Source organism: Carya illinoinensis, chromosome 5, assembly GCF_018687715.1.
Source record: "Carya illinoinensis cultivar Pawnee chromosome 5, C.illinoinensisPawnee_v1, whole genome shotgun sequence".
Classification (NCBI taxonomy): domain Eukaryota; kingdom Viridiplantae; phylum Streptophyta; class Magnoliopsida; order Fagales; family Juglandaceae; genus Carya; species Carya illinoinensis.
Window position 1 is genome coordinate 37,816,673 of NC_056756.1, and position 72,089 is coordinate 37,888,761.

At 35.6% G+C, this 72,089-nt stretch overlaps 6 protein-coding genes across 7 annotated transcripts; 3 read left to right on the forward strand and 3 right to left on the reverse strand.

Annotated features, from left to right (window-relative positions):
* Positions 1–2,448: 2,448 nt before the first annotated feature.
* LOC122308911 (protein yippee-like At4g27740) lies at positions 2,449–4,525 on the reverse strand. Of its 2 annotated transcripts, none has more exons than XM_043122190.1 (2): positions 4,196–4,525; positions 2,449–2,863 (listed from the first exon to the last, which is right to left on the reverse strand). In XM_043122190.1, the coding sequence occupies exons 1-2, from the start codon at positions 4,289–4,291 to the stop codon at positions 2,639–2,641; spliced, it is 321 nt and encodes a 106-aa protein (XP_042978124.1). In that variant the 5' UTR covers positions 4,292–4,525; the 3' UTR covers positions 2,449–2,638. The 2 variants fall into 2 exon arrangements, with proteins under 2 accessions (XP_042978124.1, XP_042978125.1); XM_043122191.1 differs by lacking the exon at positions 4,196–4,525 and adding an exon at positions 3,334–3,426.
* A 6,871-nt stretch (positions 4,526–11,396) lies between these two features.
* Positions 11,397–13,270, forward strand: LOC122309524 (putative disease resistance RPP13-like protein 1). Its single transcript, XM_043123034.1, has one exon. The coding sequence runs from the start codon at positions 11,597–11,599 to the stop codon at positions 12,782–12,784; it is 1,188 nt and encodes a 395-aa protein (XP_042978968.1). The 5' UTR covers positions 11,397–11,596; the 3' UTR covers positions 12,785–13,270.
* Positions 13,271–17,573: 4,303 nt separating this feature from the next.
* On the reverse strand, positions 17,574–19,661 carry LOC122310315. The gene is made up of 2 exons (XM_043124211.1): positions 18,513–19,661; positions 17,574–18,110 (listed from the first exon to the last, which is right to left on the reverse strand). Exons 1-2 carry the CDS (start codon positions 19,659–19,661, stop codon positions 17,574–17,576), a joined length of 1,686 nt encoding a protein of 561 aa, XP_042980145.1.
* Positions 19,662–35,681: 16,020 nt separating this feature from the next.
* Positions 35,682–40,217, forward strand: LOC122309008 (putative disease resistance RPP13-like protein 1). The gene is made up of 2 exons (XM_043122332.1): positions 35,682–37,362; positions 37,423–40,217. Exons 1-2 carry the CDS (start codon positions 35,903–35,905, stop codon positions 38,459–38,461), a joined length of 2,499 nt encoding a protein of 832 aa, XP_042978266.1. The 5' UTR covers positions 35,682–35,902; the 3' UTR covers positions 38,462–40,217.
* On the forward strand, positions 38,849–40,054 carry LOC122310317 (putative disease resistance protein At3g14460). The gene has a single exon (XM_043124212.1). The coding sequence runs from the start codon at positions 38,849–38,851 to the stop codon at positions 40,052–40,054; it is 1,206 nt and encodes a 401-aa protein (XP_042980146.1).
* Positions 40,218–41,629: 1,412 nt separating the features above from the next.
* LOC122310318 lies at positions 41,630–48,618 on the reverse strand. Its single transcript, XM_043124213.1, has 11 exons — positions 48,609–48,618; positions 48,034–48,518; positions 47,885–47,945; positions 46,828–47,736; positions 45,997–46,739; positions 44,147–45,899; positions 43,565–44,077; positions 43,065–43,219; positions 42,445–42,715; positions 41,894–41,972; positions 41,630–41,792 (listed from the first exon to the last, which is right to left on the reverse strand). Exons 1-11 carry the CDS (start codon positions 48,616–48,618, stop codon positions 41,630–41,632), a joined length of 5,142 nt encoding a protein of 1,713 aa, XP_042980147.1.
* Between the last annotated feature and the right edge of the window lie 23,471 nt (positions 48,619–72,089).

Below are 72,089 nucleotides of genomic sequence, written 5' to 3' on the forward strand. Positions count from 1 at the left end.
AGATATTGCACCATGGGAAAAGTTGCAGGCCGGGAGCCAAGATAGCCACTATCATCCAAAATGTCAAGTGCCTACTTTCGTTGATTAAGAAAGATGCTTGCAAGACAATGAGCAACTTGTAAACCCAATAAATACTTCAAAGTGCCGAGGTACTTCAGAAAAGATTGGTGAGCTAAGAAGCTCTTAAACTTGGTGATGGCAAGGGGATCACTGCCTGCAAGAAGAATATCATTTGCATAGACAAGTATGGCAGTAAAAGAACTACCTTGAGAGTAAGTGAACAATAGATGAAAATTTGGAGAACCAATTCCATGAGAAGATGGTGATGTTTACGTTCTACAACACCATTTTATTGAGGAGTCTCTACGCAAGTGCGTTCCTGAAGAATGCCGTGGTCAGTGAAGAATTATTGCATGATACGAGATAAAAATTCTTGTCTATTATCAGTTTGAATGTGATGTATGGTGCATTGAAACTTATTTTGAACAAGAGCATGGAAGTATTTGAGACAGGCATAAGTTTCTGATTTTAAACCCAAACTTGCGTATTGCGAGAGAAGTTATCAACAATGGTTAAAAAATAATTGGCTCCAGAATTAAATGGTGTGGGATAACCTCTCCAAAGTCATAATAAATTCGATTGAAGGGGCAGCACATGAGTATGGAAGGCAGTGGGTATGGTAAGGATGATGGGTTTGTAGTATCCATCGCGAACTTCACCCATTCCAATCAGCTTCCTCCTGTGTAGGTGCTGGAAAACGCAAAAGGCTGGAAATAATAAAGTGGCACAATCCAAAGATTTGGGTGAGTTTGCTAATAGAAAGAAGATTGAATTTGAAGGCAGGAACATAGAGAATATTATCTACGGACAAGTTCTCAGATAACTTAATGTGACCTCTGTGTGTAATGGGAACAACTTCACCTTTGTGTAATTGGACGGGATTAGCATGACTAACAGGTTGAGTTTTGTGAAACAAAGATGAGTCAATGTCATAATGTTCATTTATACCACTATCAATGACCCAAACGGTGCCATCGGAAGGAGAAATAGATTTACAAGAGAGGAAAGAAAGACTACCAGCAAAATTGGGTAGCATTCAGAGTTGGAATGGATGGCAACAATGTTGGCAAGATGAGGAGTGTCGAGTTTGCTACTGCCAGAGCATTGATTCCCACGTGAATGATCCCAGTTTGGAGGATAGCCGACTTACTTGTAGTACGTGTCTTTTCAATGCTCAAAATTAGCGCAATGCTCACATTTCTGTCGACATCATCCATGCCCCTTGGAATCAGAGGCACAAGCAGAAGAATTAGATAAATTTGAGGATTTGTTGCCATGGCAATGGATTCTGTAGGTGGATGTGGAAGATGCAGAAGTCTTTGTCACTCTTCTTGAGAATTGAATAGACTTTACTTACAGTTGGGAGAGAGTCCATGGCAACGATTTGACTCCGGATTGAGGCATAAGAGTCGTCCACTGAATTTGTTGCAACAACTTAAAAGCACCACAAGAGCAACGTGGAAGATATGTTATATAAAAGTACTCAACTCATCCCAATAAGATTTGATGGTATTATAGTATGCAGCAATGGACATGGTAACTTGCTGTAAAGTGCTGATACCACGCTTAAACTTGAATAGACGTGGATTTTGGCATTGAGAAAACCAATTTTCTAGATCAATACATACTTCTCGAAGTAAATCACATTGGAGGCCAAGGATTTGTTAATGGAGTTGAGGATCCAGGACAAAATCATGTCGCTGCAATGTTCCCATGCTGATAATTCTTTTGGATCTGTTGGTCGTTGAAGAGTCCCATCTAGAAAAGCCAAACTTGTGTTTTGCAGTGAGGGCCATTTTCATGGCTCATTGCCAAGTGAAATAATAGGATTCTGTGAGTAGCGTGGACACAAGGATGGCTTCTGGATGATCAGAGAAATGGAGGAAATAAAGGGATGAAGGATCATAGCTAGCTGCAGGTGTTGGAATGTGGGAAGACGTTGGGTTGCTAGTGTCGGCTATTGATGAAAGAAAAAAGAGTATGAATCGACTATGGCTCTGATGCCATGTTAAAATAAGAAAAAGGAATGATGGATAAACCTCAAAGATTCATTTCCAGAAAAGCGTGTAGGTTATATATATAGTACAATAAGGAGCAAATCAGGAGTCTATGCGTGGAAACAGGGACAATGTCTTTTACAAGTAAATGAGTATATTCGGTACAAAGTATCTACCCTACCCTTTCTTTTAGTCCACAGATAAAAAGAGAGAAGATTTGGATGAGGATTCATTTTCCATGATTTCAAAGACCAGCATCCAGCAAGGAAATCAAATTCCCTTTCATTAGGTGTATGCCATATCAGGTTTCCTGACATATTTTGATTAATGCAGCTATCTTGTTAGGAGAATAAGATTCTTATAATTGATTTCAGAACCAAAGAGCCACAAGTTTTTATCAGATCAGCAATATAGAACTTAATTATCCAAAAAACCTTCAAGTTTTGGGTACAAAGGACCCTATAGTGAGTATAGCTGAAAATGTGGAACCAACATGCTAATATTCTATCTGGGAAAAATGAAGTAGGGACCCTTTTTTCTAATGGAAACTGTTATGGATATTGTCTTCACATTTAGGATTATTAATATTCCCTGGCGATTTTTGCTGTCTCAATTATGAACTTCCCTTCCTTGAACTTTTGTTTCACCTCATAAACACGTAAGTATTTCCAGCCTAGGATCTCCCCACAGTTGCAACAATAGATGTCAGCAACACTGTATGCACCAGTTATGAGCTTCCTGTCCTCTTTTCGCCCAACAATGATGTTCATTGCATGACTAAACAAATATGCTGGCCCAGATTTTCCCTGAACAATGTAATGGATGAAGAGATTGGGGACATGTCAATTAGAACATATAGTTATAGACAAACATATATATGAAGAAATCAAAACACAAATTTAGCATGTATATGGGTACCCAAAAACCTCAGCTTAAACAGATTATATCAAATTGCAGAATAGCATGCCATCTCTTAGCCAATTTATGTAGAAAGTCATATCTACAGAAGAGCATCTTTCTGGCAAAAAGTAGTCCAAATGAATCTAGCTACAAAAATAGTTAATTGAATAGAAGCTGTGTAGTATCAAAGATTATATAGAGTTGCCATAAATGATCAATGAAAGCTTTTCTTGGAGAAAGCTGAACTTCTAGGCTATTAATTACTTGCTACTTTCGATGTATCCCTTATAAACTAAAGAACTATAAAAGTTAAACATTACATCATTTCAATTACACACACAAACATATGTATGCAGAGTTTTAAGTTTCTCTTCACCCAAAAATCTTTTGATAGCAGGTCCCTCTGCAGGGCAAGAGGATTGCGGCAATTTTTACAGATGTATAAAGGATGATCCCTGAATTCTGCCATTGAAATGAAAACTTAGGACCAGAGGAACAGAGCTTAAAATTAAAAAAAAAAAAAAAATGAAAAGAAGAGCACTCAAATTACAGTTTGATCAATCAGGGAAACTGAACTTTCTTTATAATTTTTTGGAACAATAAATGGGATAAGACTATTGACTTTCCACAAATGAATGATGGCCTTTCTGCTCTCAAAGTGCTAAGCTGGAGGCATATTAGACAGCGTATGCTATGATCAAAAGGTTAAGTTTTCAGAGTTGACTTGAGAGAATAATTAACAAAGAAATTGGAAAATAAATGGAAATTTGAAAGAATCCAAACCGCAACAGCCAACAGATATGTCAAGGGATAACGTTTTTTAAAAGCATGATTTTATTGACTAAGAAGAAGTATAAAGCCTGCCAAGAATTCCATATCTTATGAAAGGGGAAGGAAAAAAAGAATCTTCCTGGTGGGTTTTAGATTATTTAGGCACCAAGAACAAAAACTCAGTAATTAACAATCTATGATCTTTCAATTATGAACCTCTCTCCCTTGAACTTGCTCAATAAATTTGTTGTACTTCAAATCTAGCATCTCGCAACAATTGATACCATCTTTCCTTAAATGAGCAATTTGCACTAATCTGGAGAAGACCAAATAAACAGTTTGACAATCAACTGCTGACCATTTCCAACATAATTATCAAGGATCAATTCACATAAAAAAAAAATGTAGTCATTACAAAAGGTAATTACTATGTCACAAAGAAAAAGTTGAGGGATGTGAGTTTATACAATATAAGCCTTAGAAAGAAGGTCACTGCGAAGCGCAATAGGATTTTGGCAATTCCTGCAGCTGTACAAAGGAAGATCACCAGCAACCTTCGCCATTGAACTGAAAACTTAAGACCAAAGGAACAAGGAGAAACTTTTCTAAACCACGAAAGCTTAGAAAAATTATTTGAATCCACAACCTGGGGTGAAGTGGTGTGTGTGTATCTACGGGAAGGGAGTGGTTAGAACTTAGATGAACAATTTCAAATAGCTGACGGAGAGAGTATCAAGTAGAAGATAAGCCTTAAAGAAAAATGAGGTTGCTAAAGACAAGGTTAGTGGGGTCGCAAACAGCGTGGAAGAAAAGAAATGTATACAAAGAAAGAAGAGCACAGGAATTATATAAAAAGTAATCATGTAAACTCGGCTCATTCGTTGCAGCTTCTTTATAATGAAAATAATTTTTTAATATGATAAACTATATCAAACAATTAGTTCATGAGATTGTTAGAATATTTCCTAAGGCAGAATCTTTCTTCTTTGTTTATTTTTCTCACTGTTTGTATTACAAGTCAACAAGACCCACGTAGTTAAGTAACGGTAGATAGGCCCTGTTTAAATAATGAAAATATTCCATCTTATCTCATCATTATAATTTTTTTAAATTCTCGTTCAAAGTATAATAAATAATTCAATTGTTTTAGTTTTCAAAATAATAATAATATTAAAAAAAATATATTTTAACAATATTTTATTTAACTTTTAATTTTCATCTCATCTTATTTCAACTTACTATCCAAACATATCTAAAAAAAAATACTCTCTTCCTAAGTTCGCTTGCAGGTGAAGGCATTAAAAATCGCATAGGATCATCACTCTGATTTCGTGATTGGCTTCATCTCGGTTAATCCAGCATCATAGCTACATTGACCTTTTCACCTTCCTACCACTTTTCTTGTCAATATTCTTGGAATATATTTCTAATGTTATAAAACTTTCGTAAGGAGAGAGAAAGAGATAAATATCAGAGAGGTTATAAAACTTATGAATTTTTTAAAGGATTCAACGATATATATAGGAGTACAAAAGGGACTATGCTTTTGACGGCTAGCTCACTATGCTAGCACTATGTACTGTGCATTTGACGGCTAGCTCACTATGCTAGCACTATGCACTGTGCATTTGACGGCTAGCTCAAGGTGGTCATACAATTTATTTTACAACAATGTTATTTTACAACACTCCCCCTTTGGATGACCACATATAATGAATATGCCTCGTTAAAACCTTGCCAAGGAAAAACCCTGTGGAAAAAAAAAACAATGGCGAAGGAAAAAGAGTACAATATTCATGTGTACCGTAAAATGCTTTAAAATTGCCTCATTAAAACCTTGCAAAGGAAACCCAGTGGGATAAAACCTTAGCGAAGGAAAAAGAGTACAATCAGCATAAGTCTTCAAGACATTACTCCCCCTGAAAAGTGCATGATAAAAAGGTTTTCAAGTCTCCGCATTCCAATATTCTGCACAATCTTCTTAAATGTTGCAGTTGGTAATGCTTTTGTGAATAAATCTGCCAGATTATCACTTGATCGTATCTGCTTGACTTTAATTTCACCTTTCTCTTGAAGTTCATGAGTATAAAAGAATTTAGGTGAAATATGTTTGGTTCTATCACCTTTGATATATCCTCCTCTAATTTGAGTAATACAAGCAGCATTATCTTCGTATAAAGTTGTTGGACTATCATTAATCACTGGAAGACCACACTTTTCTTGAATATGTTGGATCATTGATCTTAGCCAAATGCATTCTCGACTTGCTTCATGAATTGCAATGATCTCTGAGTGATTTGAAGAGGTAGCAGATAGTGTTTGTTTGACAGATCTCCATGATATAACAGAATTTCCATAAGTAAATACATATCCAGTTTGAGATCTACCTCTGTGTGGATCTGAAAGATAACCTGCATCTGCATATCCAACTAATTGTGGACATGAGCCATGTTGATAAAATAATCCCATATCAACCGTACCTCGAAGGTATCGAAGGATATGTTTAATGCCATTCCAATGTCTTCGAGTTGGTGCGGAACTATATCTTGCAAGTAAATTAACTGAAAATGCAATATCAGGCCGAGTGCAATTTGTAAGATACATCAGGGCTCCAATTGCACTGAGATAAGGTATTTCAGGACCAATAATTTCTTCATTGTCTTCACAAGGACGAAATGGATCCTTCTGCACATCAAGTGATCGAACAACCATTGGAGTACTCAGGGGATGAGCTTTGTCCATGTAAAAGTGTTTCAAGACTTTCTCTGTATAATTTGACTGATGAATGAGAATTCCATTTGGCAAATGCTCAAGCTGCAGGCCGAGACAAAATTTCGTTTTGCCAAAATCCTTCATTTCAAATTCATTCTTTAAATATGTAGCGGTTCTTCTGATCTCTTCAGGAGTTCCAACAAGATTTAGATCATCAACATAAACCGCAATAATAACAAATCCGGAGTCTGATTTCTTAATAAAAACACATGGGCATATTGGATTATTCTCAAATCCTTCTTTCAATAGATATTCGCTAAGGCGTTTATACCACATACTTCCGGATTGCTTTAACCCATATAAAGATCTTTGAAGTTTAATAGAATACATACTTCTGGATGTACTCAGATTAGAAGCTTCAGGCATTTTATATCCTTCAGGGATTTTCATATATATGTCATGATCTAATGATCCATATAAATATGCAGTGACCACATCCATCAACTGCATATCCAATCTTTTTATAACTGCCAAACTGATCAAATATCTGAATGTGATTGCATCTATAACAGGAGAGTATGTTTCCTCATAATCAATCCCCGGTTTTTGCAGGAAACCTTGTGCAACAAGTCTTGCTTTATATCGCACAATTTCATTGCTTTCATTACACTTACGTATAAATACCCATTTATATCCAACGGGCATTACACCCTTTGGTGTTTGTATAATTGGTCCAAAGACCTCTCGCTTTGCTAGCGAGTTTAATTCAGTTTCAATAGCTGATTTCCATTTTGGCCAGTCATTTCTACGTCGACATTCTTCGACAGTTTTTGGCTCAATTTCTTCATTACTTCTGGTAATGTCAAGAGCCATTTTATATGAAAATATGTTGTCGACAACAGTTTTATTTCTATTCAAAATTTCTCCTGTACTCATGAAATGTATCGAGATCTCGTTATTTTCAGGTACCTGTCCCTCTTCAAGGGAAAACATTTCATGAAATACCTATTCAGGAGGTTCTTTCTCAGGAGATTTACTCTCTTCAGGAGCATCAATTACTCTTATGGCCTGTGTTGGTATGGACTTTTCAGGAGTACCAAATTCATTTTGTATTTTCCTCTTCCGAGGAATTTTGTTCTTAGCACCAATAGGCCGTCCACGCTTCAGGCGTATCTTAGACTCGCCTATTGCTGTTTTGGCAACTTGTCCTTCAGGGACTGTAATCCTTGCTGGAACATTAACAGCAGGAATATATGATTTTACCACACCTTTAGTGTCAGTAAATACATACGGTAATTGGTTTGCAACACTTTGCAAATGAATAATCTTTTAAACCTCTAGATTGCATTCTTTTGTACGAGGATCAAATTGGGAAAGAGCTTTATTTTCCCAAGTAATTTCCTGTCGTGCTTCAGGCACCGACTTCTCATCACCCAATGTCGGAAAAATGGATTCGTCAAAATGACAATTCTCAAAACGTGCCTTAAACATATCTCCTGTAAGAGGCTCAAGGTATCTGATAATAGATGGAGAATCAAACCCAACATATATCCCAAGTCTACGTTGAGGGCCCATCTTTGTACATTGTGGAGGTGCAATTGGAACATATACAGTACATCCAAAAATACGAAGATGAGAAATATTTGGTTGCTGACCAAATACAAGCTGTAATGGTGAATATTTGTGATATGCTGATGGCCTAACTTGAATTAATGATGCTGCATGAATTATAGCATGTCCCCAAGCAGAAATAGGAAGATTTGATTTCATGAGTAAAGGTCTAGCGATTAGCTGAAGCCTTTTAATCAATGATTTAGCTAAACCATTTTGAGTGTGTGTGTGGGCAACTTGATGTTCAACATCTATTCCTATTGACATGCAATAATTACCAAAAGCTTGAGATGTAAATTCTCCTGCATTGTCCAATCGAATAGTTTTAATTGGATAGTCAGGGAATTATGCTCGTAGCTTAATTATTTGTGCAAGAAGTTTAGCAAATGCAATATTTCTAGTGGAAAGTAGACAAACATGTGACCATCGACTTGATGCATCAATTAAAACCATAAAATATCTGAACGGTCCACTTGATGGTTGAATAGGCCCACATATATCCCCATGAATCCTTTGCAAAAAGGATGGAGATTCAAAAACAACCTTTGAGATAGATGGTTTGATAATCAATTTACCTTGAGAACATGCAGAGCATGGATATTCATTGGGTAGGATAATCTTTTGATTCTTTAGGAGATGCCCATACGAATTATCAATTATTCGTCTCATCATTATTGATCCCGGATGTCCAAGGCGATCATGCCAAGTCATAAATATTTTGGGATCAATGCACTTCTCGTGCATTATAACATGTGATTCAATTGTTCTCATTTCTGTATAATACAATCCAGATGAGAGGGCAGACAGTTTTTCTAATACGAGCTTCTGGCTCGAAATTATTTTAGTAATGAGAAGATGCTCTTTCTTATCTTCGTTAATGGTTTCAATATGACAACCATTACGACGTATATCTTTAAAACTCAATAAATTTCTTCTGGATTGTGAAGAAAATAGAGCATCATCAATACAAAATTTGGTGCCATTAGGCAACACAATATAAGCTCTTCCGGAGCCTTCAATTAGATTCGATGAACCAGAAATTGTATGAACATAGGTTTTACACAATGTTAGATTTTGAAAATATTTTTTATCCTTAAGAATTGTGTGAGTTGTAGCACTGTTAGCCAGACATACATCTCTATTATTCATCTCAAAGATAGAAAGTTCATCAATAAGACTCATGATTCTACAAAATATATAAAACTTTCATTACTACAAAACATTGCAGAATAAAAATATTTTACAATAATATAAAGGAAATATATTAATTAAAAAGGAACACTTCCATGATCAATTCTACCACTAGAATCCTCAAAGAAATCAGAAACATCAAGGCTTGTAATATCTTCTCCATCTATAGAATCTAAAGCATATGATGGTTCAGCAAAATTTGTTTCAAATTTCTTTATTTTTTCTTTTATAGAAGATTGGTATAAGTCAACCAAGTGCTTAGCTGTACGACAGGTACGAGACCAATGTCCAGTCATACCACATCTATGGCATCCATCTTCATATTTCTTTAAACATTTTGTTTTGAAGACCTTTGCCCTTCTCTGAGTTGAACCACTTCTGGTGGTACGATGTATATCTATTATTATCCCTTTTAGTGTGGTCACTTCTAGGACCTCCACTTCTATAATTTTTCTTACCACGTCCACGCCCTCTTTTTCTTTGAAAAGATGCACCATTCGCTTCTGGGAATGATGTAAATCTAGTACCATTCATTTCAGAGAATGATATAGAACCAGTAGGACGTGACTGGTGATTTCTTAACAAAAGCTCATTATTTTGCTCAGCTAATAGAAGACAAGATATAAGTTCAGAATATTTTTTGAACTTTCGCTCTCGATATTGCTGCTGCAGGAGCACATTCGAGGCATGAAAAGTAGTATGTCTTCTCTAATAAGTCATCATCAGTGACTTTTTCACCACATAATTTCAATAGCGAACTAATTTTAAAGAGTGCAGAGTTATACTCACTAACACTCTTGAAGTCTTGCAACCTCAGGTGCATCCAATCATGACGAGCTTTTGGGAGGATTACAGTTTTCTGGTGTTCATATCTCTCCCTTAAATCATTCCACAAAATAAGTGGATCTTTCACCGTTAGATACTCAGTTTTTAATTCTTCATGAAGATGGTGCCGAAGGAAAATCATTGCCTTAGCACGGTCCTGCAGGGACCGTTGATTTCTTTCTTTAATTGTATCTCCTAGGTTCATCGAATCCAGATGGATCTCAGCATCAAGGATCCAAGATAAATAATTTTTCCTAGAAATGTCAAGAGCAACGAATTCCAATTTTGTAAGATTTGACATTTTCTACATATATAAATCAGGAACATAAGTATGTTTAACATTTCATATTCATTTTGAAAACTACAAAAATATATTGAAAAACTTATTTGAAGTAGAGGACTACTAGCTTCAAAATCGTTAGAACTTTCGTGCTGATAACGTGTTATAAAACTTTCGTAAGGAGAGAGAAAGAGATAGAGCTCAGAGAGGTTATGAAACTTATGAATTTCTTAAAGGATTCAACGATATATATAGGAGTACAAAGGGAACTGTGCATTTGACGGCTAGCTCACTATGCTAGCACTATGCACTGTGCATTTGACGGCTAGCTTAAGGTGGTCATATAATTTATTTTACAACAATGTTATTTTACAACATCTAATAATTTATTTTTGAATATCCGAGTATGAGTTGGAATCCTAGTTCACTTCTACTATACTAGTTTCATTCTTTCCTGGGTAGTTTGATTTTCCGGTGTTCTATTAGACTTTTGAGTCGTGTTTCTTTCTCTCTTGTTATTACAAAAAGTCACAACCTTTCATTAACAAGAGAAAATGATATTTCAGATCATCTAGGATAGAGACAGTGACATAATAATCTTGAGTCGTAGAATTATAAAGGAGGCAAACCCTGCCGAAGTGGCTCGTGAATACCAACTGGAACTTTGTATATATGAGGTTATTATATTATAGATTGTTGGAGTGTGAAAATGAAAATGAATAGAATTATTGGAAGTTATCGAAGATTAAGAAAATAAAATAAAAAAGTAATTAAAGGAGGCAAACCCGCCGAAGCAGCTCGTGAAAACCAACTGGAAGTTTGGGATGCATGCTAAATGCAGTACCTGACTGTATAATTGATCCCTCCACCAATAAAGTTGCCGACAACGTCAATATATTAGTATTATCGTGGAAGAGATGCAAAATTCCGTCCGTTGATCCAACGCGACAAAATTACAACCCACCTTCTCCGAAACAATACCCAACAAAGTTTCCGACAACATCAATATATTACAATTATCCTTAGCTTTTTCTCTTTCGTTTCATATCATAGAACGTGCAAGGAATAGATCGAGGCAATGAATTCCGTCCGTTGATCGAACGCGACAAAATTACAACCCACCTTCTCCGACACAATACCCAACAGAGCGCTCGTATAGCTTTCTTCCAGACGCATCCAGTTACTTCTTTCGACTCTCTGGTTAATCTTTTGCATCGTTTCCTGATTCATTCCTTTCTCCGGAGAAACAATGGGGGTGGGAGAGCTCTTTCTTGCTGTGTTCCTTCAAGTGTTATTTGACCGATTGGCTTCACCCGAGTTGCTGGCCTTTGCACGCCGAGAGGGACTTGAAAAAAAGCTGGACAAGTGGAGCAAGACGTTGTCAACGATTCAAAAGGTGCTTGATGATGCAGAGGAGAGGGAATTACATTCTGAGAATACGGCAGTAAAAGAGTGGCTGGAGGATCTCAAAGACTTGGCCTACGATGTGGAGGACATACTCGATGAGTTTGCCACACAAGCTTTGCGACGCAAATTAAAGGGTAAAAATCAGGCAACGACTAGTAAGGTACGGAATCTCATCCCTGCTTTTTTTAGTGGTTTAAGAAGTAGGCTGGAGTCAAATATCAAGGAAATCACTACTCGATTTGAAGATCTAGCGGCACAAAAAGAGAAACTCAATTTGAGACAAAATGTTGACAGGAGGCCAAATGGAATAAGAGGGCCACTAGTCCCAACTTCTATAGTGAATGAAGTCGTTTACGGCAGGGAAGGAGATAAAAAGGCTTTACTTGATTCATTGCTGAGTCAAGGATCAAACGATCAAGTCTCTGTGATTCCTATAGTTGGTATGGGGGGTATTGGAAAGACAACCCTTGCCCAGTTTGTATACAATGATGAAGAAGTCAAAAGTTTGTTTAAGCTTAGAGCTTGGACTTGCGTTTCTGAAGATTTCGATGCTATTAGGGTCACGAAAGCAATTTTAAAATCTCTTAGCCGCGAAAGCAATGATGATAATGATTTGAATTTGTTGCAAATCAAATTAAGTGAGGCCCTAAAAGGGAAGAAATTTCTAGTCATTCTGGATGATCTTTGGAATGAGAATTATAATGATTGGACAATCTTACTTGCTCCTTTCAAAGCAGGCGCTCCAGGAAGTGTAGTTATTATCACAACTCCCATCGAGAAGTTTCGAGGAGGACAAGTACCACTGAAGCTTACCAGCTGGATTTGTTGTCAAATGACGCTTCTGTGTCCATATTTACCCAACATGCATGCCTTGGGGACAAAAGACTTTTCTTCACATGCACACCTCAAAGATATTGGTGAGGAAATCGTTCGAAAATGTAAAGGCTTGCCTTTGGCGGCAAAAATACTTGGAAGCCTCTTACGTTCAAAACAGGACCGTGATGCCTGGGAGGAAATATTGAATAGCTAGATATGGAAAACAGGTGGTGAGGAAATCGTTGCAGCTCTTATGTTGTGTTACTACCATCTCCCATCGCATTTGAAGAGATGCTTTGCTTACTGTTCTATACTCCCTAAAGATTATGAATTTGAGGAGAAGGAGGTGGTTCTATTATGGATGGCAGAAGGCTTGATTCAACCACAACAAAAAGAGAAGGAAATGGAAGATTTGGGTTCAAAGTATTTTCGGGATTTGTTGGCAAGGTCATTTTTCCAACAATCCAACAACAAAAAATCTCGCTTTGTGATGCATGACCTCATCAATGACTTGGCTAAATCTGTTGCAGGAAATACATGCTTTAGAATGGAAGATAAAGTTGAGGGTAGTAAACAAGGGAGTATTTTTAAAAAGGCTCGCCATTTGTCTTACCTAGGTAACCGTCATGATGGCTTTAAAAAGTTTGAGGCCTTTTCTGAACTCACATGTTTACGTACCTTCTTACCTTTAATGCTGCCATCTGTTGGGTTATGTTATTTGACCAGTTATGTTTCTCTTTAGTTGCTCTCAACGCTATCTTTATTCTATTAAATAATATTTTTTTTATTAAATCACTAAATCTATCACATTTACATTCATTGTTCACAGATCGGGAGGGAGACTTACCAAGAGGGAGAGAGAGAGGGTTTTTCTGCATCGGCACTAGAATGAAGACTCTCAGACTGCAGGATCCCAAGCTCAAGCTCGACGACAGAGAGATCGTGGTCACTGGTGGGGGAGTTGGGGAGTGAAGAACGAAGGAGATTACGGGGCGGCTAGGGTTTCGTGTGTTAGAGAGAGACAGAGAAGACTTGGGAAGTTGGGAGACGGGGTCACGGGACTCGGGAGACGAGGCTTAGAGAGAGACGGTTTTTTGAAGCTTTTATACAAACCCGGTTAACCGGGTTCTAAAACGGAACCCGGGTTTCATACCCGGGTCCAGACCGGATGTATCCAGTTTTGCAAATGCGGAGTCCGACCCGGATTTCATCCGGGCCAAAAACCGCAACCGGAAATCCGGTTTTCCGGATTCTGGGCCGGTCCGGATAAAAACCGGCCCGGATGAACAGCCCTACTTTGGATCCAGGGATGTCCTAATTTGAAAGAATGGTGCAAGAAAGAATGAGGACGGGAGGGGTCTACGATGGCCCGCATTCCTTACGTTGCATTAGATTTTTTGAATTTGTAGATTAAGACTTGATTGGTAAAAAATAGTGTGTATATTTCTGTACGTAGTTTTGAGATTTGTATATATATATGTACATTTGAAAATCCGGTTGCGGATGGTTGGATTAAACTGGGATTCATACATATTTATTTTTCTCACTGATCCAAAAACTGGAATTCCGGAGGACTAAATTAAAGAGATAAATAAATTATGAATTGAGTTTTATAACATTTATCAAACATATATTTATGCAATTTAATTAAAAATATACTTAACAACATCCACAACAAATATTTGCTTTTACAAATCTTGTTACTTGTTTTTAAGAGCGACAAGTACAAAAGTAAGATTTACAAAAGTAAGTTTTCTATATTTATTATTATTATTATTCATTGCCTTTTCAATCGATTCTTTAGTCCAAAAATAGTGAGGTCTATTGTTAAAAAATTAATTAATTTTTTTTTTCATGTGAGTCTCATATTTATTTATTTTTTTAAAGTGATTGCGCAGCACTTGCATACAAATGACTGCATGTATACTTTCTCTTAATTTTTTTAATAGTACACCACACTCATTTTCAAAAAGAATGCGCGGCATTTATAGGACCCATGACTGTATCTAACATAACTCAATTATAAATGACGTGGATGATTTTTTATTTTATAAAAATTGATATTATTTATCTTATATTTTACGTTAGATTAAGGCCTCGTTTGATTACACAGATGAGATAAAATAAGATAAGAAATATGTAAATAATAGTGAGATAATTTGTGAATGGTAATAAAATGATTTGAGTCAAAACGTTTGTTGGGATTTTGAAAAAAGAAAGAGAAAAAGCTGAATAAAAAAATTATAAAGTTAAAAGTGAGTTAGAATATAAATTCTTAATATTATTTTCGTTTGAATATTTGAAAAAGTTGAATTGTTTTTGTTTTTTATTTGAAAGTTTGGAAAAGTTATAATGATTAGGTAATGAATAAATGAAAAGGTTAAAAAATTGAAATTAAAAAAATATTTATATTTAAATGATGTTTTGATACTAAAATAAAATAAAAGAAAAAATAAAATAATTTAAAATGCTTGCGGAACCAAACCCGGCGCAAAGAGATGAAGAATAAAATATGTGAGTAGGGTTGTAATCGAGCCGAACCGGACTTTGGCCTGCCGAGCTTGGCTCGACTCAAAATACTCGAGCTCGAGCTTGAGCCCGAGCTTGATATTTTTTTTTTTTTTTTATTCTTTGTTTAAACTTGGCTCGATTAGCTAAACTCTAAACTGGAGCCCAAGCTCGAGCTCGTCCTACAAATGAGTTCGAGTCAAGTCAAGCTCAAATTGATTCGAACTCAAGCTCAAATTATTTATTTTTTAATTTTTTGAATAAGATTTAATAATTAATATTATAAATAAATAAAAGATCTAATATTGAATTTATACAACTAACAAGTAGAACCTCTATTGAATTATAGAATTTAAAAAAAATTATAACTAAATTATAAATAATTAATATCTAACTAGTTGATATTTATCCAAAACAACGATATATTATATGCCTACATGTATTATTAATACATACATTTAATATGATAATATATATTTATTTTATATATATATGGTTCCCACATACTAGTTTATGAAACTTTTAAAGTTGATTGACTAATTATTATACAAATTATAAAATATACCTATGAAGTATATTCACTATATAGACATAAGTAATTAGATCACTTATTATATATTTAATTATAAAAATGTTATGATTATATTATTAGTTAATAGATATATATATATATATATATTTTTTTTTGGAAAGAGACGGGGTCACATGTCCGATAGTGGCCCCTTCCCAATTTTATTGAAGAAAACCCTCACTTGTGGCGGAGGAATACCATAATCGAACAAATAAACATAAGGACTACAAAAACCAAAAGACAAGACACCCAACAAAGAAAACAAATACATATAAACATAATCCACAAACATCCTATCGCTAGAGTGCCTTAAAACCGAAAAGAAGGGAAACCATTTCTATCCAGACGAACCATACCTTGTGCAACCCGTGGCAACCTCTCATTCTCGTCATAGCTTTTAATAATTCCCTCTTCTCCATCCCTTGCCAAAAAATCCGCAACTTTGTTACCTTCCCGAAAAATATGAGAGATAGTAACTATATCTTCCAGGCCTTCCATTAACTGCTCTCAAAAATCCCATAAATACCACACATTACAAGCCTTTATAACTACCCAGTGCACTAGCAAGGCAGAATCGCATTCAACTTCCACCCGATAAAAGCCATGCTCTTTACACATTCTAAGACCTCGTGACAGAGCTCTCATTTTCGCAGCATTATTAGTACCAAACCCAAAAAATTTCGAGAAAACCGCTTTGACTATACCTTGATGGTCTCTAATCACTCCACCTCCACCACAAGTCCCCGGGTTGCCCCTACAACTCCCGTCCACATTAAGTTTTACCCATCCCGGCTTCGGTTTCAACCATTTGACCACTCTTATATTTCGGTTAATAACTTGCTTGATAGGCACATTAATTGATGCTAATAACTCTTTATCCATAGCTGATAACCTGCTACATTTGGTGATGTTATCCGAAATTTGGGACAACCAGAATTTTACCGAGATCCAAATGGTCTCAGGTGATTCATACGTAGACTCCATTCAGGCTTTGCACCTACGAAGCCACAGACACCAAGTAATAAGGCTCGGAAAGCCTACCAGGATCCCACGTTGTGAGGACCTCTTCGCACAGCTGAACCATGCAGAAATCCGAGCACGCCAGCTGCTGAAACCCATGCACCGAACGCCCAGCATCACCGCTGCTTTCTCCCAGACTGCCCTCGCAACATCCCCTAAACTTAAAACATGATCAAGTGTTTCCAAACTGCTGCTAGCACAACAGTCGCATCTGGATGCAAGAGCTACTCCCATATCCATTATTCGCATGTCAACCGGTAAGCTTCGAAACCAAGCCTTCCAAACATAGACCACCACTCGTCTAGGGAGCAGATTATGCCAAAACCACCCCTTCCAAGGGAGCTTGTCTCTTCTTACTCTTGTAATATTCCAAGCTGATGTTGTTGTAAAAATGCCATTTTTATTCGGTTCCCATATATATACATCAGACCCTTCCTTCCCAGCCATTACCGATCGCATGATCTCCCATGCTTTGTTTTCACCAACCAAGTCTCTAAGAGCATTTTCATCCCACACGTTGCCAATCCATAAGTCCTTCACTTTAACCAATGGATTAGCTATATCTTGGACTTGAACACTTAGGGGACCACTTGATAACCATTTAACATGCCAAAACGGCACATTCCCCTCCTTTATCCGCACTCTAGTATTTTCATGAACTTCTGGAAAAACCTGCATCATAGCCTTCCATAAACGTGAACCAGTTTCTTTTGAAGCTGCCAAAACTAGATTCCCGTCCCTCGCATACTTCGCACGAAAAAACCTTTCCCAAAGGTTATCCATCGTTATGAGGCGCCAAACTAACTTCATATACATCCCGTATACCTAAGGCCCCCTCATTTATTGGCTTGCAGATGGACGACTAGGAGACCCATCTCCTCTTCGGCTTTCCTTGATGTGTCCCCTAGAAGAAGGTTGACAAAATCGAGTTAAGCTTGGATAAAAGAATTTGAGGAACATTAAGAACTGCCAACAAGTGAGTTGCCATGCATGACAACATATGCTTGATCAACGTTAGCCGACCAGCTTGGGATAATGTTTTTACTTTCCAACTCGCCACCTTATTTCGTACTTTATTCACCAATGGCTCCAAATGTCTAGCAGTAAGACGTCCTGTTACCAGAGGAACTCCCAAATAGATTGTTGGAAAAGACCCCTCCGTGAAACCTGTCTTATTCAGTAGGCCACACCTTCGATCGTAAGGAATTCTTTTTGACATAAAGAGAGCTGATTTCTCTTTATTAATGGCTTGACTAGACCATTGAGCATATTGTTCCAGAGTTCGGATGATCCCTCTAACTGACTTCTTCCCACCATTTGCAAAAATAAGAAGGTCATCCGCATAAAGAAGATGCGAGACCAAAGGTGCACCTCTCGGGATATAATATGGCGATATTCTTCCATGATTAAAATTTTGCTTCAGCATTCTAGTAAGAACTTCCTGCATTATAATAAACAAATAAGGCGAGAGGGGGTCCCCTTGGCGCAACCCTCGTGTAGGCTTGAAAAAACCCTTATACGTGCCGTTCATCATAATCGAAAACCAAGGAGAATTTATGCAATTTTCTACCAAACCACAAGCTCTATCCAAAGCCAAAACTTTTTAAAACCATACTCAAAAAATTCCAATCCACTCTATCATATGCTTTCGCCATATCTATTTCCAACATAACATTTCCTCCCTTTGTCTTACGATGGAGAGCATGTACCATTTCTTGGGTTATATTCTCAAAAATACTTCGCCCCGGAACAAACACACCTTGCTCCCAAGAAATCATCCGAGGAAGCAAACTCGCCAACCGATTCACAAGAATTTTTGAAAACAGTTTGTATGCCACATTACACAAGCTAATCGGCCTAACTTATCAAAATTATGAGGGTCCTGCATTTTGGGAATAAGAACTATGTAAGAAGCTGAATAAAATCTAGGCAACGGCGTACCTTGAAAAAAATCACGTGCAGCTTCTAACACATCCCATTTAACAATAGGCCAGCAATGCATATAAAATTCAGAACCAAAACCATCTGGCCCGGGGCTGCGTAGAGTCATTCTTGAAACTGCAGAAGCCTTCCTACGTTGATTGACCACGACATGATAAAATTTGGAGTTACGGTCTCCATCCGTGATCCATCTCTTTTTAGCCTGTTGAGACAGCCGGATCTCTTCCCTGTTTTCCCACCTCTCTAATTCTGCTTTTGTCTGCATATACTCATGCTCTAATTTTGCTATGTGCCCCTCTTGCAACCGCATCTCCAGAAGTTCCACTTTTGCCTCTAACTCCTTTATTGACTGATCTACTCGGCCAAAAATCTCCTGATTCCACTTCCTAAGCACTGGCTTCAGCTTCTTCAATTTTGCCGCCAAGCATACTAAACCAGTCCCAGCTACCGGTTCTCTCCATACCCCCTCCACACACTGAAGAAAATTCTCATGAGTGCACCACATACTTTGGAACCAAAATGGAGCCGGGCCATATCTCTGGGACTCCACCGCAAGCTTTATTAACATTGGACAATGATCCGATGTCTTTCGCTTTAAGTACTCCATGCACCCATTCGGAAACCTCTGAGAGAGAGCCAAATTCAGAAACGCTCTATCCAGACGTGCACAACTCCTCGATGGACCCCGATACCCGTTGCACCACGACATTCTACCTCCATAACCTGTCATCTCCACAAGACCACAGTTGTGCATACAAGAATTACATTCCGACATAGCCGATAGAGATCTCGGATTACCTCCAATACGCTCTCGGTCTTCTCGGATTATGTTAAAATCGCCTACCACCACCAACGGAGTACGATCATCACGCATAGCCTCCATATCTTGCCAAAGCAACCTTCTTTCCACTGGATTACATTTTGCATATACGAAAACCACATTGATGCTATCCGCTCCCTTGCTAAGGCAGCCGGAGATCATCTGATCTGACATACCGTGCACTTCAAACGTCAATTCATCAATCCAGAATACCCAAATCTTCCCTCCCATAGCTTCATTGGCACAATATAATGGATATCTAAAAATATTCACCCAGTAAACCATCACCTCCTCATCAGCAAAAGGTTCAACAAGTACTAAAACCGATGGTTTGTATTTTCTTATCAAATTCCTCAGTCTTCTTTTTGACGTGCCCAATCCCCGCACGTTCCAAACCATCATTTTATCAATCATAGATTCAGTCTTTTAGGCCTGGAAATAGCCCGACGGTTTTGTCGCACGGTCTGCCTTGTAGTTCTCTTTAGAGGTGGACCTGTGTTCCTTAAATCAGATTCTGAACCATAGCCTTTTGATGCTGCCAATGCATCTATGGTTTCCTCAATCTCCTGGTCTGATCCATATTTATCCTCTCGCACTTCCCCTGTTTTCGTATTCTCCATTTCCAAGAGTTCATAAACCACATCCTTCTATCCCTCAATCGGCTGCCTATCCCATTTTAAAATCTCCTGCATGACCAGGACCTCCGTACAGGTCTCACTCTGTTCCACGTTATGTGTATTCTCTTCATATACCCCATATTGATCTTCCTAATTTTTGTCCGCCGTCTCCTCCCTTTCCATCTCAGAACTATCCTTGTCAACGCCAACATTCTACTGCTCCATATCCTTATTAATTGCCACTACTACATGGCCATCCTCTGTTTGTTTGACAGGATTCTCCCCACCAGGTGCCTCCAGATTCTGACATTTTTGCTGCTCCTCCTCCTCCATTATACTAACACCACCAGCGTCCTCCCCATTCACATTATAGTCATGCTCCTTCGGCAATTTAGTTTCCTTTTCTTTTGTTTACTCGTGCAAACCTTTTCCCTTAACACGCCATTCCTCAACCTTCTTTTGGTTTTTGGGTGCTCTATCAAGCTGAACCGGCTTTTCCATCCCTATCCTACATACATTCTCCAAGTGCCCCTGCCGACGGCATCGCTTACAATAAAAACTTTGCTTCTCATACCTCACATCTTGCTAAATAGTCTTATTTGCTGAAACAACAATAGGGAAACTTTGGACTTGTTCCTCCAGCAAATCAATTTCCACACATAACCTAGCACCTGAGGCCCTAGTCTTATTAAGAGTTGCATTGTCAGTGCCTAAAAAACGTCCAAACCTTGTTGTCAATATTTGCAAACAATCTATCCGATACATATGCAATGGTAGCCCTAGCAAGAACACCCATTGTGGGGCCAAAGAGGGTTCTTTCTTCAAATGAAAATCCTTGGTCCATCAAAACAAGCGAAATGCACATCCTTTTAAAACCCTTCCTTCTCTCGCCCTTGCATGAATAAAATCACGTTCCGACTGTAAATTTAAAAACACATGATGCGCATCCATGAAACTAATCATTGGGATTTCAAGCAGACCCCACGTTTTAATCACCGCTAGCCTTATTTTATCGATAGACGGACGAGAATGCAGAAATTTCAACACCAACGCATGCCGAAACTCCTCCGCAGCCCGTGTCATCTCAACCTCAGAAAATACAAAACCTTGTTGGCCATCAACCTCCACAGGGTATCACATCGGCAACTTGAAGCTAGGCGTTGACAAAGGTTTAAAAACGGCATGGGCATAAGATACTGGCTGATCTGAGATCCCCGCCGGTGTAGAGGACATCAGAGGGGCGGCTGCCGCAGCCATGCAGGAACCCTACTCGCGAAAAAAGAAAGCAACGTCGAAAACAGTATATCTGAAAAATACGGAGCTCTTTTTCAACACGTTCGGCCCACTCGTGAGGAAAGATATTTATATATACATAGGTGTATGTATATATTTATCAATATATGAATGAGTTTTAATGGCGTCGAGCTAACGAGTCGATTCAAGCATAAACGAGTGGCCTTAAAGAACTTTAACCGAATTGACTCGAGTTTATTCGGGTATGTGTCATTTACCAATAAAGCGGATATCTGTTTTCATGAACAAACTTTTTTTTTTTCACAAGTCAAGTTTAATTTGAGTTTAACCGAGCGAGTACTAAGCGGACTATCGAACAGATTAGTTCATTTACAGCCCTATATAAGAGTTGAAAAATCTCTTTTTAAAAAGAAAAGTATGATAGGCGTGTTTAATTCAAAATAGAAAAAATAACTAGCTTGACCTCAGCATACTCACGCTAAGCCCTTAGTGAAATAATCTCTTTTAAGTTTATCTAATTATTATAACTTTTCAAAATTTTAAATAAAATATAATAAATAATTTAATTTTTTTAATTTAAAAATATAAATAATATTAAAACAATATTTATTCAACTTTTATCTCATCTCAATTTAACCCAACTTACTTTCAAAACTAAGTATACATTAAATATATATTTGAAATAAGGTCTAAATTAAATAATTAATGGTTGTTTTTAAACATTTTCTATCTGAAACGAACACAAACATATATACATGAATAATTCTATTTATCATTTCCACATATTATACATTATATTTATTTTATTTTATTTTTCCTATAATAAATATATTGTGTATAAATGATAAATAGAACAAGTTAATTAATATAATAAGAATAAAAATAAGAAAAAATAATTTTAAAATATGAAAATGTGTTGTGGATGCCATCCTCGAAAAGCAACTCCTCACCTCGTCCTCAGCAAACCGATCGAAAACACAAACTCCTTAAGCAATCTTTTGCTGATTCCTTCTGATTATCGCAATCGTTTCTTCATATTCTGATCATTGTTTGAACATTGAAGTAAAGATGTAATCTTCTTCTTAGCCAAGTTTGGTCCCCAGAAGCCTCATTTCTTGGCGTTTCAGGACCTATCTTTCAGCTGGCTTCCTCCTTTCTCAATTATCAATCATCTCTCAAATCCCATGCACACTTCTGTATATATATTTGAATCTAAAGTAGAGATCTTGATTAAATCTATCTCTTCAGATCCACTTAAATTTTTGGTACAAGTGGTAATTTCACATAAACACATAGTCAGAAGTGTGTTTCCTACTCCTTAAATATGATCTCGTTTTCAAATTTATAGGCATCTTCAACACTTCAAGGATCAAAGCATTATCTTCCAAACCTGCCAATTTTGAAACATTCCAACCTACTTTAGAGCAAAACATCCTTAAGCTCGAAACGTATTAAGATTAGTGATTACAAAAGACTTGCACGCAAGAGATTCATTTCCTACCCAATTATTGTACCAAAATTTAACAGAACGATTTCTAAATTTTCACAGGCTTAATTTCATGCTATAGAATTAACTGTTAGGAGATACTGATAAATATTCCTATGAGTATTTTTGCTTTAAAAACTTTGTCCAAAAGAAGTTAGTAGTAATAACAGTACTCCAAGCTAATTTATATTGAAGATTGAAGAGTTTGTAGAGTGTCAAACAAGTAGGAGATCCCAAGCCCTCCTTATGTTGGCTTGCATATATTCTTCAAAGATATCCATTTCTTTTAGGATGATCTTCAAAATCTCCACAAAGAAATTTGTAAAAAAAAAATTGTAATATATAAAATCTTGTTTAAAAATTAGCTAAATTCGGGAAAAAAAAAAATTCAAATCTTATTTCGTTTTGATTTCGATCTATTAGATGGAAGCCTATTTAAGTTGGAGTTTGGATTCGAATTTTGACAAAGTCAAAGTCGGAGTTGGATTTTTTTAAATATCAATTCCGATTATGTCAAATGTCAATACTCAATCCTAGTTGAGAGATCCTTCCGTACTAATGACAAAAATTAAGAGAAGAGAGAGAATCTCCATATCACAATCCCAAACTAAAACTGAATATATAAAGTCAAGATAGTACCATCAAATCATCCCATCCTCACAAATCAAATCCACCCACTACCAATCAAATTTACACAATGTTATTAGCACGAGCGATTGATCGCGTAATTGGTGGTTCAATAGGAAAAGATGCAAGATCAACCCGGCGTGCTTTACCTATTGTGAATAAATCAAAGGAAGAAAAGTGGTTTGTTTTGAGAGGGACCTCACCTCGGCAACACGTTGCTAGAATATTTTCTGATAACATTCAAATAATTCTTCCCAAACTTATAAGGAGAAAACTTACAAGGAAGGGATTTACATTGACTTATTCGTACGTAAGTACATAAACGACGCACGCAAACAACACCAATTTAACAAAATTAAACTAATTGATTACATAACAAAATAAGGCAAGTCAATGCCTTAGTTTCCTTATTCGAAAAGCAGTAAATGGAAAGTAAATATCTTTGGCGCTAAACTCCCGTATCATTCCTCCCTTCTTCAAAGTGTTCCTTGTCCTCAAGGAATAACTTCAGAAATTGAGCCTGGATCAACGCCTGATTCTCCCAAGTGTCCTCCGTTGGATTGCTACCCTTCCGGCTTCTAGTAAACCAAATGCTTGCTTCCCATGCTGTCATTAAGATAAAATAGCTTCTGGAATAATGGGTGAAGCATTGAGCAAAATTTTAGGTAGTTCAGTAGTGGCTTTCGTGCTTTGCCCAAGTTTCAGCTTCAAGAGAGATACGTGAAATACATGACGAATTCTTGCACCGTGAGGTAGTTCCAACCGATATGCTACCTCCCCCACTCGTGCAATATTCTTGAATGGACCATAATACTTAGCCGATAATTTCATATTAGTTCTCCTTTCCACCGTTTGTTGCCTATACAGCTGTAGGCACACATAGACATATCCCCCTGGCTGAAAACTGTTTTCTCAGTGTCCCTTATTGTACTGGACCTTCTTCTGTTCTGAGCTCGCTGGAGTTTGAGGCGAACTTCCTTAATAAGCAAGTATCTTTCTTCAAGTGTTTGTGCTACTGATTCTACTCTTGTCGTGCCATGCACACAAGATAGAAGAGTGGGAGGCTTATAGCCATAGACAACTTCATATGGGGTTCCACCCGTACTCAAATGTGCACAAGTATTGTAGACGTACTCCACCCATGGCAACCATTTAACCCAGCCCATTGGTGCTTCACTGGTGAAACACCTCAAATACATCTCCACTGTTAGATTAACCATTTCAATTTGGCCGTCCGTTTGTGGATGATATGAGGAGCTAAAATTAATTTTAATTCTTTGCAACTGGAACAACTCAAGCTAGAACTTACCGGTAAAAGTTAGATTGCAGTCACACACGATGGATGCCGACAATCCATATAATTTAAATATGTTCTAAAAAACATTTTGGGCCACTGTTGTTGCTGAAAATGGTTGTTTGAGTGGTTTAAAATGGGCGAACTTCGACAAACGATCCACGACCACGAAAATAACATTTTTCCCATGGGAACTTGGAAGGCCCTTGGTGAAATCCATCGATATATCAGACCAGACAACTGCTAGTATGGGTAGCAGTTGAAGAAGTCCAGCTGGTTTGGTATGCTCACTCTTGTGTCGTTGGCAGACGTCGCATTCCCAAATAAAATTTTTAACTTGTGCTCTTTCCCCAGACCAATAGAATACCGCCTTTAATCGTTGCCACATCTTGTGGAAGCCCTCGTGTGTGCCTACATGAAATTCATTGAGAATAGTATGAATGAGGGGAGAATCAGCGAGCAAATAAATTTGGTCCTTGAAAAATATCATCCTTGCCTTATATCCCCAAGGACCTACAGCCTCCCCAACCTGGATGTTTTCTGCTAGTTTCTTCAATTAGGGCCTATTCTCAACCTCTTCTCTAATTGTGTTTGTCCAACTGGGTAGGGGGCAGTTGAGTGCTAATATTCGTGCTTCTTCTTCATTTGTTGGTTCATACTCATTGCACCTTGACAAATTGTCTGCTGCAGAGTTCTCCCTTCCCTTTTTATACTCAATGACAAAATCATACCCCATTAATTTCACCAGCCATTTTTGTTGAGCTTCGGTGGTGATAGTCTAACCCCACAAATGCCTCAAGCTCTTATGATCAGTCCGAACGATAAACTTAGCCCCGGGCAAATACGGTCACCATTTTTGAATGGCTGCTACCAGTGTCATGATTTCTTTCTCATACGTTGATTTGCTCAGATTACATCCTTGGAGAGACTTGCTAAAATAGGCCACTGGCTTCCTTTCTTGCATGAGTACCGCCCCCAAGCCTACCCCGGACGCGTCACACTCCACAACAAATGGCAATGAAAAATTTGGAAGTGCCAATACCGGTCTGGTGGTCATAGCTCGCTTGAGGTTTTGAAATGCCTTTTCAGCTTGCTCATTCCATCTGAAACTATCCTTTTTTAAGAGCCGAGTTAAGGGGCCTGCGATCATTCCATAGTGGCAGATAAATTTCCAGTAGTAGCCCATTAATCCAAGAAATCCGTGTAACTCCTTGACTGACTGGGGGCGTGGCCATCTATTCATTGCTGTAATTTTTTCAGGGTCCATGGAGATCCCTTTGTCGGAAATCAAATGTCCCAAATAGCTTACTTGTCCCTGCCCAGATTGGCACTTTTCCATTCTCACGAAGAGTTGATTAGCTTGCAACATTTTTAAAATATTCTTGAGATGTGTAAGATGTTCCTCCCAATTTCAACTATATATTAAAATATCATCGAAAAAGACCAAGACATACCTTCGCAATACAGGCTTAAAAATTTCATTCATCAACGACTGAAACGTTGCCGGGGCGTTTATGAGTCTAAATGGCATAACGAGGAACTCATAATGCCCATGGTGAGTGTGAAATGCTGTTTTTTCAATGTCCCAACCGTGCATCCTTATTTGATGGTAACCCGATCAGAGATCAAGTTTTGAAAATACCTTCGCTCCATTTAATTCATCTAGTAGCTCATCAATGACGTGTATAGGAAATTTGTCCTTTATAGTGATCAAGTTGAGAGCTCTATGATCCATGCATAGTCGCCATGATCCATCTTTCTTTTTCACCATTAATACAGGCGAAGAAAAGGGGCTGCTACTTGGCTGCACCACGCCGGACTGCAATAAGCTAGTGATGACTTTCTCGATTTCCCTTAATGTAATGTGGATAGCGGTATGGCCTCACGTTAACTGGTCCTGCTCCTTGCTTCAATGCTATCTTGTGATTATGTGTTTGGTCAGGAGGAAGGCTCGTTGGCTCCGCAAATAAGTTTTTGAACTCTTGCAAGACTACTTTCAAGCCGTCTGTAAATGTTGAAGGACCTGCATCACACCTTCCCTTACAATCTAACTTCTCACCGTTGGCTACCATTACCTTCATCCCGCGCATTTGTTGTTGTGGTAAGCCCATTGTATCAGCAAATGAGGTGTTCAAAAAATTGTGAGAGCTTCCTGTGTCGAGCAAAACGGTGATACTATGTCCCTTCACTACTCTGATTCTCATGGTCTGCAGCGAAGTTGATCCCACAATTGCTTGGAGTGAAATCACTGGGTCATGCTTGCTATCTATCAACCGTTCCCCCTCTCCAACGTCCACTCCTTCCTCTTCGTTTACAATGATTCCTTCAATGAAAAATAATTTTTTACAACGATGGCCTGGTGCAAAGCTCTCATCACAATTAAAGCATAGCCCCCGTCTTCTACGTTCTTGTATTTCGCTTAGGTTCAATCGCTTTGTTGGTGGTGTTTTGTTCCTTGCCAAGTTTGCCGAAGGCAGCGGTGGTGGCATTGATTCCATGTTTGCTGGTCGTCTTGCTTCCAGGATCATAGGTCTCTTCGCATGTATGGTTTCAAACAATCGGGCTAGGCCAATGGCGTTCATGGTGGACGTTGGTCGAGCCGCTTGTACGTTAGTTCACATTGGTTCCTTGAGTCCACTTATGAAACATCCCAGTTGATGAGTTGGGGCCAACTCCCCAACACGGTTCAGTAATTGCTCAAATTGCAGTTGGTACTCTCGAACCGTCCCCGTTTGCCGTAGCTTGCTCAACGAAACAAAATAATCCTCAAACATAGTCGGTCCATACCGAATACAAAGTCCTCTTTTTAATGCCTCCCATGATGTGATTTCTTTGGTATCTCTAAATAATTGATACCACATCTGGACCTCCCATTCCAAGTGATAAGCAGCTAGTGGTAATTTTTCAATCTCCTCCGTTTGTTGATAGTCAAAAAACTGCTCCACACTGTAGATCCAACTGGTAGGATTGTCCATGCCATTGTATCTTTGAAAGTCCAACTTGTTGAGTTTGGGAACTGCCATGTTGTTACTCCCACCATAGTTCCTTCCGTTCCTATTCCTTGACCACGATCCTTCTCCATCACCCGAACTCTTGTTGGCCAAAGAATCCACCTTCGCACTTGTTTCCTCGAATTTTTTCATTAGGCGTTCCATAAGACTCCCAAAATTAGCCATTTGTTGTTCCAACCGCTCAACTTGAGAGTCCGCCATTACCTGCTCTGATGTCAAAATGATACGAGCACGAGCGATTGATCTCATAATTGGTGGTTCAACAGGAAAAGACGCAAGATCAACCCGGCGTGCTTTACCTATTGTGAATAAATCAAAGGAAGAAAAGTGGTTTGTTTTGAGAGGGACCCCACCTCGGCAACATGTTGCTGGAATATTTTCTGATAACATTCAAATAATTCTTCCCAAACTTATAAGTAGTAAACTTACAATGAAGGGATTTACATTGACTTATTCGTACGTAAGCACGCAAACGACGCCAACTTAACAAAATTAAACTAATTGATTACATAACTAAATAAGGCAAGTCAATGGCTTAGTTTCCTTATTCGAAAAGCAGTAAATGGAAAGTAAATATCTTTGCCGCTAAATTCCCGTATCACACAACAACAACCACAGGAGGATTTCAACAATGTGCAAATGTTAGGAAGGCTCACGAAGAAGTCCCCAGTCGAGCACGAGCAGTGCTTTATTATTCTCCAGAATCTATATCATCTGCATTCACAGCTATGAATCAATCATTAATACTAATTAATTACATTGAAAACGTAAATTGTAATGCTCCACTAATCTCTAAGCAGAATATTAGATCGAATTCCTTTAAGCCTATACGGGTGAGGGGACAGAAATATCAAGAACCCACAGCAGCACCCGTGGGTCTTTGTGTTCATGTCAACCTTCATCTTTGTAATGAACCTAATGATAAATTGAAGTGTTGTGAATAGCAATGAAAAAGTAGGTAAAAAGTAATAATAGAATATTGAATAGTAGTAAAAAATAATGAATAGTAATAAAAAGTAAGTGAAAAGTAATAATAAATTAATAAATAGTTGTTTGTAGTGGAGTATGTTGAGAATACTCGAGGTACTTTTAGGACCCAAACACAACCAAATGATTGGGCCAAGTCTTTAATGTTTTTAAGTCTCCATCCTCTTCTAAGTAGTTAGGAATTTGTTAGGCCATTTGTTGTATAAAATTTAAAAAAGATTTGCAATGAGGGCATTGAAAAACTTAATGAAAAAGTCTATTTCTTCTCCCATCTTCTCAATTCAGTCAATTTTCTTGCATTTTCTATTCAATTTTCTATCATTTTCCTTTCAATTAAATGTATTATTCGATTTTCTTTTTAACTTTTTGGCAATGTTACAATAATTGTAGTTTTATAATTTAACGTGCCATGTCAAATTATTTCAATGTGTGAATTTATTTTTATGAATCTCTATATGATTATAACATTTATCAAAATATGAAATATGTGGAATGAATTGGTGAAATGGTTTAAAGGGATGGTAGAAAATTTAAAGCATGAAGAGGCGTAATTGGCAATCAATGGAATAAGCGAAGTTAGTTAACAAAAATTAGTAGTAAAAGGGGGGAGATAGTCAGACTGAGACGGTTGAGTGCAAAGTAGTAAAAGGAAATTATTATTTTTAATAAGCTTTTATTTTTTCAACAAACTGAATCAAACTAGATTGAGCGGCGGTATTAAGGATGGGTTCGAGATTATTTGCTGCAGGAGAAACGGAATCCAAGAGGTTGTTTAGATAGCATGACGTGTAAAAGATAAAAATTAACATTAAAAACAGAAATCGTTCAAGTTATATATATAAAGTAATTCTTAAAGAAGAAGATAGATAATTAAATATACATTACATTATTACAATTCACGTGCACTTGGAGAGAAAATTGGAGCCTATGCTAAAAGAAAGACGATAGATTCAAACTTTTTGGGTATTTTGAAAAATATGGCAACTTTTTCTCATCATATACAACTCAGCTGGTTTGGAGTTAGAAATAAGATGAGATGATTTTAGATTAAATGTGAAAGTTGAATAAAATATTATCAGAATATTATTTTTTAAAATTATTATTGTTTTATGATTTGAAAAAGTTAAATTGAGATTTGAAAAAGTTGAATTGTTTATTATATTTTTTGTGAAAATTTGAAAAAGTTGTAATGATAAGATTAGATGAAACGCTTTCCGAAACCAAACGGTACTTAATGTATTATTATTAGAATAATTCTACATACAACTGTGAAGTGCGTAAATGCCACGTAATTGATTTGAAAAAGAGTAGGATCTATTATTAAAAAATTAATTTTTTTCATGTAGTTTTCATATTCTATTCACTTTTTTCAAAACGATTACGTGGCGGCTGTATAATTCATAATTACAAATATCTATTCTCTTATTATTAGTATTATTATTATTATTGTGGTGAACAGTTATAAGACTTTATACTGCCAAGAAAGGATGGGATGGACAATGTAGTGTTCAAGGCAATGGGACCAAACACAGCACGATTGGGAGAAAAAGTTGGGAGCCATTCAATTTTCTCCTTCTTCTTCTTCTTCTTCTTCTTCTTCTTTTTCCCTGTTTTTTTGTTTTTAATGGTAGTGCCTTTTTGGTGGTGAGTGGAAGTACATTATGTGACCCATGAAATTAAAACAAAGATAAGATCTTTAATTCTTAGCATATATATATATATGTATGTATGTATGAATGGTTGGATTTGACCCACTTTTGGAATACCTCTGCTACATATAAACAAACAAGGACTACTAGGAAATTGATTGATCTGGGAAGGATTGATCAGGGAATTAATTAAAAACCCACATGCATCATTATTTTGGAATCCTTGTTCCCAGCATTGATGACCTTTTCACCTTCCTACCACTTTCCTTCTCAATATTCTTGGAATATATTTCTAATAATTTATTTTTGAATATCCTGAGTATGAGTTGGAATCCTAGTTCTCTTCTACTATACTAGTTTCGTTCTTTCCTGGGTAGTTTGCTTTTTCGGTGTTTGTCTGTTAGGATTCCATGTCCTAAACAAATTCCCCGTGAGAATCTCTCTCTCTCTCTTAACGTATATCCATATATTTGCATATGTACATCCTTCGTGTTAATTCTCCATTGATATCTTTCATTCTTCGTAACATTGTCTCGCAGTTGTTTGATTTTCTGTTTATTGTGTTTCAGAGTACTTGAGAGAAGGAACACCAGTTTTTGCAATACAATAATCATGGGTGAGGTATTGCCCGTTGAGGGGAAGGATACCTCGGAGTTCGACGAGGAATGTCCTATTAAACAGGTCGATCTAACGGTGCCCAAAACCGACGATTCGACCATACCGGCGGTCACATTCAGGATGTGGGTTCTGGGTGTTACTGCGTGTGTCATACTGTCCTTTGTGAACCAGTTCTTTTGGTACAGGAAATAGCCATTGTCGGTCAGTTCAATATGTAATAAAACTTTTATGTTTTATTGTTTATAAAATTATTATAAACCTAAATGAATCTTGCAATAAACCTTTCAGTTTCTTATTATAAAGTTTTCTGTTCTTTTATCTAAACCGAAAGTTAATAATCACAAGAATATAAGTTTGATATCAACCACAACCAAAGAAGCGACCATTTCGTAAATATTACCAAATTACAAATACCAACACTATTAACAAGATGGAACACAAATCAACAAGGATATATACAGATTATCAAAAATGATCAAGAAAATATAAAGCTGTAAAAGAAATAAGGAAAGAACACACCGATATACGTAGTTCGACTTTAATGATCTACATCCACGGCAAGAATAGGCCTGAGAGATCTTTATTGATGAACAATACTTCACAGAGAAGCCTCAGTACACTTAGAGTTACAAAACTCTCATAGAAACCACAAGAAATCGCACAGATTTTTTCTCTCTACAAGGAAACCCACGGAACCCTAATATCGCCCCCTCCCTGCTCTCTCCTCTCTGACCCTTTAGTTTCCAGCTGTATACAAGAATGAAGAAATTGATCTAGGGTTACAAGTATAAGCTGAGTATATATATATATATCATAACAGATGCCCATCACGTGTGTAGATCCAACGGCCAGGTATTGATGACAAGGGATCCTTTGAAATGAATACTAATGTAAAAGTCAAAAACTATATAATTTTGACGATCATTATATAAATGTTAATTTGAATCTTTGAATCCTGATTTGAACAATAGATAACTATGAGCTTCCCTTTAGTTTTTCTGAAGTGTATTCCTATTTTATCCTTGGCCCTGGCCTGATCGCTTGTGTTTTTGTTGTTTGTAGTGGGATGTTTCGTATATTGGATTGGGCTGATATAGTTAATGATCACATATTTTCTGGTCCTGGAATTGTTGATGGACTAAAGTTGAAGGTCTCAACTAATTTTTTCATGTTGACTTTAACCAAAAATGTGGCTTTATTATTACAAAATTTGGTAGGTAGAACACAACAAGGCCTCACAGGAATCCTATTCTAATTTGAGCACTCTTTGAAGTATCCATCGCGAACTTCATCCATTCCATCAGCTTCCTCATGCGTAGGTCCTGGAAATGCCAAAGGTTGGAAATAATAAAGTGGCACAATCCAAAGATTGGGTGAGTTTGCTAATAGAAGATTTGTTGCAACAACTTAAAAGCACCACAAGAGCAACGTGGAAGATATGTTAAAAGTACTCAATTCATACCAATAAGATTTGATGGTATTATAGTATGCAGCAATGGCCATGGTAACTTGCTGTAAAGTGCTGATACCACGCTTCAACTTGAATAGTCGTGGATTTTGGCATTGAGAAAACCAATTTTCTAGATCAATACATTCTTCTCGAAGTAAATCATATTGGAGGCCAGGGATTTGTCAATGGAGTTGAGGATCCAGGACAAAATCATGTCTCTACAATTTTCCCATGCTGATAATTCTTTTGGATCTGTTAGTCGTTGAAGAGTCCCATCTAGAAAGCCAAACTTATTTTTTGCAATGAAGGCCATTTTCATGGCTCATTGCCAAGTGAGATAATTGGATTATGTGAGTAGCGTGGACACAAGGATGGCTCCTGGATGATCAGAGGAATGGAGGAAATAAAGGGATGAAGGATCATAGCTGGCTGCAAGTGTTGGAATGTGGGAAGACGTTGGGCTGCTAGTGTCGGCTATTGATGAAAGGAAAAAGAGCAGGAATCGACTATGGCTATGAAGCCATGTTAAAGTAAGAAAAAGGAATGATGGATAAACCTCAATGATTCATTTACAGAAAATCTTATAATTGATTTCAGAATCAAAGAGCCACAAGTTTTTATCATATCAGCAATATAGAACTTAATTATCCAATAAACCTTCAAGTTTTGGGTACAAAGCACCTATATAGACTATAGTGAGTACAGTTGTAAATATGGAACCAACATGCTCATATTCTATCTGGGACAAATGAAGCAGGGACCCTTTTTTCTAATGGAATCTGTTATGAATATGTCTTCACATTTAGGATTATTAATATTCCTTGTTGATTTTCGCTGTCTCGATTATGAATTTCCATTCCTTGAACTTTTGTTTCACCTTATAAACACGTAAGTATTTCCAGCCTTGGATCTCCCCACTGTGGCATCAATAAACGTCAGCAACACTGTATGCACCAGTTATGAGCTTCCTGTCCTCATTTCGCCCAACAATGATGTTCATTGCATGAGTAAACAAATATGCTGGCCCAGATTTTCCATGAACAATGTAATGGATGAAGAGATTGGGGACATGTCAATTAGAGCATATAGATATAGACAACCATATATATGAAGAAACCAAAACACAAATTTAGTATGTATATGGGTACCCAAAAACCTCAGCTTGAACAGACTAAATCAAATTGCAGAATAGCATCCAATCTCTTAGCCAATTTATGTACAAAGTCATAGCTAGCTACAGAAGAGCATGTTTCTGGCAAAAAGCAGCAGTCCAAACAAATCGTTTGAAGGATTGGGGCACTTCTACGGTGGTTTTTGGTCGGATTAATTATGAAATTCAATCTCTTCTTGGCAATAATATTAGAATTCATTGACAGCAAGACAATAAATATAATTTCTGAAATTGAATTTAAAATTCCATGATTACCATTATCATTATTTCTCTTGTTTTAAGACCTTCAAACCATGATCTTCTCTTTTGGACTGCGTGACAAATCCCTCGGCAAGGAGCCCTCATTTTCTTCAATTTTTCTTACTTGCTCCTTTTATTTTTCAAAGAAGGGTACTGCTACATCCCCCGAAGATGTATCCTGAATACCCACCGAAAAAAGGAAATTTTTGTTTTCATTCATTTTTTTATATTCTTAAATATATTTTTTAAAAAAAAGAAATTTCACAACATCACTAAAAAATATTTCCTTAATCACTAAGTAAAAAATTAAAAAAAAAATTTCGGGACACACTTTGGATCCAAAGCATCTCCCTTCAAAGAACACCCACCATGACGTGTTCCAAATTTCCAATGCACAAGCCAACGACTATTTAACATTAGGGAAATGCTGTATACACAGGCGATGGTGACCACAGATTTTCTATTTTCTATTTTTTTTATTTTATTTAACTTAATAGTTAAAGTAAATATTTTTAAATAAATTAATGATTTTTATTTATTTTTTAAAATTTTTTATTAAATTAAAAAAACATTGGAAAGAAAAAAAATTCGCCCTTTCGTTGGAGGTTTGGGAGCACTACCTCTGTGGGAGTAGCACTGTCCTTCAACTTTAATAATCCAACAAATTAGTTGTTGGCAATGGGATCTGGAGGCATAGATCTATTAGACTTTTGAGTTGTGTTTCTTTCTCTCTTCTTATTACAAGTAGTCATAAACTTTTTATTAACAAGAGAAAATGATATTTCAGTTCATAGAGGTAATGACATAATAATCGAAAAAAAAAAGAAAAAAAAAACGAAATTGGATCATGTCAATGCTGACATTTTTTTCAAATCTCAATTATAATAAATATGGATATAAGAGAAAGTATAGATTATTAGATGATGAATTTTATTTTTGGATTAGATTAAAATATTTGGAAAAGATAATTATTTGTAACTGTAAGAGCTTTAACACCTATTCACATTGGGATGAATAAATTTTAGATGAAAATAATATTTTTATAAATTTTTTTCATCTTTTTATTCATCTTTATCTCACTCCCTATTATTTTCCTATTCCATTAAAATAAATGTTTTAATTATTTTTTATACTCATTTATTTGTACAGTTTTTACTACTCATTTTTTTTTTCTTTCGGGGAAATAGGAGAAAAAAACTTTTTAACTTATTTTTTTTCACATTTTTGTAATTATTTAATTATTTGTTGTATGCATATTTTCGATTTTTCATCTTTAATGAATTTTTTAAACTACATATCTCTATAAATGATAATATTAAATCAGTACTTTCGTAACAATAATATTTAAAAAAAAATCATATTTTCACAAATGGTCAAAAAAATTGGATCATGTCAATGGTGATGAACATGAGAAAAAATGTAGGTAGATAATTAGATGAAGAATTTAATTTTTAGGTTAGATTAAAATATTTGTAAAAAATAATTTAAAAATGAATAATTACTCTCAATATTTAGGGAGTCAATGTTTAAATTCTAAATTCTTTTCTTAAATTTAGAGAATTTGTTGATAAGGGCCACCGGATGCACATGCTTTCAAGTAGCACTCATTTTCTCCTATTTTTCCTACTTGCTCATTTTCTAGAGAGGGAAAGAGTAAAAAGCATAAAAGAGTAACAAAACAAAAGTAGAAAAGCAGCGGAAACCAGATAATGGATGAAAAGATTTGCACGTAATGGATGATGAGCTGGTCTCCACTCTCCACTCACACCAATAACGTTGCCGACAACGTCAATATATTACTATTATCCTTTGGCTTTTCTCTTTTGTTTCATATCATAGAACGTGCGTGGAAGAGGTCGAGTCAATGGATTCCGTCCGTTGATCGAACGCGACAAAATTACAACCCACCTTCTACGAAACAATACCCAACAACCGATGAAGACTTCTTGTTGTTGACTTGTGCGATCACTCTTATAGCTTCTTCCCAGACGGAACCGGTTACTTCTTTCGACTCTCTGGTTAGTCTTTTGCATCGTTTCCTGATTCATTCCTTTCTCCAGAGAAAACAATGCCGGTTGGAGAGCTCTTTCTTGCTGCGTTCCTTCAAGTGTTATTTGACCGATTGGCTTCACCCGAGTTGCTGGCCTTTGCACGCCGAGAGGGACTTAAAAAAAAGCTGGACAAGTGGCGCAAGATGTTGTCAATGATTCAAAAGGTGCTTGATGATGCAGAGGAGAAGGAATTACATGCTCAGAGTACTGCAGTGAAAGAGTGGCTGGAGGATCTCAAAGACTTGGCCTACGATGTGGAGGACATACTCGATGAGTTTGCCACAGAAGCTTTGCGATGCAAATTGAAGGTCAAAAATCAGGCTAGTACTAGTAAGGTACGGAATCTCATCCCTGCTTATTTTAGTGGTTTGAGTCCCTATGCTATTATGTTGAGAACTAGGCTGGAGTCAAATATCAAGGACATCACTACTCGATTTAAAGATCTAGTGGCACGAAAAGGTGAACTCAATTTGAAAGAACTTGTAGACAGGAGGTCAGAAAAAATTAGAGGGACAGAACTGGCCCCAACTTCTGTAGTGAATGAAGCTCGTGTTTATGGCAGGGAAGGAGATAAAAAGGCTTTACTTGATTTATTGAAATGGCAAGCTCAAGAATCAGTGGACACTCAAGTTTCTGTGATTCCAATACTTGGAATGGGGGGTATTGGAAAGACAACACTTGCGCAGTTAATATACAATGACCAAGAAGTCGAAAGTTTGTTTGATCTTAAAGCTTGGGCTTGCGTTTCTGAAGATTTTGATGCCGTTCGGGTTACAAAAACAATTTTAAGATCTATCAGTCCTGGAAGTCGTGATGATAATGATCTAAACTTGTTGCAAATCGGACTAAAGGAGGCGCTGAAAGGGAAGAAATTTCTAGTCATTCTGGATGATCTTTGGAATGATCGTTATCATGACTGGACAATCCTATTTACTCCTTTCGAAGCAGGGGCTCCAGGAAGTGTAGTTATTGTCACAACTCGCAATCGAGAAGTTGCAAATACTACACGTACCACTGAAGCTTACCAGCTGGGTTTGTTGTCAAATGACGATTCTGTGTCCATATTTACCCAACATGCCTTGGGGGCAAAAGACTTTTCTTCACACCCACACCTCAAAGATTTTGGTCAGGAAATCGTTCGAAAATGTGAAGGCTTGCCTTTGGCAGCAAAAGTACTTGGAGGCCTCTTACGTTCAAAACAGGACCGTGATGCCTGGGAGGAAATATTGAATAGCGAGATATGGAATATTTTAGAGCAGAGACGTGAAATCGTTCCAGCTCTTATGTTGAGTTACTACCATCTCCCATCACATTTGAAGAGATGCTTTGCTTACTGTTCTATACTCCCTAAAGATTATGAATTTGAGGAGAAGGAGGTGGTTCTATTATGGATGGCAGAAGGTTTGATTCAACCACAACAAAAAGAAAAGGAAATGGAAGATTTGGGTTCGAAGTATTTTCAGGATTTGTTGGCAAGGTCATTTTTCCAACAATCCAACAACAATAAATCTCGATTTGTTCAGGATTTGTTGGCAAGGTCATTTTTCCAACAATCCAACAACAAGAAATCTCGATTTGTGATGCATGACCTCATCAATGACTTGGCTAAATCTGTTGCAGGAAATACATGCTTTAGAATGGAAGATAGAGTTGAGGGTAGTAAACAAGGGAGTATTTTTAAAAAGGCTCGCCATGTGTCTTACCTGGGTTACTTTCATGATGGCTTTAAAAAGTTTGAGGCCTTTTCTGAACTCACATGGTTACGTACCTTCTTACCTCTAATGTTGCCACAGCTTGGGTGGTGTTATTTGACCAGTTATGTTTCTCTTGAATTGTTGCCAAAATTACAATGCTTAAGGGTGCTCTCATTGAAAGGTTACCACATAACCAAGATATCGAATTCAATTGGTGATCTCAAGCATCTACGGTATCTTGACCTGTCTTACACTTGCATCACCAGCTTGCCTGAATCAACAACCACTCTTTACAATTTACAAACATTGTTGTTAGAACATTGCGCATGTCTAGAGAAACTACCTTCAACATTTGGGAACCTGGTCAACTTACGTCACCTCAATATTTTACAAGCAAGATCACTAAAAGAAATGCCTCTGCATATAGGCAAATTAACTTGTCTTCGAACGTTGTCAGATTTCATTGTGGGAGAAGATTGTTGCTCGGGGTTGAAGGAGCTAGGGTCTTTGTCCTATCTTCGAGGGAGACTCTCCATTTCAAAATTGGAGAACGTGATTGTGCCAGAGGATGCAAGGGGCATGAATTTAAGTGATAAGCCAAAACTTGATGGGTTGTCATTGGGATGGAGTGAAGACATTGATGACTCAAAGGACAGAACAAGTGAAAAGGAGTTTCTTAACTTGCTGCAGCCTCACAAAGTTTTGAAAGAACTGACTATCAGATGCTACGGGGCTACAGAATTTCCGACATGGTTAAACCGCCCTTCCCTTCCTTATCTGGTATTCTTGACTATTGAAAATTGTAAAAAGTGCACATCATTGCCCCATTGGGCAAACTTCCATCACTCAGAGTCCTTTCGATCGCAGGTATGGCTAGCATGAAGAGTATGGGTCCTGAAGTTTGTGGGGATGGTTTGTCACAACCTTTTAGATCCTTGGAGACTCTAAATTTCAAGAATATGGTGGAGTGGGAGAACTGGAGTCCTTGTGAAGCATTCTTCTCAAACTTACGTGAACTCTCTATTAAAAATTGTCCCAAGCTGTCGGGAAATTTACCAAACCACCTTCCTTCACTTGAAAATGTTGAGATAGATGGATGTTGTCGGAAGTTAATGGTCTCAATTTCGAGCTTTCCAGATCGATGCAAAATAAAATTTGAGGGATCAGAAGGGGTGGTGTGCAGAAGAGAAGTTGATTTTAGCTCGCTGAATTTGAAGCACCTTTCAACAATTTCAGAGTTTTGAGTCTCAAATGAAAGTGTTGATTACAATGGGGGGGCTAGCAAATGTACAAAAGTTAGAGGTTGATGGATGCATGGAACTGACGCACTTGTGGTCAAATGCGGTGGGATCATTTCCGCATCTCCCCAGTCTTCGTCATCTGCAGGTTTCTGATTGTCCAAAACTAGTTTCGTTGGTAGCTAAAGGCCAGCTGCCTCCAACTCTAAAGGAACTAAGTATACGGGATTGCAATAATATTCAGATTTTGGTGGAGGAGGATGACACGGCCAACAGCTGCGGCAGCAACGGTGACAACACCATATCTCATGATCTTCAGGATTTGTACATTCTCAACTGTCCATCCCTCAAATCCCTAATATCAAGTGGTGAATTACCAACAACACCTCAAACATTACGGATTGGTTCATGTCCAAAGCTAGAGTCAATAGCGAAGGAATTACATCATAATTCATTGCTTAAATCCATTGACATTTATTATTGTGGAAACCTTAAATCTTTACCCACCGGTATACACAGTCTCGGCCATCTAAGCAATATTAGGATTGAAGGTAGTCCAAGTCTCGATTTCTTACCGGACGGTGAGTTGCTCCCTGCCAACCTGACAAGGCTTGATCTTGCCCGCTGCGAGAAAATCCAGGCCGTGGTCAATCGCACACACACTTGCACCTCTCTTCAAGCTTTGACGATGGGGGAATGTCCAAGAGCACTTGTATGCTTTCCAGAAGAAGGTTTTCCCACCAACCTAACATCTCTTCGGATCGATGATAGCAGTATCGCTCAGGGCTTGTTTGAGTGGGGGTTGCACAGGATTACCTCTCTCAAAGTTCTTAAAATTTGCGATGGAACTTCGCACCTGGTGTCCTTTGCAGAGATGAAGCTGCCTAGTTCTCTAATCGAGTTGAAGATGGTTAACTTTCCGAAGCTGGAATACTTGTCTCCCGAGGGCTTTCGAAACCTCACATCACTTCAAGGGTTGTGTATATCTAATTGCGAAAAACATATCGCGTCCTTACCAAAGAAGGGCCTACCTCCCTCACTCCGAAGACTTTGGATTACTGATGGTAAAAAGTTAACGTCATTTCCAACAAACTGCCTACCTCCCTCACTCCTGACGTTATGTATCTACAGGTGTCCTCTCTTGGTAGAATGGTGGAAAAAAGAACGAGGACGGGAGGGGTCTACGATAGCCCGCATTCCCCATGTAGATATAGATGAAGACTTGATTGGTAAATAGAGTTTTGAGATTTGTATATATATGTAAATTTGAAAATTCGGTTGCGGATGGTTGGATTAGAAAACAGGGATTCATACATATTTATTTTTCTCAGTGATCCAAAAACTGGAATTCCGGAGGACTAAATTAAAGAGATAAATAAATTATGAATTGAGTTTTATAACATTTATCAAACATATATTTATGCAATTTAATTAAAAATATACTTAACAACATCCACAACATATATTTGCTTTTACAATTCTTGTTACTTGTTTTTAACGTGAAAATTCATCACTCAAGTAAGATTTATCTTTGAATTCTCACAATACACATTCCTCCGTTTTCTATATATATATATATATATACTAGTAGAAGTAAAACGTCCAAGGGACGTTTGTCTAGTGGAGGCAGATTATAAATGTAAAACTTTTCCATGAAAGTAAATAATAGTATAAAAGAAAAATACAATAATTGTATTAAAACAACTGTATGTCTGAGAAATTGGAACATAACAAGTTATTTTCTACAACAATAATAGATTGTGGCACCCAAAGACATGGACTATAGTTGAAAGTCTGATGTACAACCTTCACTGTTAAATCAACACAAAATGATAAAAATATATATATATATATGAGTACTTTGATGTTTTTACTCTGATCCATCATTTTGTGTCATCCTGTACAGCATCAATAGAGACTACATTGAAATTCTTGAACTGCTTTTGGTTGAGTCGATCGAGGTCTGCAAGAAGTTCAATCTTCCACTCTTTCTGTGAAACTTGTGCCACAAGATTTTCTATATATGACAAATGTTCCTGCAAAGGAAATTTTTAATTATAATTGCATAATTAATAAAAATTTAAATAACTTATATGCTGAAAATTTATATCTTTTAAATTAACACAAATTTTTGAATGCAATGTTTTTAATTAAATTATTATGCATGTTATAAATAAAAATAAAATTGACATAATAGACAAGTATATAAAAATCAATTTCAACTATTTTTGTTATAATTTACTTTTAAAAGTTTTTTTAATATAAACCTCAATGTATTTATAGATAATGTATTAAATATGTTAAAAATTTTGAGATAGATTTTTTTACTCGCAACAATAAAGCGAATGGAAAACAAGAAGATGTACATCTCCAGTATGATTCATAAGCTCAACTGCTGAACAACCGAATGCTTCTTCTACAACTTCACCAAACATAACAGCAGATAGTCTTCCTGTATTATCGTCGAGTTCAACATATGCTCGGCAGCTATAAATTTGTTGGAAATATCATTTTAAGTTAGAATCAATAAAAACTATACATTAAATCTATTACATAAATTATCAAACAAAAGATTTGAAAGATACATACCGTGGTTGGGAAATGCTTTCGTGTTTGCAATGGTAACAAAGGAATGTATCATTGTAATCATATCCAGTTCCTTTATTACAGCCAATACATGACATGTAAAAAAATATCTGGCGCAAATCAACCACAATTATCTTCGCCTTTATCCAAAATTTTGTTTTCTGCATCACATTAGTTAGAGACAATTTTTTAGAAGAATTGATTGTATAAATATTTGAATCTGTTACTAAGAATAGGATTTTACCGCCATGGGTTGCAAACTTTTGATGAATTCAGCAAAATCACAATTCTTGATTATTTCCCGAATGCCAACAGAAGATAGAGATGCAGATGGGTGTGTCAAGTTTTTTGCAATAATACTCTTGAGTAATAAATCATTAATCGCTGCCCTTAAAATTCATAAAAACAAATACAAAATAAGAAATAAAAATATGAAATTTTCAATATTCAAATTGTATGAAACAAATAATGACTTATTTGTAATGATTACCACTCTTGCAATGAAGTTGCCTCAAGAATAACAGGATTGATCATAAATTTACTTTTCGGACGTGATGATAGAGATAATCCTTCATTAGAAATAGGCATCATAATTAATGCAAGCATATATAATGTAAAAGAAAATATAAGATTGTTAATTATTAAAAATACCATTATAAGAACCAACTCTTATTTTGGTTCCAAGTATAATTGGTTTTGTCTCAATCATTTCCGAGATTTTTTTGCATTCATCTTGCACGAATCGACCCCACATAGTTAAACATATGAGGTTTAAGCTACAAAATTGGAATAAAAAAAAAAGAATTAGCAAAATATGCAAGAAATAAAAATTGGAACATAATTCAAAAAGAGTGAACTATTAAAAAAATATTTTTACCCTTGATCGATAACATATATCTCTTGAATAGTTGTTGGTCCATGTGCTAAAGTTATCTCTCTACATGGCTTGATTTGGATTGCAACAACTAAAATGTCTGACAAATAAGATTTAAATTTTTAGTATATTGATAATTAAATATTCTAAAGTAAAGAGTGAATTACCTATTTCTGCAATTGAATTCTTGTAGGCATCTAATTCATTGAATGGAATGAGTTGGTACTTTGGTGGCTCCAATTGTCTTTCATCCTTTGGAACTTCTTCAATTATCGTTTTAGCATTCAAGATCCATTGATATTCATATGTTTCAATTCTATACTTCGGATCCAATGGCTTCACATATGCATTACTGATGTAATATGACTGGAAAATGTGCAAAGTATCTTGTCGCGAGTCAATATCTTTATCAAATATTGTAGCTTGCAGCTGATTTCCCTGTATAATATAAAAAATTGTAACAGATAATTTACAAAAAATAAATTGTAATAAATAATTGACTATAATGATTTTCTTTGATTTTAAATTGTTTTGAGTTATGTGTAAAATTTTTTGTTTTTAAATGTGTTACAGGAAGATAACTAAATTAATAGAACATTGTCGACATTTATATAAGGAAGCCAAAGATTTAAAAAGTCAAACATCAAAAGACCCAACAAATTAGCAGTAAAAAAATAAAAAATAAAAACAAAACTCAATAGATAGAATGCAAAAATAACAAAATCATTTACCAGTTTTTAATCCACTAAAAAAAATATAGAACAATAGATAGAAATAAATATTATACCTCTGGATCAATCAATGTTAGGCTTTGGTACTTCACTGGTGAGCGTTGGCCTGTTCGTTTGGGTGATTTTTCTGCCACAATCATTTTGATTTTCCAGTCTCTTGTACTTGGAGTGATATCTTTTATCGATGTATAAACTGTCCGCATCTTTAAAGCTGTTAACACACAAAAATATTAAATGTGTAAGTATAGTCAACGCAATATTAAATAAAAAAAATTGCAAAGAGAATTTAAGAGTATAATAAATTAAAAAATACAATACTAAATATACAGAAAAGAAAATTCTATTAAGTGCACAATGTTGTTGAAGTAATTAAACTGAAATTATACAATCGAATCATTACCCATTTAACATTAATCTGAAGATGCTAATCTTAATAATTCCGTATAGACAATATTTTTTGTGCAGTTCTTTTCTGATCGCTCAGTTGACACTGGCCGTATTAAAATCCTTACTGTAGATGCAGTCTTTGCCCTTGATAAAGCCACATATAATTGACCATGTGAGAAAACAGGTTGAGGTAAATATATTCCAACAAAATCCAATGTTTGCCCTTGTGACTTATTTATAGTCATTGCAAAACTTAATCTGATAGGGAACTGAGTTCGTTTGAATGGGAAGCCACTATTTTCATCAACATTTGGTAAGAATGGGATCCTTGGAATAAAGACCCTTTTTCCGCTGTGATGCCCAACTGCGATTTTTGCATCAATGACATTTTGATCAAAAGCCTGACAAATTAGACGTGTTCCGTTGCATAGTCCTTCTGAAGGATTAATGTTTCTAAACAGCATGATAGGACAGTTTATTCTCAGTAACAATTCATGAGGAGGAAGTCCATTTGGAGTTAGAGTATTTAAAAAATCTTCCATAATTGACTGTTCAGATGTATCTATTGCTTCATCAAAGCTATAATATCGCTTAAGCTCACCAGGAAATCTATGAATTAGCAATGCATTTATTTCATCAACATAACTGTTCTTTGGTGTTAATATGGCCCGATTCATCATAGCTGAAATATTTATTGAATATTCATGAATATTATGGAAAACAGCATCTATTCAATGATCCAAAGAAGTACAGTCATCTTCGTAAGGAACAAGCATGCCATCAAGAATTTTTATAGTTTCATCAACTGTGATTGGTGGCATTCCGTGGCCTAATTCTAACACATATTCTGAAAAGACTGGATCCAATCTTGCTCGCATATTTTCAGTCAAATGAAACTTGATCAATGTAGGCCACAAGTAAGAAGAAACCAAACTGGCGTCAACATGTTCTTGTCTTGTTCCTTTACGAACCACAGGTAAAACCTGGCGAAAATCTCCACCAAAAACGACAACTTTTCCACCGAATGTTAACTCTAAATCATTAATGTCTCGTAGCATTTTATCTAATGCTTGAATATGTTGTTTTCTTGACATAGGGGCCTCATCCCATATAATTAACCTTGCCACACGTAGTAACTTTGCGATGGCACTTTGTTTACTGACACAACATATGCTATGTTCATCAGTATCTAGTAGAATCTTAAAGAGCGAGTGTGCTGTTCGACCTCCAGGAAGGATGGATGCAGCAACACCAGATGAAGCAGTTGCAAGTGCGACTAATTTTCTTGATCTTACTGCGGCAAGAAGTGCCTTGTACAGGAATGTCTTCCCCGTCCCAGCAGGGCCGTCGACAAAGAATGTAGCAGCTTCATTAGAAAAAACCTTTCTCAAAACTGAATTATAGACATGTCGTTGTTTACTATTAAGGGCTTCTGATGCAACAATATCTTCTTCTGGAATTTCAACAGCCAATTCATCATCGATTTCCCTAGATTCGAGTTGGTCTTCACCAAAACAAATGTTGTCATCAAGAAGATGGAACGAATTAATGTCTTTCCCCATTGATTCAAGTGTAAAAGAGATTGAGCGCAAAACTTGCATTCTTACATCCGACATAGAATTTTCAGTCGACCTAAAATCAACTGACATATCTTGCTCAAAACGTTCCCAAAGCTCTCTCGGATTGGTTGGATTACAATAAACCAAAATAGTTGCAAATAGTCGTCTCAAACTGGATGGCATTTGATATAGAGATGCTTCATGTAAACAATCTTGTAAGCTACTGTCTCTTTGCAGCAAACCATGCATAGTTGCTGCCTCACGAAATGTTGGAGCCACGACACCATCAACTGTCCTAAGATCTTCAAACAACAAAGGTCCTCTTACATGATTTAGCAATATCCGCAGATAATACCTCTCACCTTCAAATGGATTTGCTGTAATAATTCGACCTATAACAGTTTTTTTTTTCCGACGAGTCCACTCTTTGTATTGTTGGCTCCAAACATAAAATTCTGGAAATTCTTTGTATAACAATGTCCTGGCATTTTCATCTACTTGGTTTAATGCAAAGAATTCTGTTAACATTGATTTTGCAGATCGATCAGAGTTGAGAACATTGATTAAGTCTTCATTTGCTCGAAAAGTTACTTGGTGTTTATCCTCAAGATGTAAATGTAAGCTATATACTGATGGGTACATTTCATTAACAATGAAGCCGTATATTCTCCACATAGCTTCAGGTGGAGCAATCCATCGGGCCGATTGGAATTGTTGGATTTCGTCAATTTGTTGATTGGTTTGTTCGGAAACCAAATTGAAAGCAACACGATCATGCCCTTTGTAAACGTACTTATAAAGATATTTGACTGCTTTTATTGTAGAACAAATCTCCACATTAATGTGACAGTCAAATGTTGCAAGCAAATATGGATTATATGGAACGACCCAACGGTTATCCAAATTATGGCCTCTCAGTTTGACAGTTATTCCATTGTCAGAACGCTTATATATTGGGAAGCAATCATTTCCAACAGTCGTACCTGATGCATAACTTTTTGGATATTGGCTTTTGCAACAACCATTTTTTTTTCATGCAAACATTTGTTGGATTCAACACTCCACATGGTCCATGCATCATATGCTTTATAACAACATTATGCAAGTGCAAATTTGTATTTTTATCAGGTATTTCTGCCGATACGATCTCATCAAAAGATTCAGGCGTATAGAGTTTCCAATTCCTCTGTAATATAATTAAAAAATGCGCATGTGGAAGCCCTCTTTTTTGGTGCTCAATAACATAAACATATGCCGAGACTTTTCCAAATATCTGCTGCTTGAATAATCGATCCTTTAATTCTTCTAATTTTGCACGAAAGACCCGAGCAACCAAATCAGGCCGATTTTGACTCTCCTCATGCAGGCGTAATTCATTTGAAATTTCTTGCCAGTTTGGATTGCACGTCATTGTTAAAAAAATGTCTGGTTTACCATAACGCTGAACTAAAGCCATTGCTTCCATATATCTTTTTCGCATATCTCTTGGACCCCCAATAAATGATGAAGGCAGAATAATCCGTTTTCCAACATTAGAAGCATCAGTTTCCCCAAGTGTAATGGTATCAACAATACCTTGATATAACTCAGATCGAATATGTTGTTGTTTGCTACGGAAATAATCTAATCTTGACGTCTCGATCTTAACATACATATCGACAACAAATTGTTGCAATAGGCGACCAGACAGTAACAAAATTGATCTGACATTTTCTCTGATTTGTAACTTGTAGTAATAATATTCACGACACGAAACAATTGGATCCTTCTTTTTTCTGTTCAATGCTGCAAAAGTTGTAGGGGAATGAAATATTATAAAATTGGATGTCTATAAACTAAGTACAAAATGAGAAGATTAAGATTACACTATAACCTCGATGTTCTCTTCTAAGTAATTCTTCTGCTGATATTGATCGGTGAGGATCTATTGATCGGGTTGTTTCGTTACTTGTTAATGTGCTTCCTCTATTGACCCTTTGAATGCCTTGGTGCCAACCAGTATCGCCAAGAGGAAATAACAACGGATACTGAAGTGGATCATAGCAGCCAAAATAATATTGAACTATATGACTTCCACCAGAATGACTAAAGACATAAATGTCTCGTCCTCTTAGATGATCTGCATCTTCATTTTCAACCCATATTGCTGCAACTTGTGAAGATGTCGGGACATTGAATACACGTTGATCTAGACCAACATCTGATCTTATATGGATTACTTGATTTTCCAAATTTGACAAATCACCAAGAGATCGAAAGAACAGAGAATATGGATTGATGTGAAGAATATCGATGAGTTGAGCTATAATTGATGGATTCATTCTGTCTGAATCAGAAATGCGATTTTCTAATTCATGCTCCGTATCATAGAAATACAATTGAAGATAAGAAGGACGACCATTTAAAGGGATTAAATCATTGATATAGTGATAGATCTGTCCCTGAGCTCGAAAGGTATAAATTCCTCTATTCCGTCTGCAAAGATCTTCATCGAATTTAACTCCAAAGGATGTAAACGCGAACTTGTTATTATAAGTCCGAACATAGGTCTTAAAATGCACAGATTCATCTGTGTTAGAGGTGAAAAGATCATAAAGTTGATCAGGGACAGCATTTGTGGCCAAAGAAATTGTCCCATCAGCACAACAAAATCCGTTTGTTTCATGATAGAATCGCTTTGCTTTACAATGTCTGCAACAAGGCACATACGGCAAAGAATATGTTTCAGATGGCACGACTTGTAATAATTGCCTAAGTCCAACAGAGCGGCGATGCCCCTCACCTATTGAGTTCAAAAGTGAATATAAGACAATAGGTGTAAACTCATCGATTGTTTTTTGAATGATTTGACCAAGGACACTACTGGAAGAGTGACAAGAGTTGACAATGGAATCAGAAGAATGAATAATATAATTATACTGGTTTCTTACCCCTACAAGGTGGCGATATACTTGTTTCAAAACTTGACTGTTCCTGAACAACACATGGAGCCTATTTGAATAGAATGTTCCCAAATTTCAATGAAAAAGAACAGAAGGATATTTGAATACGAAAGATGACAAAATAATTTCAGGAAAACCTGTTGAATCAGAAACTGATTAGAGACGGTTGTTTCATCTATGTATATATTTCCTGATTTACGTGTCAGAAAATCCATAGAATGACTCGGACAATTTGAACGATCTGTCACATTGTTTAATGATGAAGTTGCCTCTGAATCAACCACACAAAGATTTACACCAGGAGGAACACATACTTCATGAGATGAAATCAGTTCACCGATGTCAATATCAGAATGGAAAATCCGTTGTCTCTTTGACACCTTTTGTAGAACAGTAAAGTCTTGAATGATGTTTATATGTTGGACATCATCATTTGAACGTTCATCAATTGATATAGTCAGCTGAACACCATCAAACAAAGTTGAATCTTTTAATTGGAGGGAATCGCTGCTAGATGCCTTTTTTTTAGCATATATTTCTCTTCGTTTTCTACGGAGTTCTTCCTTTTTCTCTTCTGGTAAATCTTTATACGGGATATTCTCCGCCCGTTGTTTTCTTTGATCTTCAAAAAATAGTCTCCAAACTTAACTTTTACAAAACTAATATTACTATTTCAAAACAAATGCTACATAACTTATTAACACAAGCTTACCACTACTCATTATGTTAACGAAGCAAATGATTCTTCCAAAAGTTGGATACTGTTCCACACAACCAAAATTAAATGAATAAATAATAATTGCTTAATGCGAAATCCATACCTCCATGATGCATTTTAAATGCTATAAACAATTTCGTTGATTCATATGTTGAAAAATACATACAACCAAATTATTTATACTTTAAATCAACAAGGAAATGAAGATAAGAAAATAACACATGAAATGGAAAAATACCATGAAAATGGAACTTATAAAAAGCATAGATCGATATCACATATCAAAATTCTTGAATAAAATATTTCTCAAAATTAATTTGCCATTCAAAGCAAGGATCCACAAAAAAATTATAAGTAGGGATCAGGCCCGTTGTTTTCTTTGATCTTCAAAAAATAGTCTCCAAACTTAACTTTTACAAAACTAATATTACTATTTAAAACAAATGCTACATAACTTATTAACACAAGCTTACCATTACTCATTATGTTAACGAAGCAAATGATTCTTCCAAAAGTTAGATACTATTCCACACAACCAAAAGAATGATTTTCAATGAAGACCTTGTACAAAGATTTTTGTTTGGAACTTTTGAAACATAGAAGATGATTTAGTGAGAAAATGTTATAGGGTCAAAATCCCAAACACAACTCAGCACCATTAAAAAACTAATCAACATGCTGTATTGTGGGGCCGGCTTATTAGAGGCTGATTTTCTTAATCAAGGATTAATCTTCCTACAATACTCGCAGAGAAAGATATTATTTAACGTACACGAAATTAAGAGCTTGTCGGCGCCGTTGGTGAATTATATATTGAGAAGTGTCGCGTCTAAAAGTTTCATAAAAAAGAAATTTCTAAATTAATATAATTTTTTAAATCTATTTTATAATAAAATTAATTTTACAATTTCATATATCATATCAAATTATATCAGCTTGTAAGTTTACTTTTGTATAATTTATTTATATCTAAAATATTTTTCATATATATATATATATATACATATAATATGTGTGGTGCATGATTAATTGGTCCAAAACAAAGAGCTAACAACTAAAGAAAAATAAATCTTAGGTCCAATCCAATTGACTTTTAGCACCAAAATGTGATGATAATCATGGAAGCAGCTAGCTAATTGCAAACCACCACGTACGTACATGGTCGATGGAGGATTGGATGGGTTTAATTTCTTAGTGAGGGAAAGACCATATATATGAAAAAGCTGATGGGAGTTGGGAGGGTTTTAATAATTAAGGCAAACATATATTATTAAATAAAATCACTCAAAGCTTTGAGTGATTAATGATACATTATCAATTTAGATAATGATGAAGAAATATTATTTTATAAACTTTAGTTTATAAAATAATATTCTATCTTAATTTCTCTCAGTGTTTTATGCACTTTGATTAATTAATGATACCTTATTATTTTATATAATGATGAAGAAAATATTATTTTATAAACCTTAGTTTATAAAATAATATTCTATTTTAATTTCTCTTAATGTTTTATTAAAGTGTTTATTTTAAATAAAATACTTACTCGTTTTCAAATCAGTGTTTAAACTCATCGTTAGATCTTTTTGAAAATCCCGAAACGTAGGACTGAGATTAAATACCCAGGCCCCTACCCTTTCCCTTCAGTCTTTTTCTCTTTTTCTTTTCTTTCTTTCTCCCTTTTCTCTCTCCCTCGTGAAGCTTCCAGCCGATCACTGTGCATGAACTTCCTCCACCGTTCGGTCTAAGCTCCAGACGGCGCCACCTCCAGCCGCCGTGCCTCACCTCCCTCACCGGCGTGTTCCTCCCTCACCGGCGAACACAACCTCACCGGTGGTGTGCTTTACCGGCCACCTGATCTCTCTTCTTTCTCTTCCAAACAAATGGGTCTTCAACCCTTTTTCACCTCTTTGGACCACCATACACGGCCGAAACTGCCACCAAGCACCACCAACGGAACCACCATGTCAAGAGCTTCCTCCCCATGTCCTTCTTTCTCCCTAACTCTCACTCTTTCTCCAATGGGTCTCCACACACACACGTTCGGTTGCACCGCCGTGCACCGCTGTGCACCACCGTACACGGCCACCCATGGTGTTTCACCACCACCACCTTGTTCCTCTCATCACCACGAACTTCCCCAAGAAATTCCATGGCCAACGGAGCTATGTAGAGCTCTCACTCTCCCTCACTCTCCAAGGCTGAGAATAGCTTCAAACGGCCGATCCGCCGCCGTGAGCCACCGTATGGCCACCACCTCGCCACCACAGCTCCACCACATGTTCCTCTACCTTTCCCTAGCTTCCCATGAAGTTCTATGACATATATTATTAAATAAAATCAAAGCTTATGATCCCTAATGGAAAATAAGTAATGAAATTACGTACCCCGCCCATAACAAAAGCAAGCAAAAAATCTTTTAGCGTTCAAGCTTTGAATTTATGTGATATTAGAGACATATTTCAATAGCTAACTTTCAAAGATTGGGGGCCTCCCTTGTCTCCTTGGTGGGAAGCATATGTCTCATCATATTCTATTATTATTAATTATTAATAATAATACTTAATCAACGTGCATTGCATTTCGATTATATACTGAGGAGTCAATAGAATGGTAATCCAAATATTGTATTCAAATATATTTGAATGAAAGTCTGATGTATATTTTAAATCAACAAGGAAATGAAGATAAGAAAATAACACATGAAATGGAAAAATACCATGAAAATGGAACTTATAAAAAGCGTAGATCGATATCACATATCAAAATTCTTGAATAAAATATTTCTCAAAATTAATTTGCCATTCAAAGCAAGGATCCACAAAAAAATTATAAGTAGGGACCAGCAAAAAGAGATATAATATATATATATAAAGGCACTTACAGGTCTTGAAATGAACAATAGAGAGTCTTTTATATATTTAGATCTCTTGATGAGGACAATTCATGTTTAGACACAAAAGGCATTGTAAGTTTTAATTGTATTATATATATATACATATATATACACAGGCAGATTATGTGTAGGCAGATTTTATTTACCATAAAAAAATACGTACCTTCTGAAACAAAAACCAAATCAGCTATGCGAGACGAAGTTAGAAGTGAACACAAATGAACCATAAAGACCATTTTAAGGTGCCTGTTATTCTTAATCATCCAGACGTCCTATCACCCTGTCAAACCACTGCTGCAACCAAATCTCTTTACGGATTCATGATGACTTATAATCTATTACTGTAGTCATATTTGTATGACATTTGCCTGATGAATTTTTGTCGCTTTTCATGTTTGTTTCCTATAAGGTAGGCCAGTACGTACGCAGTGCAATAATTCAACATCGATCATGATAATGATTCCATATTTTTATAACTATTATTATATCTATATGTAACATATTTTTAGCATGAGAATAATGCTTTTACATATCATGGATTATTTTGAAACTTATCATGGATTATTTTAAGAAGTCTTTATAGTGAAAATATCAAAAGCAAATGAACATTCATATCTTGTGTGTACAAGCAGGATAGATATTGTCGGGGTAAAACGAGATTGATATGAGTCATGATTGGTTTGAGAAATTACGTGCAGCTCCCGACCATGGGGCTATATATACATAGGATTTATATACCACGTACCCCCTATTTACCAAGCTTAGGATTTATTATATATATTAATAAAAAATTCAAAAAATAAATATATATTTTTATTTAAGTAGAGAGTCTTTTATATATTTAGATCTCTTAATGAAGTCTGGAAATTGATATATTAAACCTTAGTTCAATAATTTATTTCAAGAAGTCGATGTCTAATGTCAACAACTAAGTTAATTTATATTATATAGATGTATATATATTAGCTATATATGATGATGATAAGATCAAAACGAAACGATCGATATATATCAGCCCTTTGTCTTGTCACGTGGCAAGGCCAGCAGTTACATTGTAGAATCAACCGCCCGTTTTCGAGATCAAATAATATTATATTAAATTAAAAGAAAGATCTACGGAGACCGGTTGTTTCGGTGAGCAATTAAATGCGAGAGCTGAAATGTGTCATGCGGTGGTGATGGAAAAGGGATCACGTGTAGTGCAGGTGTTGTTATTTAATTGGCTCCTCACTTATCAGTCACACTTCAAATCGATCAGATCTTGAAATCTAATCAAATTTTAAAATATTAGAACAACAATATTTTGGCTCACATTTATCATTTTTTTTTAAATAATGCACGAAACTTTTAGGCTTTATAATTATAAACATTATTTTTTTAATAAAATATATAAATGTTGTCCTAAGATTATAATTTAAAAAGAAAATTAAAAATTTCATAAGTGCACATTAAATAATTTAATATAAAATTTCTTCAATCCGAATGACCTCTAGAAATTATGATATGCATTTAATATAATTCAAGTCTCATACCTAGAGAAAGCATAGCACCAAAATCAAGACTTTTATCACTTGAACAAATATGTTAGATTTGGTTTAATTATACAGTTTAAATTATTTCATCTCATATAAATATTTTATTTTTTTCAAATTCTAACATAAAATATAAAAAATAATTCAACTTTTTCGCATGAGCTATCTATTTGATTCTTGATCTCCACCATCGTCAACATATAAGAATTTTCACTTAGAATTTTGTAAGAAAATTCTCATAAAAGATATATTTTTCATGCATGCATGCATGCATTTTAACTTTTTCTTTTCTTGGAAAAGTCTTTCGAAGAAGGCAAGGGATAAGGTTTTAAATACGATCACTTTCAAATGTCCAATATGAGCAAGATTACTTGATTCTTTTCTGAGATGGTAAGTGGTAGCCTTTTAGGATATGGACAATTTCAAATTTCCAACACTTAGAAATTTTTCACATTTTATATGATTTGCTTTGCTTTCAAGAATCATATCGCACTTTTTGAGATTTGTCTAAATTAATTAAAGCTAATAATAGGTTGCCAGCAGTATTATAAGCACTTGATCGGTTGCTTACATCATGGGAAGTGAAGAGCTTTTTTATGGCAATATTGTCAATGATGGGCCCACAAGCGAGGTCATCCTCCATGCCAAGATTCCTAAAAACCAAACTCACATAGCATATGTCTCATCATATTCTATTATTATTAATTATTAATAATAATACTTAATCAACGTGCATTGCATTTCGATTATATACTGAGGAGTCAATAGAATGGACATCGTTTTGTGACATTTACCTAACTAAAATGGCGTGGTATCATTTCTTTCCAATCTTTTCAATGGATCCAAAGATACGTACGTGCCTCGCTGTACCCAACTTTCTATATGCTCTTCTTCCTTCATCCGTTCCACCACCAAGTTTCTTTATTTATTCATATATTCCTTTTCATATTATAAAACTATTTCTCATAGCACAGCAGCACCTCAATTATTGTGTCGGCAGCTTGGATTTTTAGCTTTGTTACCCAACTTTCTATATGCTCTTCTTCCTTCATCCGTTCCACCACCAAGTTTCTTTATTTATTCATATATTCCTTTTCATATTATAAAACTATTTCCCATAGCACAGCAGCACCTCAATTATTGTGTCGGCAGCTTGGATTTTTAGCTTTGTTGAATGCATCAATTCAGGTAGGGAAAAAATGATCTATTCTAGAGGGAGACATTGTAACAGCCCAAAGATATACATGCACAATAAAGAACCAGCTGGTGCACTCGCCAATTTGTGTCCGCTTCTCCCTTTTTTTAAAAAAATTTTTTTACATTTAGTTTTTTAAATAAACTTATATATTAATAAAATGACAAAAAAAGAGTGTTAGGATAAGACTGTCAACCTATATTTTTGGCGTGTCCCAAATACAACAGGTTACAGTTTGTTTTTTTTTTCACTTAGTCTGTGAAGTGACTTTTTGTTTTTGAAAACGCTGCAGCCTGACCTCCTTTCATTAAAAACATAAAAGACGAAAAAGAGGAAAGACTTCGTGAATCCATTTAATAAATGACAGATCATTTCAATTAGGGCTGCCCACTTGGGATACCCATACCCTGTTTTCATTTGGTTTTATATATTATTTGCTTTGTTTTAGACACAAGTGCAAGATTTGGTGATGACTTTTGAAGATATCACACAGATCTCGAGCACAGGCATATCAATAATGCATTAGAAAGACAGATCATAAAGGAAGGAACGTCGAGATAAGGATGGGTCTGAGTTTAGAGAGAGAACTTGGGAGGAATACGAAGCCGAGAATGAAAGATTTTGTGTGGTCTGAAATTCTTTTGAAAAAATATCACTGACACAATCTCACTAAAGACTAAAACATCCTTATATAAACGGACACAAAGAAATGAAACAAAAGGTTAAAAAAGTAACTATGCAAAACTTTCCCATGAAAGTAAATAATAGTAATCAGCAACACGTTCAGCAATCAACAACACCGCTATGCACTGCTCAACAGCAAGTAAGAGAGGGGTGAAATGCCCTAAAATAAAGAACAGAAGAAATAAGTACATCTCATTCAGTATACTGAAACAACTGATGTTATTCATGTGAATCAACCTGTTTAGAAGGAGAGCAGCAACACTGTTATGATTGTTGATATCTTGATCCCGTGGAATTTTTCCAAATAACAAGCAAAGATTTTACAAGTGAACTGTAACTAACAAAATTTGTAAAATGAGAAGCTTCAGTTGGGATTTAGATAACATTCATGGAGGAGATGAATGAAATTATTAGATCTAAAATACCATCTCTTAAATACAATTAGTATTTCAGATTCATATCACGGTTTTGTAAGAAATTGTGCATTATTAAAGGAGAAATAAAATGGAACACACAGAAGATCTAACAAAAGATAGAAACACAAATATGAATATTTGTGAAGTATTATTTTATTATCACAAAGTAAAATTACAGAAATTTAAGGCTCTTTGCCTCAATCTTTAAACGCTCTTGCTCTTCAAAAATCTGCATGCCTTTCCTATCTAAAGGAGTAGCCACTCGAAAAGAAGAGTTAAGCAAAGATTTTAAATCTCTGTTCTCTCGCTTTACTGCTTCTATCTTCATGTTGGACTCCATAAGAAGCCGCTGAAGGATAAAAATATTCTCGTGGAGTTTGTCAACCCCACCAGTCCTAGATTGTAGTCGCTGAGAATATGCGACAAGGGTTGATGAGTATCGGGTACCGAGACTCACAAGCTCGTAGATAATTTCATTATCTGACTTATTAGTCAGATCGTTATTGGATTGCATTATAGCACCTACGGAAGAAGAAGAAGCAGAAACAACTGGTGAACGAGCAGAAACAACTGGTGAACGAGGTGCAGAATATCTCATATATTGGTGATGGGAGGATTGCTGAGCCATTGCAAAGTGAGAAAGCAGAAAGAGATTACAGAGTAAGAATACAGACTAAATTTAGAAAAGTGAAGAAGATGAGATGCGAAAGAAGATGAGCTGAATAATTCTTTTATAGAGAAAATTATGACAAAGTATCACTCTATTGCTTCATAACATCTTTCGTGAAGCATCTCTCTACAAGAGACAAGAGATGTAGCATCATAGCTGCGGCGCCTAACAGATACAGAAGAACGATGTAGTATCATAGCTGCGGCGCCTGACAGCTACAGAAGACCTGTAAAAATCCTACGGATCAGAGTTGTCTGGTCTAAAATAGAGGACCACCGCTCTTGTTAAAAGAGAGAGAGAGAGAGAGAGAGAGAGAGAGAGAGAGAGAGAGAGAGAGAGAGAGAGAGAGAGAGAGAGAGAGAAGTTAACTGCTTAATTTTGATGAATTCTTTACTAAGTATATTATTTAGAAGAACACTTAAAGGATATCATTTATATTTTTCTAAGGCAATCGAGAGTTTACCACTGAAACCGAAGATGTTAGACATGGGTACAGCTGAAAAAATCCTGGGAGGTCGAATCCGTACCGTTTTCCATCAGAAAACCCTCCAAACAGAGCAAAAAAGAGAAAACCAAAGAAGACAACGGCCAAAATCTCTTCGTACAGAGCTTTATCAACAAAAACGGAAACCCACATGCAAATTCTATGAGATAGGGCAAAAAAAAAGTAGAGAAAATAAGTGAGAGGAAAGAGAAGGTGAGGAGCGAAATGATAGGAGTCGGGGTGGGTCAATGGAAAATAGTTTTATTTCATGAGAGAAATGTGGGAGGTTTGTGTACGTGACAATACACACAAGAGAAATCCACATGCAATGTATTTGTGCTGAGAAGTGGATTTCCTCCCACCAAATGAAAACCAGGCGTCCTTAAAGCGGTTTTCAGTTTTGCTTTTTGATGATTCATGTGAATCAACTTATTTAGAAGGCAATTTGTAAAACTGTTTTTGATCTGATGTAAATATAAGATATATATATATACAAAGTTATACCACGTTACTTATTTTTTTTTTCTATTACTTGAAAGTGTAATTGTAAAGAAAAATGTTAAAATTATAAAAAGATTTCATAAAAAAAAATTTATAAATTAATATACTTTTATATGATATATTAAATCTATTTTATAATAAAAGTACTTTTACAATTTAACATACACTATTAAACTATGTTAATTTATAAGTTTAATTTTATAAATAAGATTGTTGAAACATTTTTCAATTCAACAATGGATTTTTTGGGAATACAAAATATAAATTTTCAAATTATTTGAGAGTGAAAAATATACCTTTTGAAAGTAGAAAGTAAACATAATTTCTCCACAATAAAATAACAATTGAAGTTAAACAATAAAGCTTAAATATTTTTCCTTTCAAATAAATTTCCAAATGAACCCATCGATTGAGTTCCCTCCCTCTTTCATGTCCTTTTTTTTACAATGTAGAGTGTAAAAACAAATTAAATCAAGAAAATGTTAGAAGAACTACCACTCCTTTAAGAAAAGTTTTTAACTTTTATAATTATAATGATTTTAAAAAAATAATATAATAATATTTAATTATAATAATATAATATAATTTTAAGACAGCCAAGTAACTCGCATCAGTTGTTAATTAAAACGCGTATAGTAGGGATCATTGGATTTCTCCCGTCCACACTGCCCCCTGGCCGTCTTCCCATCACTTTCCATCAGACATCAATCAATGGAACAGGTGACGCTATCAAATGGAGACTTTAAATGTGGAAAGTCTAAATATGGTGGGCCTATTAGTTGAAATTGGGAATTACATTGCACCCACCTCTTTTTATAAGTTATTCGTTTTGATCAATAACCATGCATTATCTTTGCAATCCACCAAAGATAATCTCTACATTAAATAAAGTTATCAAAAGATCTCCCGACAAAATATAAAGCATGAAACTAATCCTGCCGCCAACCTTGTCTTCAGAAGAAGAAGTTAAAGAGGTGCATTATTTTCCAGTTTTTTAAAATAATGCATGTTGACGTTCTATTATCTCTTTTATTTTTTAAAAAAAAAATTATTTATTTATAAAAAAATTTAAAAATAATAGAACGTCAACATGCATTATTTTAAAAAACTTAAGCTCTCACAACCACTGTTTACTCCTAATCATCTCGATAATCTTTTGTCAAAATCACCAACAACTTCACCACTACATCTAAATCTTAATCATTCTTGGGATCTTATTAAAAAAAAAATGATACACATAATTTTTTTCAAAATGTGTTTTTATGTAATTCTATTTTAAATAAGATATGATTTTATAAAATAACCAATAAAAATAGCATCGCTTTTTATAAAAATACTTTCAATTTAAAATAATATATAAAGAATTATAAAAAAATTTATACTTGCATCATTGCTCATAAAAATAATCCCTAACTGTACTTGCTTAGCCTAAAAAATCATGTCAGTCTTCTACCTCAAATATCTTAAAATAAAGATCAGTCTTATTTAAAAGAATAAAATATAATTTACATCTTTTAGAAAATGAGAAAAGAAAATTAGGAGAACCTAACTAACTATATATAAATATACAAGGAGGAGAAATAATTCTATTTTAAATAAGATATGATTTTATAAAATAACCAATAAAAATAGCATCGCTTTTTATAAAAATACTTTCAATTTAAAATAATATATAAAGAATTATAAAAAAATTTATACTTGCATCATTGCTCATAAAAATAATCCCTAACTGTACTTGCTTAGCCTAAAAAATCATGTCAGTTTTCTACCTCAAATATCTTAAAATAAAGATCAGTCTTATTTGAAAGAATAAAATATAATTTACATCTTTTAGAGTCCCTCACGTCTATGATTCCTGTGGTAGCTTTCGTTTAACAACAAAATTAAATGGTACCCATCTCTCAAATTTCATTTCTTTAATTGTTTATGATTTGTAGCTCTCTCCCATACCCCTTTTTTTCCCAGGATGGTAATATTTTTCTTGATGTTGAGATTGACAGCAAATCTACAAAAGATATATCCATATTTAATATCTTTCGTCCTAAGTGCAGACTCACATCACACATGAATTGGCAAGATTTTATAGGCAAAATCAATTTTTTTTTATTATTTCTTTATTATTTTTTTCAATCACTTCCCTTTATATATATTCTACTAAAATCAAAACTTTAATTTGATGAATTTTTGTCGCTTTTCATGTTTGTTTCCTATAAGGTAGGCCAGTATGTACGTAGTGCAATAATTCAACATCGATCATGATAATGATTCCATATTTTTATAACTATTATTATATCCTGTGGTAGCTTTCGTTTAACAACAAAATTAAATGGTACCCATCTCTCAAATTTCATTTCTTTAATTGTTTATGATTTGTAGCTCTCTCCCATACCCCTTTTTTTCCCAGGATGGTAATATTTTTCTTGATGTTGAGATTGACAGCAAATCTACAAAAGATATATCCATATTTAATATCTTTCGTCCTAAGTGCAGACTCACATCACACATGAATTGGCAAGATTTTATAGGCAAAATCAATTTTTTCTATTATTTCTTTATTATTTTTTTCAATCACTTCCCTTTATATATATTCTACTAAAATCAAAACTTTAATTTGATAAATTTTTGTCGCTTTTCATGTTTGTTTCCTATAAGGTAGGCCAGTATGTACGTAGTGCAATAATTCAACATCGATCATGATAATGATTCCATATTTTATAACTATTATTATATCTATATGTAACATATTTTTTGCATGAGAATAATGCTTTTACATATCATGGATTATTTTAAGAAGTCTTTATAGTGAAAATATCAAAAGCAAAGGAACATTCATATCTTGTGTGTACAAGCATGATAGATATTGTCGGGGTAAAACCGGATTGATATGAGTCATGATTGGTTTGAGAAATTACGTGCAGCTCCCGACCATGGGGCTATATATACATAGGATTTATATACCACGTACCTCCCATTTACCAAGCTTAGGATTTATTATATATATTAATAAAAAATTCAAAAAACAAATATATATTTTTTTATTTAAGTAGATCAATATGTCAATATTTTTTATGTGGTGTGTCAATAAAAAACCATGTTAATTGATTTATTATTTTATATTTTAAATGAGTTGTGCTACTTTTAAGTCTAGTACTATGCCAACACACCATTTAAGTTGGGGTAGACCGCATAATCTTTGTCTCATTGAAGACATGTTCGACCACTATATAGAAGACGGACCTCTTGATGTTGAAAAGACAGCATCATGAAAATAAAATTAAACAAATAAAAATTGATTTTCGATGACTCGGTGAAGTCTAATTGCATACGAATTCAATTTGTTTACACAACCTTACAAATTCTTAACATTTTCTCAAGTAAGATATCAATGGTTGGTAGAAAACATGCTCATCACTGGTGCTGATTTTTCTAGTCATTGGCATCTTCTTCACGCTCACAACCTGTTAAGTCATAACTGTATTCATTAACATTACTTTATAATTATTATATTACTTCTTCCTAGGTATTATAGTAAATCGTGATATTTCTTGACTACGTTATACATATTAACATTCTCATTTATTTATTTCCAAAAATAATCTCTCTTTTTTTTCATTTTCCATTTATCTTATTTTCAAAATATTACTTTCTAATAGTTATGTTTTAAGTAAATTCATCTCTTGTTAGCGATCATACATTTTTAAAAAATAAAATTGTACTTTCCCTTGTTGGACAAAATAGAGAAAATAAAATTGATTTAGATAATATCCCAATCCACGTGAATACTGGTGGGTTGTCCTCGAGGAGCTTTTTTCTTCAATCAGCTAGATATAATAATTGCAAGTGGTAGACCGCAAGTCCAATAGAAGACGTGGGCTGTCTCCCAATACCTGAAGTTAAAGCTCCTTTACATACGTTGATATGAACGAAGTGATGCTGATTCTTCTAGTCATTGGCATCTTCTTCACGCTCACAACCTGTTAAGTCATAACTGTATTCATTAACATTACTTTATAATTATTATATTACTTCTTCCTAGGTATTATAGTAAATCGTGATATTTCTTGACTACGTTATACATATTAACATTCTCATTTCTTTATTTCCAAAAATCATCTCTTTTTTTTTCATTTTCCATTTATCTTATTTTCAAAATATTACTTTCTAATAGTTATGTTTTAAGTAAATTCATCTCTTGTTAGCGATCATACATTTTTAAAAAATAAAATTGTACTTTCCCTTGTTGGACAAAATAGAGAAAATAAAATTGATTTAGATAATATCCCAATCCACGTGAATACTGGTGGGCTGTCCTCGAGGAGCTTTTTTCTTCAATCAGCTAGATATAATAATTGCAACTGGTAGACCGCAAGTCCAATAGAAGACGTGGGCTGTCTCCCAATACCTGAAGTTAAAGCTCCTTTACATACGTTGATATGAACGTCCCATAGAAACCGCCCGGTGCGCCGCTTTCCGGAGGCTGTGTTATACACCACCCCCACCATTCTCTTCCCCTCCTATCAGAGATCATCCCCACCAATTTTCAGAGCCATCGGACCAGCCGTTAGCCGCCACGAGCCCCTGGAAGTCACGGCACCTGCCTGTTTTTTCTCCCCTGTCGCCGGTTGCTTTCGCAGCCCAGAACCACCGCCTTACGGAGGCTGTGTTATACACCACCCCCACCATTCTCTTCCCCTCCTACCAGAGATCATCCCCAACAATTTTCAGAGCTATCGGACCAGCCGTTAGCCGCCAAGAGCCCCTGGAAGTCACGGCACCTGCCTGTTTTTTCTCCCCTGTCGCCGGTTGCTTTCGCAGTCCAGAACCGCCGCCTTCCGGAGGCTGTGTTATACACCACCCCCACCATTCTCTTCCCCTCCTACCAGAGATCATCCCCACCAATTTTCAGAGCCATCGGACTAGCCGTTAGCCGTCGAGAGCCCTTGGAAGTCATGGCACCTGCCTGTTTTTTCTCCCGTCGCCGGTTGCTTTCGCAGCCCAGAACCGCCGCTCTCTGGCGGCGTGGCCTACACCTCCATCCGAGCCACCGTTAGCCACCACGAGCTCCTCCAAGCCATACGGTTTTTCACCGATTCCAGCGCCGTCGCACCACCTCCGGCTACCATCTCTTCACAGCTTCTTCCCCTACCTCTTGCCGACCAAAACCACCCATTTCCGGCCTCGATCCGTTGCCGGAGCAGCTCCCACGAGCTCAACTCCGTTCAGCCCCTTTTTGGCCTTCGACCGCTATTTCCACCACCACCCACGGCCAAAACTCGTTTCCCTTAGCTTCAAAAACATCCTTTTGCAGGTGAGTAATCTTCTGGTTAGTAAAAAGTTCAGACTTTTCGGTGGGGTGGAGTGGATCTTGAAGCTTTGGCAGAGAGCTGGGTTCGTGAGCTTCAGAGAGAGAGAGAGAGAGAGAGATATGAGAGAAGAGAGAGACAAAGAGAAGAAGAATCGAGAAAAATAGAAAAGTAGAAAGAAAAATATAAAGCAGCCAACCCTGACACAGTTACTAAAGACCAAAAAATCCTTATATAAACGGACACAAAGGAAGAAAACAAAAGGTTAAAAAAGTAACTATGCAATAAAAACGGAAGAAAAAAACGGAACGCAACATTCACTGCTCATTCATGTTCATTCCTGTAGAAGCGCGATAGGCGCTTATTATTATAGATAGATATATATATATATATACATATTTTTATTATTCATTGCCTTTTCAATCGATTCTTTTGTCAAATCCTGTTAATAACACTGTTTGCATGTAAATTTTATGGCACTAATCTTCTAATTGTAACCTGAAATTATGTTTGTAGTCATAGAGTGCTGCAAACACTGGGCACTCTTTTGAAAAAGTGAGTAAAAATAAGACTCATATGAAAAAATTAATTTTTGAGAAATACTTCATACAATCGTGAAGTGTGCAAGCGCCTTGTAATCACTTTAAAAAATATTGGGGTATATTGTTAAAAAATTAATTTTATTTTCATGTGGGTTTCATATTTATTCATTTTTTCAAAATGATTGCGTAGCACTTGCACACTCACGACTGCATGTATCATTTCTATTAATAGTAGATCACACTCTTTTTCAAAAAGAATTATTTGCATTTGTACTATCCATGACTATATCTAGCATAACTTAATTATTAATGACTTGGATGAGCTTGATGGCGTGTACTCACATGATAGAAGGGACAGAGAGCCACGCCGTATTAATTGCGCCACCCCATAAGCCACACCGCATTAAAGCAATCTGACTAAATGAACTGTTGAGAGGATATATCCTCTCGACACGAGGTATGGGTAGTTGACCCCCAAAAACCTAATATAAAAGCCACTCCCCTGGTACGAAGAACTCTCTCTGATCCCTTTACTCTTTCGCATAAACTACTAAGAGGATACTTACTTAGGATTCAAAGACTCCCTGGTCTCCACCAAGGCCTCCTATCTCTTTGTGTTTTCTCTGTATGTGCAGGCTCAAGATTAAAGACTCGAGTTGTTGAAACCTGGCCTAAAGGTATGCAAAACACGACGTTAACTGACAGAATCGTAGTTTTCTTCACGCGCTTATGCCGTGTTTGTAGAACCTAGGAGGACTGTTATGCTGCGAGGATGATATTTCGGGGGTTTTGGATATAGGTTGATGAGCGGGACGTATCCGTGAACTCTGCGTATCTGGAAGAGATGCGAGTGTATTGGGACAGAAGAACATGACTTTGCCACATATGTTTGTGAAAGGGAAGCACTTGGGAGGCACTGAGGTGATCAAGCACCTCTTCAAAGTTGGCGAATTGGCGAGAATTCTCCAAGGTTTTCTAGTTCAGAAACCCGAGCTCATCTACTAGAGCTGTGGGGATGTAAGGTTCATGTCATGCTCAAATTGCAATGGAAGCAGAAAGATGTTTGATGAGGATGAAGATAGGGTCAAGAGGTGCCTGGAGTGCAATGAGAACGGCTTGGTTCATTACCCAAACTGCTATTCCTCCTAAAGTTGGTCAATTTAGATGGAAATGTTTATTGTTTATAAGTAATTGCAATACTTGTGAAGGATGATTTGTCTACTTCTGGAATTAGTTTAGCGTTCAAGGGAAAATAAAAAATAATAATAGAATCAAGATCAGTTTGATAAGATTTTAGATTGCAGAAGTCTATTCTGGAGGAAGAAAGTTTGTCATCTGTTGGGGGAACTGATATGTTCAAATCCCCGTCCGTAATTTCAAAATGCAAAATTGGTTTTAGGGCATGTTTTCTATTGTATGTTTCATAGAGGGTAAAAGGGCATCTCCAACATGGGATTGTAAATATTTTAGTAGTAGTATTTACTTATAGGATTTGGAAATGTTGTCGAATGATGTATTGTAATGAGAATGGGTTTATTTGATGCCCAATTAATTCTATCTATCTTAATGTTATTTCATAGATCGTTGCATCTTAGAAATGGCTTGCTAAGTTTATATAGTCAATATTGACTGCTAGTTTATTCTCAATTGGTAACATTCTAATTTCCTACCATTCAATCGGGATTCGAGACTCAATTACTAGGCATGAATTACGTCAATAACTATCTAGCCAATTCTTCGAAGCTGTCAATTAATACAGGGTGGAGTGTGCCATACCATCCTCTCATCATTCCCCTCAGGGTCAGGGGAAAAGCCTGACAACTGATTTCTCCTAGAAATCCATGGATAATGATATACGCTTTGAAGTTCTCCAAGTGATCAACTAGATCCTTTGACCCATCGACATCTCTATTTGCGGTACATTGAACTTGGGTAGAAGTGGCATGACCATGATCTCCTCGCTATAGGGCAAATTGGTCCAACTCAATTATTGTTCTACCGAAGAAGATCCCCCCATCTTCTTTGCCATCTCCTTGTACTTTCTGGTGAGGCTCCATAGTTTATCAAGCAACTTTTTCTTCTCTATATCTTCCGCATTTTGTCCTCCGTTGCTATGCGCCTCCCCTTCACCTTCCTCACCGTGGCTAGGCATGGTAGCGTCTCTAAGCTCCAAGTTGCAATGCGTCAAATCTTCATACTCCTTCCTTTGATTCTCCATGGCGTCTAATGCCACCTTCAGCTTCTCCTTTGTTGTGGCTAATTGTGCCTCCATATCTAGAGCATTGTTTTTGGTTCACGGGTTGCTGGAGAACATGTCATGGTCGGCATGTTGGAACCACGTTGATGTTCAATAGAAAACTGAAATCATAGATCACAGAATCCCATAGACGGCACCACTGTAAGGGACTTTTCCCACCACTTAACGTAATCGTCATCCTGCAAATCGTATATGGGTGGCATTGGATGCCTATGACAATCTTATGCCTAAGTTAGTAACAAATTATGGATAATAATTCAAGTATATAATCATATAAATTAAGAGTTACCTGTTATCCATATATATAGGCGTAGAAATATGTAGAAACCCATTGGATTATAAACAAATTAGGTTCATGTTGTACTTAGCTGTGAGATTCATTCCTAAATTATTGGAGTTATCTGACCACCATATTATGGATATCTATTATAAATGACTTTGACTATCCATTAAGGGTATTTGGCCGTCATGGGCCTTAGGGCTTCGATTTAGGGCCATCCCTATATTTGACCCTCCAATAATTTAATAACTTAACTAGATATACTTTTATGGGCTTAATTTAATGGCCTGTAATATAATAACAACATAATTATAAACTTTGTAGCAATAATTATTATTTAATAAAAGTAGAATGAGTTTTATTATCTTATTTTGTGAAAATAAAGCTTATGTTCTGAAAATTATTACTTTTTTTAAATTATAACCTACCAAGTGGATTCGGCTGGTAGGTGGTTGGCGGGGGAGAGTCCCTATCCTCCATCCAACGTTTTTTTAATAACTTTTTTATTTTTATTTTTGTGTTTTTAAATTAAAATTATTATTCATTTTTATTTTTATTTTTTTAAGTAAGAAAACAAAAATTCAACTCATAGTCGCTCTAGAGAATGATATGTGTATTTCGTTGAGTAGAATGAACTAAACTTGTGACGGATTGAGCTAATTAAAAACTTCTGATAGCATCGGGTGTTAAATCCTAAAAAACACAAGGGCCTAATCTCAAATCGAGAAAAGCACAGGGGTTATTGGTCATTTTTAAAATTACGATTTCAATTGTAAGACTTTACAAAAATCCTAAATAAATGTATGTTTAACTAGTAGAGTAAAAGCAAGAGTTCTAATGTCGAAAGTTCTAAGCTTTTCGAAGGGCATACAAGCCAAGTACATTCTTGGGGAGTTCTTCAAGTCAAAGGAAGCACCTACACTAGCCGCAACATTTTTAGCAAGGCCATATGCTATCCCATTTCCCTCTCTGTGTCATGTATGGCAAGTCTCAAATGGCATCCAAGAGTAAACAGTAAGGATCTCTTCCTAGATTTCAAAGTACTACCTGGGAGGATATTTGTGATCATTAAACCGGTGCACAAGAGGTAATGAAGTAGTTTCAACAATGAGATTAAAGAGCTACGTACAATTGATAATAAATCCCATGCACACTTCTGTATATATATTAGAATCTAAAGTAGAGATCCTGATTAAATCTACTTCTTCAGATCCACTTAAATTTTTGGTATAAGTGACAATTTCACATAAGTACTGTAACAGCCCGCTAGAAATTCAATTGTGGAATTTTTATTGATTTTAGGAATCTCGTGAAGACTCTATAAGTTTTCACGAATCCACTAATCGCATAGATTTTAGCATGTCAACATAGTTAGTGTTATCACTCACTATGGTGCCAGAAATGCGATTTTAATTATTTGAGATAGTTAAAAGTGTCAGAATACATCATAGTCTACACCACTAGGCTTAATTGAATATTTAGGATTTTTCAGTACTAAGTTTATTACGTTTATTTTTGGAGTGAATAGTAACATTGGTAAATGTACTAAGCGCAGTGTTTTCAAAATCACAATGTGAAATGTCCAAATTAGGTTAACGATATTTTATTTGGACACTTGGCAAGATCTTAACCACACATAATAAATAGTATTAGATACTTGGCACAAAGAGAAACCATTAGATGGAATTGTGAAGGAAATCAAGGTGTGAGATCATAACACCTAAGCAAAATACACATTTGGAAAATATCTTAAGAATAGAGATTTAAAATACACATGGAAAGATTTTAGCCACCTTACTCTTCCAAGTCTACTCCACATTTGGAAAATATATTGAGCTGATTTTTATAGATATTATTGGATAGAATATTTTGAGATAATCTTTTATAGATATTTTGGGTAGGAGAAAACCACACTCAACTCTCAACTCCAGCCTTATCATCTCCCTTATATCGTCCATAAGCATCTCCAGCCATCACCCACGAACTTATCTTCATTTACACGTTCCTTTAAAAGAATATCAAACACTTTCTCTCGGACAGCTTTTAGGAGTTCTTTTGCACGCCCATTTTGAAGTTGTTGTAAGTGTTTTATCATAAAGTCTCTTTCATATAAGTTGTTCCTTTTTGAGTCTAGTTTACATGGATATCTTATTTTCCCCATTTGAAGATCATTTGGTCAGTCAAATATTGTGTAAACTATAGAAAGGTCATTCTGGGAGATAAACTGGAGAATATGTTATAGTTTGGAGTTTTTGACCAAGCTAATGGATAGATATTGGTCCGAAATTTTTATGGAGTATTGTTAACATGTATATATGACTATTGGTTGAGGATTTTTGCATGATTAAAGGTTTTTATGAAAGATTTTCTTAGATTTAGAAACTTAGAAACTGGAAGAGGAAAAACAGTTTCTGTTTTGAGAAAGTTTAACTCTTTGGTGGTCTAAACCTATTCTAATGACTTTGATAATTTTATTGGAGGATCCTAAGCATCTTATATACATGTTATATTATTATTTTGAAGATATTTGATATTAGTTTCAAATATATGAAATTTTATGTAAAGAGATATTCAGATAAGACAAAGTGTGGATGTTCTTGGCTAAATTTATGTTTTGGTTAATTGTTAACCATGTGATCTTGAATTAGAAGCTTATATATGTTTTAGGACATCTTTTTAAACCATGTGATGGTTTGGTTTGAAGATCACATATTTATAAGTCATAGATCAAAAGGTTGATCAAAACAAGTTGGAAACAAAAATCAATAGAAATAGCATATGGGAATTTCGGCCCTATGGAGTTTTAATAGTTGTGATTAATTTTAAATTTTTTTAAATTGATATTTGAGTTGAGGATAAAATTTACATGAGGCATGTAAATTTTGGTCACTTTTGGAGTTAGTATGCAAAATCCTTAAGTTATGGGTAAAACAGTCATTTTCCTACATGTAGAAAGTAAAATGGAAATTTTACTCTTTAAGTTAGTATTTTTCTATACTTCAAATTATTAGTGATTTAGTGCTAACTTTTAGAATCACTAATTACAGTTCCTCGTGATCGCGCTTGAGGTTTTATAAGAAACGCGCAGATCGAGGTAAGTTAGCTTTTAACTTACTAGCAGTCTACTGTGTATGTGTGCTAAGTAAAGGAACTACAGTGTATGTATGTGTGTTATCATATATGTCATGCCATGCCAAGTTATTACGTAATTGTCTATTATACAGAATTTATTCTGTCATCAATTTTTATCTGTTACATAATATATTCTGTTATGTATTACTGTACATTACAAGTACGTCATGCTAAGTATGCCATCTATTACATGTATATCAAGTCATGTAATATTCACTGTTGCAAGTATGTCATGTTAAATATGTTGTCTGTTATATGTTATGCCATGTTACGAAATGTTTCTATCTCAAGTTGGTTATGTATTTCAAGTTACGTTCAAGTCACGTTATGTTACGTTAGGGCTTCAATCCTTTCGTATTCCAGTCACGTTTCATATTAAGTTTGTGTAGAATACATGGGGCCACAACAACTGTGGAGTATGTATTTACACATAGAATACATGGGGCCACAACAACTGTGGAGTATGTATTTAACTGCATTGTGATGTGTAGAATGCATGGGGCCACAACAACTGTGGAGTATGTATTTACACGTAGAATACATGGGGCCACAACAACTGTGGAGTATGTATTTTTCATGTTAAGTCAAGTTTATGTAGAATACATGGGGCCACAACAACTGTGGAGTATGTATTTAACTGCATTGTGATGTGTAGAATGCATGGGGCCACAACAACTGTGGAGTATGTATTTACACGTAGAATACATGGGGCCACAACAACTGTGGAGTATGTATTTTTCATGTTAAGTCAAGTTTGTGTAAAATACATGAGGCCACAACAACTGTGGAGTATGTATTTACACGTAAAATACATGGGGCCACAACAACTGTGGAGTATGTATTTTTCATGTTAAGTTAAGTTTCAGAGCAAGTCCATGCTAAGTCAAGTTTCAGATCAAGTTCATGTCAAGTCAAGTTCAGTTCATGTTTCAATTTAAGTTATGTCAATTATGCTATGTTGTACGCTAAGTTATGCTTTAATTACTTATGAATTTGATTATGCATTTATACTTTTACTGTCATCCATGCATCATTAGCCTGTGTGGAAGTTTTTTGTTAACTTGCTGAGATTTGTAATCAAATCTCACTGTGGTAGTCCCAACTACCATTCCCCCCGAATGGTAGATCTTGTTACAGGACCTGAAGGAGGATCAGGAGCTGACCAACTAGACACAGTCGACTGAACGACGGTGCGTCGTTAATGTTAATATAGTAGTTAACGTAAATTACTACTTGTACTATGGAGTTGCATCTCCAGTACTTTTTGGATCTTAGTTGTTCAATGGGTCTTTATGTATGAAGTATGTTTTAAGCATTTGGGATAATTTTAATTTGGTGCATAGTATTGCTAAAGAAAAAAAAAATTATCTGCTGCGAATATTGCATAATGTTAGATGCATGTTAGGAATATTGCATCTTATATGTCATGAACGGGGGTAGGTAACCTTGTGTTGCATGTCTCGACGCTTCAAATGTCCGTTCGATCCCAAACGGAATTTGGGGGCGTCACAAGTACACAGTCAAAAGTGTGTTTCCTACTCCTTAAACCTAATCTCATTTTCAAATTTTTAGGCATCTTCAACACTTCAAGGATCAAAGCATTATCTTCCAAACCTGCCAATTTTGAAACATTCCAACCTACTTTAGAGCAAGACATCCTTAAGCTCGGAACGTATTAAGATTAGTGATTGCAAAAGATTTGCACGCAAACGATCCATTTCCTGCCTAATTATTGTACCAAAATTTAACAGAACCATTTTTAACTTTCCACAGGCTTAATTTCTTGCTGTAGAATTAACTATTAAGATATACTAATAAATGTTCCTCTGAGTATTTTTGCTTTAAAAATTTTGTCCAAAAGGAGTTAGTAGTAATAACAGTACTCCAAGCTAATTTATATTGAAGATTGAAGAGCTTGTAGAGTGTCAAACACATTGGAGATCCCAAGCCCTCCTTATGTTGGCTTGTATATATTCTTTGAAGATATCCATTTTCTTTTAGGATGATCTTCAAAATCTCCCAAAAAGAAATTTGCAAAAAATATATATTAAATATAAAATCTTGTTTAAAAATTAGCTAAATTTGAAAAAAAAAATTAATCCGATACCGCTCTGTCTCTAATTTATCGGATTCTAAGTCGGAGTTTGGATTTGAATTCCGACAAAGTCAGAGTCGGAATTGGAATTAAATTTTTTAAATATCGACTCTAATTTAGTCGATACTCAACCCTAGCTGAGAGGTCCTTCGAGACTAATGATAAAAATGAGAGGAGAGAGAATCTGATCTATATCATGACAATCCCAAACTGAAATATTAGAAACTCGAATTAGTAACAATCACTACAATCCCATCCGCCCCCACTGCAATCCCATCCTCACAAATCAAACCCACCAACTACCAATCAAATTTACACAACAAGAGCCACAGGAGGAGTTTAACAATGTGCAAATGTAAGGAAGGCTCACGAAGAAGTCCCCCGTCGAGCAGGAGCAATGCTTTATTATTCTCCAAAATTTACATCATCTGCATTCACAACTATGAATCAATCGTTAATGCTAATAATTAATTACATTGAAAACTTAAATTGTAATGCTCCACTGATCTCCAAGTAGAATATTAGATCGAATTCCCTTTAAGCCTATACAGCAGCCATCGGTCTTCGTGCTCATGTGGCTTCATCCTTGTAATGAATCCAATGATAAATTGAAATTAAGAAGTATTGAGAAGTGTTGTAAATAATAATGAAAAAATAAGTGAAAAGTAATAATAGAATATTGAATAGTAATAAAATGTAATGAATAGTAATAAAAAATAATTAAAAATTAATAATAAAATAATAAATAGTAGTTGAGTATACTGAGAATAGGTATTTTAAGAACCAAACACTACCAAATGGTTGGGCCAAGTCTTTAGTATTTTTAAGGCTCCATCTTCTTCTAAGTAGTTAGGAATTTGTTAGGCCATTTGTTGTATAGAATTTAAATAAGATTTGCAATGATGGCATGGAAACACTTAATGAAAAAGTCTATTTCTTCTCTCATCTTCTCAATTTAGTCAATTTTCTGCCATTTTCCTTTCAATTAAATATATTATTTGATTTTCTTTTGTTTTATTTTGAACGTTTTGGCAATGTTACAATAATTGTAATTTTATAATTTAATATATCATGTCAAATTATATCAGTGTGTGAGTTTATTTTTATAACTTTTGGCTCTCACTTTCTTTCTCTTTTTATTTTTTTTAAATAAAAAAATGCTACCTGTATTTATAATTTTAATGACTGTAAAAGATACAAATTTATATTTAAAATAGAAATCGTTCAGGTTATATAAATTAATTCTTAAAGAAGAAGATAGATAATTAAATATACATTTTGGTGGGGTACATTAATTATTACAATTCACGTGCACTTGGAGAGAAAATTGGAGCCTTTGCTAAAAGAATGACTATAGATTAAAACTTTTTGGGTTCATTTATTGAGGGATACAGTAATATTGAAACTGTCATGTAGATTTTCAAATTCTGCATTTAATTTCTCAACTGTAAAGAGTGGTTAGAGCCCCTTCAATAATGCTCTGGGTGT

Coding starts and splice junctions, on each gene's coding strand:
- LOC122310317 (XM_043124212.1), top strand. CDS start 38,849: ATGGGGGGGCTAGCAAATGTACAAAAGTTAGAGGTTGATGGATGCATG.
- LOC122310315 (XM_043124211.1), bottom strand. CDS start 19,661: ATGGGAGGGAAGATTTGGGTATTCTGGATTGATGAATTGACGTTTGAA. Junction 18,111..18,512: donor AGTTAGGCCGATTAGCTTGT/GTAATGTGGCAT, acceptor ATTATAATGCAG/GAAGTTCTTACTAGAATGCT.
- LOC122309008 (XM_043122332.1), top strand. CDS start 35,903: ATGCCGGTTGGAGAGCTCTTTCTTGCTGCGTTCCTTCAAGTGTTATTT. Junction 37,363..37,422: donor TTTCAGGATTTGTTGGCAAG/GTCATTTTTCCA, acceptor TTTGTTGGCAAG/GTCATTTTTCCAACAATCCA.
- LOC122310318 (XM_043124213.1), bottom strand. Junction 46,740..46,827: donor ACTTAGAAGAGAACATCGAG/GTTATAGTGTAA, acceptor CAACTTTTGCAG/CATTGAACAGAAAAAAGAAG. Junction 44,078..44,146: donor TGTTCCTTACGAAGATGACT/GTACTTCTTTGG, acceptor TAAATATTTCAG/CTATGATGAATCGGGCCATA.
- LOC122308911 (XM_043122190.1), bottom strand. CDS start 4,291: ATGGCGAAGGTTGCTGGTGATCTTCCTTTGTACAGCTGCAGGAATTGC. Junction 2,864..4,195: donor TTCTTTCTAAGGCTTATATT/GTATAAACTCAC, acceptor TACATTGTTCAG/GGAAAATCTGGGCCAGCATA.
- LOC122309524 (XM_043123034.1), top strand. CDS start 11,597: ATGGGGGTGGGAGAGCTCTTTCTTGCTGTGTTCCTTCAAGTGTTATTT.